This window comes from Aegilops tauschii, chromosome 7, assembly GCF_002575655.3.
Source record: "Aegilops tauschii subsp. strangulata cultivar AL8/78 chromosome 7, Aet v6.0, whole genome shotgun sequence".
In the NCBI taxonomy this organism is placed as follows: domain Eukaryota; kingdom Viridiplantae; phylum Streptophyta; class Magnoliopsida; order Poales; family Poaceae; genus Aegilops; species Aegilops tauschii.
In genome coordinates this window covers 648116114-648187716 of record NC_053041.3, presented here as the reverse complement: position 1 = coordinate 648187716, position 71603 = coordinate 648116114, and the positions used below count along the sequence as shown (strand labels likewise).

Genomic DNA, 71603 nt, shown 5'->3' with positions numbered 1-71603 from the left:
AAAAAAAACTGGCACTTTGCAATAAATTAATAGGTTAATCAAGAAAAAACTATAAAAGTTTATGCCAATACTATGCCATTACGATATAAGTATAGCATGAAACAATAAAATTTTCTTGATACGTATAGGAAATATCAACTAGCATGAATAAATTGATGTTTTTCTAGGGCTTGTTAATACTCGAGAATATTGTTCTCCCAGATAAATAGACACAAGGTACTCCTTGGTTCCTACTGGTCTGATGTCTACGCTAAAATTGTGACTAGCATGAATAAATTGATGGCTTTCTGTATCGCTCACTATTACTTGATGACCTTTTCTGCTGGGTAGCTGGACAGAAGCGAGGTTCTTCCAACCAATTAGAAATGGGTGGCTCCCATTATGTAGCCATCTGCACGTTACTACAAGCTAAAATGGTGAAAAGCACGAATAAATCGTTATATTTCTCCAAGGCTCATTAATAATGCATGGTACTATTCGGTTGGATAGCCACACAGGTACTCCTTTTCAATTTGAGGGGACGACTCTTGGCCTGCATCCATCTGTCTGGTGACTAGTACAAATAAATTGGTGTCTTTCTCTACAACAAATGATTGATGGTACTATTCGGCCAGACAGAAGCAAGGTACTCCCTGGTTCCCAGCCGATTCAAGGCGGATGGCTGCTGGTAATATGTGCATTAATCCAAACTAAAACGGTGACTAGCACGAATAAATCGATGCATTTCTTTTTGGCTCTTTAATACTTCCACTTTTCGACTAGGTTGTCTGAAAACATGAGGTGGGCAGCTCCTGATACGGAGCCGCATGCACATTAATCCATGCTAAAATGGTGACTTGCACAAATATATCGATATCTTTCACTAGGGCTCATTAACACTTGATGGTATCGTTTGCTTGGACAACTGGACAGAAAGCAAGGTATTCCATGATTTCTTGTCCATATAGGGTGGATGGCTCCAGGCACGGCAGTTACACATTAATCCGGGCTCGTCTAACACGAATAAATGGATGTCTTTCTCTATGTTTCACTAATACTTGATGGCGCTCTTTGGTAAGGCGGTGTACAAAAGCGAGGTACTCCGTTCTGATTTCAGGTGGTTGTGGGGCCACTAGACGGACACAAGCAAGATACTCCCTTTTATTTGGAAGGATATTTTAAATATTTTTTCTTACATCAATTTCAAAAATATAACCCTAAAATATAATATTTCACCAGTAGTACTCCGACCTGTCGGTGCCAACAATGATAGGTATCGTTGGCACTACCAATGATACATCTGTTGTAGTTTCGAGTCACATGCGCCATCATCCGTGCATCTTGCATCAGCCCTCCCGCATGACACACTCTTACAGAGCTAGCTACGTTAGAGCGTGTACAATGGTGCTATCTTTGCAATGTCACCTAAGATCACTCCTGAGTTAGAAAAGGGCGAATGGAGGGAAAAACGGCTTGCCATCTCTTACCTAGGAGATGGTCTCTAAGTAAAGAAGATAAGACAATTCCATCCATTGTACTAGATGTCATCTCTTAGCTACATATTTTCTAGTTTAATTTTAACCATCGCATTAATTTAAGAGCATGTAAACATTGCTTGTTAGCTAAGAGCTAATCCATTGTATAATATGATTTTAAGCTTCTCCAAATGACATACATAGCATACGAGAATATTGTAACGGATAACTATTTGTGTACAATGTGCTCGGGGTATTATGAAGATATAAAGCATGTGCTATTTGAATGTAATATTGCAAGGGAGGTTTGGAACAATCTTGGTCTACTAGAACTCACCGAAGAGGCATGCATGCTGGACCATTCAGGTAGTGTTTATTTCACAAATTCACCAACGTTTTTTAATTTGCTAATATTTATTTTTGAAAGAATGATTTTTTTAGTTTGAGAAATTTTAAATTTTCATGAATTATTTTTAATAGGGGAATTTATAACATGCTAAGCATTTTTAAATATCCTAAACATTTATTTTAAATACAAAATAATTTTGATAAAGTTGCAAACATACTTAAAATCCATGAATTCATTTTCAAACTTGGAAGCATTTATTAAAATTCTTGAAAATATGGTGAAAATGAGAAAAATTTGTCAGCATTTGTAGGCGAACTTTTAGTTAGTTTTCTACTCCCTCCGTCCCATAATGTAAGACGTTTTTTGACACAAAACTAGAGTCAGAAAACGTCCTATGCTATGGGGCGGAGGGAGAAGTAAACAACTCAAAAATATATCAGTACAACCGAGAAAAGTTGTTGCAGAATTATTTATGTTACAACCATTCAGCCAATCAAATCTGGATCGCCACCATCAAGTCATGGAGAGTAGCACCACCAGTCCAGTTCCTGATTCTCTAGATGAACAATTCATTCATTCTAACATCATATCTTCCAAGTCTTTGATGAGTCCTAATTCATTTTAGAACCATACCTCGTTAATTTTACATAACAAAAGATCCCATGTGTCTGTCTTGTGTTGAAATAAAACTTTGGAGAGAACCCTCGAGAATTCAATAGAAGTTGGTGTATGTTTTCACTAGATCAAGCTTGTTGGCCGAATGGGTACCATTCAGGTTCTTATATTGTTAGATTTTGTGGAAGCATTCAAAGGCTACCGTGATGTTATTTGTAATCATTCGATTGTGAATAAAAACACCTTCTTCTTAGGATATGAGATTGTTTATTAGGGGAGGGGGAGAGATGATTGACCAAACACATCGATACGACTTTGTATGAGATGTTGTAGACTGGTTGGTAAACCTTCAAAGACTCATATGTATTTGCCTTCGCGATAAGAACTATCATTCTGTAATTGATTCCCCCTTGATCGTTTCCCAGTTCCATTGAAATCGTGCCTGGAAGCCATCACGCCTCTGTGCCTTCAACAAGCCAATTTTAAAAAGTGTGTCACTAACCTCCTTCTCGGTGAAATTCTGGATCAAACCTTCATTCAACAGATCAGTCACTTCCAAAGGAAACATCTCAAGGATCGCAGATGGGGTGACCTCCGTGTCAGCCATGTATGGTAGCTAGAAACACTTGGTTGCAATTTCCTCTAGGTGCTCAGGTTTCTCCTCCAAGTTCCGTTGCTGTCGTTCAACCTCTTAATTTTATGACATCAAGTGCATTCTAAACGACATTTTTTGTTTGTCAGCAATTACTAGCTGTGATATTATTTCAATTACCAAATCACATATGCCTAAGAGATCCATCCCCACTGTCTATATATCTAAACATGCAGCCTATCCACCTTAGCAACCCTGCCACATCAGCAACTTTAGTGTATAATACCATGTAGGAGCTCAACATTTCTATAACTAGACGATACCCCGCACATTGTTGCGGGGATTGTTTGTTATATATTTGATGAAGTACTATATGAATATCTGATTATTGTATAGATGTAGGATATTTTTTGAACATAAGTAGGATAATAGTTTTCACATCCATGGTTGCATGTTGTAGTGGATCTTTTCCCGTGCATGTTCTCATGTTGAGGCGGTCCTTTACCCATGTATGATTGTATGATGAGGTGGCATAGTTGCATGCTGACATAAATACAAGTAGTGCCAACAACCATATCTATATAGATGCCTCTAGGACTTCAAATCAGAGATCTAGCTTGTGCTCCATAGAGCTCAACATAAGAGTTATCTACATTTTGAGGCTTAAGTGGAAAGATTTGTATAATTACACTAGCTAGCTAGTGTTTCCTTTTTTCTATTCCCTCCTTGTACATACGTATCACAAAGAAAATAAAAATAAATAAACATATGTAGGACAAGACTATTGTCGCTCGTAGAAAACTTCCCTTTGATATTCAACCACACTAAGTACCACTAAGATTTGCCCTCTCTTTATATAATTATAATTTCCTCTCTCTCTCTCTCTCTTTGTAATAATGAATATCTAGTTCTGGTGGATTCTTTGTATTTTAAAAGTGCCAACCGCAAAACAATTAGTGATTTCTACGAGTCATTCAGCGCCGCAAAATCACCCGTTAGTGATAGGAAACCTGCATTTGATGAGCATTAAGACGGTTTGATGATGTGTTACCTACCAGTCCGTCATGGATGGAGTGTCGGTTACAGGCCACTCTCTAGTAGTACATGATATTACGCCATCCAGTCTAAGCCAGGTTTATAATAAGTGTGATGTGATTGTAATATTTGAAGTGCTTTTATATGTTGGCACCATCAGTGTATGTCTTCTTAAGTACGATGTGCATCTAGTCTAAAAATTATCTCTCCAAGCTTGGTGTTATGTTAAATATGAAGGTCATGTTGCACCATAAACTTGATCATTGAAATTATGACATGCGAAAGTATGAGATTAGGTGTTTCTTTTTTATGTTCTTAGCCATATACATGTTGTTTTAACTAATGACAATATATCTTGTCACCATGACTATTCTTAGATTAGTAATTTACCAAAGCTCATGCATGCCATCCACCAAAAAGAATTGTGTTTATAGTAAGTTATATGTGAGTTCTAGATTTAGGTTGTTCTTCTATAGAAGTGGCCACATGTGTTGATTAACTGATGTCTTCTATGAGATGGTCGTTATGTCCTTGTAAGTTTGTAGTAATTGCAATGATTAATGACATACTTTAAAATTAAGACAATTTAGAATATATTCATGGAGAGCTCTAGATCCACGGTACTTTTCAATGTTGTTAATGGTGCATATGTGGTAACAATGGATCACAGGTGGCCACCATCTCTTCACATGTCTACTATGGTTCTAATTTCTTGATAAGGCATATTCACGTCTATTAAGAAAACCTTGATTTCTCATATTCATTAACTCATATATGAGATGAAGTTGTTTTTCTTGGTAGTGTTATGCAACCAGAAAAAGTAATGGATTCTAGCTCTTGAGTTGAAGTTTGGACTTGTGCTATCTTTTAATTTAATTATTTAATGAGCATGGCTTCTATTTTAGTTGACACGCTAATGTTTGCCTCACAATATTCTAAGAGGTGCATTGTTGTAAATACATGTTCCACTTCCTTCATTCGTAAGATGACAATGATCTAAACAACAACAACAAAATTGTAGGTACTGATGAAAAAACATCATGGACCAAGACCTGGAACACTGAGCATGCATATTTTCCCAAACATCCTAATTAAGATAGTAGTGCAAAGGATAATGAATTTGGAAATAAATATATTTTATTTCAATATAGCTCTTACATGGAAGCGCTAACTAGCATCTACAACAGCTCTCCATAGTCTGTAAGAATATCAATATCTTGTCAAGTGGAAGAGGGCGACACATCAACCCATCCACCATTTACCATGGAAGACTGGCCTAGATCCGTAGCGCTAGAGCCTAAGTAAGCATCCATCCCTAGGAAACTATTGTAATATGACTGGTCTGATGGAGCATAACCCCATTTTTCAGTGTTAAATGGGCCATCAATAGAAAAAGCATTGGCACTCGAGTACCCCAATAGTGGAGAGGCCTCCAAATTCTGCCCAGATGTTGAGTCATGGTTTGCATCATTTTGTTGTGGTTGCACTATGTTGCAGGGACTTTCATAGTTTTGAACATGCAACTCCTCTGGTGAAGTTTGCTCATGTACCTGATTTGGTATGGGTTGGACATGGGAAGCCAAATGTGGAGCTAAAGATGGTGGTGCAGAATGTAACATTTGTGGTGCCTGGATAGGAAAAAGTGGTGCCGAAGTTTGTTCTGGTTGTGATGGTAGTGGATCTGAAGGTAGCTGGAGTTGTGAAAGATTGTGAGGCCACGATGACTGCATAAGTGAATGAGTAGTACCCAAACGATCCGCCGGCAGAACACTTGGTGGTTGCAGATCTTGTGCCATAGATGTGCCGCCGGTCTTGTCTTCACGACCATGCAATGGAGGTAGCCGGAATCTAATGTCTTTTTGGACTTGAGAGAGCTCACCGAAGAGCCTGTTCAGATCTTCAAGACTGAGATCTTTTTCATACGAAGTATAACATGGACCTTGCTATCTCTATAAGTATAACATGGACCTTGCTTTGGGGCTTAACTTAGAAATTGAAATACCAACTAGGAAAGATACACTAAGAGCAACTAGAAAATACTAGGACATTTGGTAAGTCATGGTATAACACATATGTTACTCGGAGCATCAACCTGCCTCCTTGGTAAGCCCAGTTCCCACGAAAGATGTGTTTTATCGGTAAAATAATATGTGTAAGGCCCATAAAATAATATGTGTAAGGCTTTTTCTAGAAGGATCCAACACAACCTAATCTATTATGTATTAAAAGTAATTGACGGGCTCACCAGAAAAAGAAAAAAATGCTAGAAAATAACTCAAAAATAAAAACAACTAACTCTCTATCTATTATATATTAAAAGCAATTGACGGGCTCACCAGAAAAAAGATAAAAATTCTAGAAGATCTCTCAAAAATCAAAAACATCCGACTGTCTATTTAATAGGCTAATATTATATAACCATTAGATTAGTTTTAAGTGAAATAATTACCCACCATTGCCATTATAAGAAAAAAAAAGTGTTCCATCTAACTTATTAGGACGTGGGCTGATGCCATCTTATTAGGACGTGGGCTGATGCCATCTTATTAGGACGTGGGCTGATGCCATATTATAATGGGAAAAACGTTATGTTCCCATAGTACAAAAAGGACTGCTCACACATGAACACAGTGGCAGAAATGTTCATGTAAATGATCTTTGTGATTAATTCCCCCTTGGTAGAGTACCTGAAAAAGCCTCCAGATTGGATCTCCCCGTAGCAGAGAGGTGGGCAACGCAAAAATCCTCTATTAATATTTCTGAGGTTTTTGGGAGTATATAAAGGCAACGGAAGAAAGATGCGATGGAGGCAACCTCTATGGCGACCATGCTCCCCCTTGGATGCTCGTGCCGACCTGTGGCATGTGGCCTAGGGGGGACCATGTGGGTCTAGGTCCCTCCGGTTTCATTTCTTCATGAAACTTAGTTTTTTTTCAGGCTTTTTGGTCCCTAAAAAGTTGAATTTTTTAAAAATCCCAAAAAAAACAACTGGCACTTTGCAATAAATTAGTAGGTTAATCAAGAAAAACTATAAAAGTTGATGCCAATACTATGCCATTATGATATAAGTATAGCATGAAACGATCAATTTTTCTTGATACGTATAGGACATATCAACTGGCATGAATAAATTGTTGTTTTCTAGGGTTTGTTAATACTCGACAATATTGTTCTCCTAGATAAACAGACACAAGGTATTCCTTGGTTCCTACTGGTTCGATGTCCAGGCTAAAATTGTGACTAGCATGAATAAATTGATGGCTTTCTGTATCGCTCACTATTACTTGATGACACCTTTCTGCTGGGTAGCTGGACAGAAGCGAGGTTCTTCCTACCAATTAGGAATGGGCGGCTCCCATTATGTAGCCATCTGCACGTTACTACAACCTAAAATGGTGACAAGCACGAATAAATCATTATATTTCTCCAAGGCTCATTAATAATTCATGGTACTATTCGGTTGGATAGCCACACAGGTACTCCTTTTCAATTTGAGGGGACGACTCTTGGCCTGCATCCATCTGTCTGGTGACTAGTACAAATAAATTGGTGTCTATCTCTACAACAAATGATTGATGGTACTATTCGGCCAGACAACTAGACAGAAGCAAGGTACTCTCTGTTTCCCTACTGATTCAAGGCGGATGGCTTCTAGTAATATGTGCATTAATCCAAACTAAAACGGTGACTAGCACGAATAAATAGATGTCTTATTTTTTGCTCTTTAATACTTCCACTTTTCGACTAGGTTGTCCGAAAACATGAGGTGGGCAGCTCCTCATACGGAGCCGCATGCACATTAATCCATGCTAAAATGGTGACTTGCACAAATATATCGATGTCTTTCTCTAGGGCTCATTAACACTTGATGGTATCGTTTGGTTGGACAACCGAACAGAAAGCAAGGTATTCCATGATTTCTTGTCCATATAGGGTGGATGGCTCCAGGCACGGCCAGTTAGACATTAATCCGGGCTCGTCTAACACGAATAAATGGATGTCTTTCTCTATGGATCGTTAATACTTGATGGCGCTCTTTGGTTAGGCGGTGTACAAAAGCGAGGTAATCCCTTCTGATTTCGGGTGGTTGTGGGGCCACAGGACGGACACAAGCAAGATACTCCCTGTCATTTGGAGGGATATTTTAAATATTATTTTTATTACATAAATTTCAAAAATATAACCCTAAATATAATATATCACCAGTAGAACTCCGACATGTCGGTGCCAACAATGACAGGTATCGTTGGCACTACCAATGATACATCTGTTGTCGTTTTGATTCACGTGGGCCATCATCAGTGCATCTTGCATCAGCCCTCCCGCAAGAAACACTCGTACAGAGCTAGCTACGTTAGAGCGTGTACAATGGTGCTATCTTTGCAATGTCACCTAAGATCACTGCTGAGTTAGAAAAGGGCGAATGGAGGGAAAAAAGGCTTGCCATCTCTTACCTAAGAGATGGTCTCTGAGTAAAGAAGGTAAGACAATTCCATCCATTGTACTAGATGTCATCTCTTAGCTACATATTTTCTAATTTAATTTTAACCATCGCATTAATTTGAGAGCATGTAAACGTTGCTTGTAAGGCTAAGAGCTAATCCATTGTATAGTATGTTTTTAAGCTTCTCCAAATAACATACATAGCATACGAGAATATTGTAACGAATAACTATTTGTGTACAATGTGCTCGGGGTATTATGAAGATATAAAGCATGTGCTATTTGAATGTAATGTTGCAAGGGAGGTTTGGAACAATCTTGGTCTTCTGGAACTCACCGAAGAGGCATGCATACTGGACCATTCAGGTAGTGTTTATTTCACAAATTCACGAACATTTTTTAATTTGCTAATATTATCTTTTGAAAGCATGATTTTTTTTTAGTTTGAGAAATTTTAAAAATTTCATGAGTTATTTTTAATACGGGAATTTATAACTTGATGAGCATTTTTAAATATCCTAAACATTTATGTTAAATAAAAATAATTTTGATAAAGTTGCAAACATACTTAAAATCCATGAATTCATTTTCAAACTTGGAAGCATTTATTAAAATTCTTGAAAATATGGTGAAAATGAGTAAAATTTGTCAGCATTTGTAGGCGAACTTTTAGTTAATTTTCTACTCCCTCCGTCCCATAATGTAAGACGTTTTTTGACACTACACTAGTGTCAAAAAACGTCCTATGCTATGGGACGGAGGGAGAAGTAAACAACTAAAAAATAGATCTGTACAACCGAGAAAAGGTGAGCGAGATATAAACCGAGCTCGCCTCTGAGCTCAACTTAGTGGGTGGGCCCAATGGTCCAGATTTGCTAAGGTTGTACTGAGTGGCACATACTTGTTTTAGTACCAGTTTTTCAAAAACAAACTTGTTTTAACACCTTTCAAGTGATTTTTTCCTTTTTTGGTTTTTTTTATAATTCATTTTCACTTCCTGTGTGTTTTCTCTATTGGTTTTTGTCAGTATCTTTATTGAATTTTATGTTTTTCATTCCTTTCCATTGTTTGCATTTTTCAAATACACGTTGACATTATTTAAATACATGTTGACAAATTTCATATACATGTTGAACATATTTGGATACATGTTAAACATTTTCCAAATACAATTTGAATATTTCTCTAAATATACATTGAACATTTGACAAATGTACATTAAACATCTTCAAAATACAATGTGAAATTTTCTTAAACACACAATGGCCATTTTCCATAAATGACATAAATATCATTTTTAGTCGTGCAAACAGTTTTTAAGTGCTATTGAAATTCTTCAAATCCGTGAACCTTTTTGAATGGTATGAAATATTTTCTGAAGATTACACAAACAAATTTTAACATTGTATGAATTGTTTTTTAAAATGCCGCGAACTTATGTTTAAACACATGAACATCTTTTAAATATGATAATCATTTTTTGAATGTTGTGAATGTTTTCTACAAAACTATGCCAATAATTGTTTTACATTACATGAACGTGTTTTAATGCTGATCAATGTAGTGAATTAATATGAATATAACTATTTGTATTTCAAATGCAATTTATTTATAAAACGATCGTAAGATTATCTCAGGTGAATATTAACTTATTCCGCACCATGTGTGATCAAACATAAAATAACGAAAAAGAGCAAGACTCCCTACTGGCAGAGCCATTATGTGATCCCTTGAGGCAAGGCGAGCTACTATCTCACTAAAAGCTAGACATAGCGACACCCGTAATGCATCGCAATCACATTGGATAAGAACCAGGCAAAGTGGGACGGCTCACTATGTGCGTGGGGGTTTGCTCGACTACAGCGGGCAGCGGCCTGGTCCACATTGTTGTCCCCCTGAAAAAGTACATGATGCTGCAAAATAAATCGAAATGAACTTATTTGACTATTTCTTACTACTAAATAAAATACTTTTTGCGGCCTTAAAAAAAGGCGAACCGGGAGTCCAATTGATGAAAAATTGAACCGACAACTTCACCGGTTCAGTCACTGGTCCGGTTTTTAAAACTAGAGAAAAGTATAATTTTCGTCCCTCAATTTTTGGTGGAGTATAGATTTGATCCCTCAACTTGAAAACCGGACAACTTGCACCCCCAACTACGGAAACCGGACAAGGTTCGTCCCTGGTCTTGGTTTTGACCGGTTTTGGTGCAGACTCACCCCGGTTTTGACCGGTCTCACTTAAATTCGCGTATTTTTTATATATCCGTGTACTTTTTGAAATTCGAATACACTTTTCAAATCCACGTAGTTTTTTCAAGGTCTTGTATTGTTTTTAAAAAATAAACATACTTTTTTCAAATCAGTTATATATTTTGAAATTTTCATACCTTTTCCAAATCCGTGATTTTTTTAACATTTGCGTACTTTTTTCAAATCCATGTATTTTTCCCAAGTTTTTGTAATTTTATCAAATCCATGAACTGTTTTTGAAGTTCACGTACTTATTTCAAATCCGCATACTTTTCAAAGTCCGAGTCTTTTTTCAAATCCGTGTTCCTTTTCTAGTCCATGAACTTTGTTTGAAATTCACGTATTGTTTCAAGTTGACATAATTTTTCAAATCCACATATTTTTGTGTAAAAAATCCAAATCCGCTTACTTTTTTCAAGTTTGCATAAATTTTTGAGATTCATGAACTCTTTCCAAAATATGTACGCGAATATCAACAAGTACGTCAATTTTAAAAAATTACAGGAATTTGAAAAAACTACAATGACTTTAGAGAAGTTCGCAGATTTGAAAAAGTACGTGAACTTGGAAAAAGTGCGTGGATTTGAAAAAAGTACACACAAATTTTTAAAAAGTTCATGTATTTGAAAAAAAAAGTACCTGAATTTGAAAAAATTACTCGGACTTGGAAAAAGTACGCGAGTTTGAGTCGGCATGATCAAAACCGGGGTGGGATAGCACCAAAACCGGTCAAAACCGTGACCAGAGATGAATCTTGTTCGGTTTCAGTAGTCAAGGGTGCAAGTTATCCGGTTTTGAAGTTGAGGGACCAAATCTAGACTCCGCTAAGAATTAAGAGACGAAAAGTAAACTATGGTATAAATGGTTGACAAGCCCTACGGACGTCAGCTGACCAACAAACTATGTGGTACCAATTTATATCTGGGCTGGATGGAAACAAATCATCTTATTTCCAGTTCCTTTGGAAAGGTGCCAAACGGTAAAAAATCGCAACCGTAAATATCGCTGCCCAACGGTCGGCCAAGCTCCTTGCAGTAGTACTCCCGTCCCATTCCGTTATAGTAGGTGGTAGCAGTACTATCATCTCCTTCATCCTCTGACTCCATCCCCATCCCCTTCCCCTCCTGCCGCTGCATCAGAGGTCCCGACGGAAGTGCCATGGCGGTCGTCGACGAGCCCATGAAAGCATGTCCCCTCTCCAACTCCTTTCATTCATTCGTTTATTTATGCATACGTATCTCTACATCTACTCCTATTGATATACATGCGCCGGTCCGTGTGGTTGTTTTCAATTTTCTGATTGATGGATCGAACATCACCTTATGGTAGGTTTCTTGAGAACATCTCTGTAACTGTATGTGTGTACGATCGTTGCCTGAACATTGGTTTATTGGACTCGTTTTAATTTGTCCTGTTGGCAACGCGTTCCATGTACTGACTAGGAACTACCACCTTATCGCTAATACATGAGATTCGGTGACAATATTAATTGTTGATCTGATTGATCTTTACTCGTGTGACGATTACTCTGTCGCATTATTTCCAGAGAGAGGGAGGTGATTCCCCGCAGCCTGTCGAGACCAAGATCGGGCAGAAGACGGCATCGATGCATCAAGACCAAAAAAGCCTCGTTTTGCTCGGAAACAACGATAATGATTTTGAACCACCGGTGAGAAACTTCATGGAACCATGCATCTGAACCTCGCATTGCTGCATTTTAGGCACTTCATTCTGCCTTTTCCAAACTAGCTTCAGAGTTCAGAGTACCTTGTCGAACCGCCCGACAAAGTAAAAACGGTTTGCTTGTGTTTCTTTTTTATCCTAGTGCTCACTGATATTGTAGCGACAACTAAATATTACTGCACAATTTATTAAATATTACTGCACAGTATTCAGCGATCCGTCTTTGGAGTGTCGTTGCGAGAGATTTTGTTTCTGACGAACTGACTAGTAACTACTAGTGCTACTTATTTCTACATCACTAGTTAAAATTAACAAAAAAATATTGTGCGCTTGATGTTTATGCTCATAACAATGAGTACTCTGACTTGGTTTCTTAACTATTTTCCAGATGAAGGGAACGACGTCGGCCGCCTCCCTCAAGCCGCCCAAGACTGAGATGGGGCAGAAGACGGCGTTGGCGCATCCAAAGCTCACTTTGCTCGACAAGGGCGGTTTGGAGAATGAGCAAGTAAGGCGCCCAGGCTCTCGGTATGAAGTGAGGACTATCACTATTACCTATAAAGTAAGGAAAATTTTGATCATTCTCTTAAATGTACTTTTCATACCTCAGATTATTTGTTATCTCTGCGGCATATGTAAACACATACTGAATTTGTTGCGTTGTTTTGGTTGATTACTTTACTTTCAGAGAAAGAGAAGGGGTTCAGCCAAGAGTAAGATTGCACATAAGCCAATGTTGATTGACAGCAGCAGTAGCACCGATGCCAAGAGTGACAAGGGGGATGACTATGAGCCGCCGGTAAGGCATTCCATGAAATATTTTCAAATTGTTTCTCTTAAGACATGTTTTGATGACTTTGAGCCACACATAAGACCTTAAATTGCATATATTATTTCACACCTTGCGTTGTGGGTGGATGAGTCTAAATTTCTTATTGGGGAACAATAGCCAATTCTTTGACTGGTTGTTTTACAAACGAAGAGGGGGAGGCCAGCAAGTCTCAAAACCGCCAAGAGCAAGAGAGGCAGGCCATCGGGTTCGAAATCAGCCAAGAACCAAGAAGATGGCATTGGATCATCGGAACCAGGCACTGGCTTCGACGTTGTCCAAAGCTTCAGAAGCTTCAAGGTCGTCGTTGGTGGTTCTGCCATCGACGACAAACTACTCCCCATTGAGACACGTAGGGCGTACCATGGGCTCTGCCGCGACCGGAAGTTGCTCCTACATGGGCGTATGCAGAAGCCTATATGCCCTTTGCTCGCTGCAGGAGTAATCATCGAGACGGTTCGCATAGCCGCATCAGGGCCTCCGCCGCCTCCCCGTCCTGTGAGGACCTCGCGCGGTGGAAGAAGGCCCTAGAGTCCTTTGAGATGATGGGCATGGACGTCGGCTTCATGTGAGAGCGCGTCGACAGACTCCTCACCCTTCTCGAGAAAGCAGATCACCTGCACGAAGGATACGAGGCGGCAAAGCTGGAGCGGGCTCGCGCCACGAAGGGGTTGAGGGTGCTTGAGTCAAAGCTGTCGAGCATCAAGGACTCTCTGGAGGAGATAGACGTGGAGTTGCAGGATATGGCTTCATAGTTGCAGGAATTACTGCCTCTAATGTGGCTGCACTTCCATGGTTTATTATGAGTATGTTGTATTTTGATTGCAGTCCAGTGTTGTAGTTTCATGGATATGAATTATTCTTTAGGTAAAGGGAGTACATGTTTGAGCAGATAGCAAGTGATAAAACAAATGGCTTAAGTTAATTTGGTAAAGAGAATATTTTGCCAAAGAAATAAGTGACAACCAATTTGCGGGGGTCTTAAATTGACCGCTATTATAAAACCAATGATTCAAAGTTTCTCTGGTTTGATTAAAATTACATGTGTAGATATTTTCATGTACATAGGTCTAGACATTTTGATCTTTTTTTCCGGGAACTAGAGAACACACAAGGGGAGTGCTACTTCTTGAGCTTGCGTTGATTTTTTTTCCTTGAAGAGGAAAGGATGATGCAGCAGAGTTGAGATAAGTATTACCTCGATTAAGAACCAATGTATCAATCCAGTAGGAGGCACAAGCAAGTCCCAATCAATGCACCTGCACAAACTAACAAACACTTGCACACAACCCGAAAAAGGGCTTGTCAGTCCCTTCACGGTCACTAGCAAAAGTGAGATCTGATAGAGATAGGTAAAAAAGATAAGTAAAAGTGCAAAATAAACTAAATATAAATAAAGTGCAGCAAGTTATTTTTGTATTTTTGGTTTTATAGATCTAAAATATATGATGGTAAATAGAACCGGGGGCCATAGTTTTCACTAGAGGCTTCTCTCTTGAAAGAATGCAAACAGCGGGTGCACAAATGACTGTTGAGCAATTGATAGAAAAGCGCATAGTTATGATGATATCCAAGGCAATGATCATGAATATAGGCATCACATCCATGAAAAATAGACCGAAATGATTTTGCGTCTACTACTATTACTCCACATTGACCGATATCCAGCATGCATCTAGTGTATTATGTTGACAAGAACGGAGTAACGCCTTAAGCAAGATGACATGATGTAGAGGGATAAACTCAAGCAATATGATATAAACCTCATCTTTTTATCCTTAATGGCAACAATACAAATGCGTGCCGCGCTACCCCTTCTGTCACTAGGTGAGGACACCGCAAGATTGAATACATCACAAAGCACCTCTCTCATTGCAAGATAGATCAATCTAGTTGGCCAAACCAAATCAATAGATCGGAGAGAAATACAAAGCTATCTTAATCATGTATAAAAGAGTTCAAAGATGACTCAAATAATATTCATATAGGTAATCTGATCATAAATCCACAATTCATCGGATCTCCACAAACACACCGCAAAAGAAGATTACATCAAATGGAACTCCAAGAACATCGAGGAGAACATTGTATCGAAGAACAAAGACAGAGAAGAAGCCATCTAGCTACTAGCTATGGACCCGTATGTCTGTGGTAAACTACTCACACATCATCGGAAGGGCCCTTCGTTATCCAATCTCCCTTCGGCGGAGTGCCGGAAAAGGCCCCAAGATGGGATCTCACGAGAACAGAAGCTTGCGGCGGTGAAAAGGTATTTTTGGTGTGCCCTCTGATGTCAGGGGAATATTTGGGTATTTATAGAGGTGAGATTAGGGTTAGAGGAGTCACGGGGGCCCACAAGCCTAGGGGCGGACCCCTAGGGCTTGTGGCCCCCTCGCGAGTCTTCTGGCCTCTTCCCGAAGCTTCGTGGTTGTCTTCTGGTCCAACAAAAATCATCGTAAAGTTTTATTCTGTTTGGACTGCGTTTGATATTGATTTTCTGTAAAAGACAAGATTTTCTGTAAAAGACAAAAGCAAGAAAAAAACAGCAACTGGCACTGTGCACTAGGTTAACAGGTTAGTCCCAAAAAATGATATAAAATAGCATATTAATGCATATAAAACATCCAAGATGGATAATATAATACCATGGAACAATAAAAAATTATAGACACGTTGGAGACGTATCAAGCATCCCCAAACTTAATTCATGCTCGTTATGTCCTCGTAAGTTTGTTGTAATTGCAATGATTAATGACATACTTTAAAATTAAGTCAATTTACAATATATTCATGGAGAGCTCTAGATCCATGGTACTTTTCAATATTGTTAATGGTGCATATGTGGTATCAATGGATCATAGGCGGCCACTGTCTCTTCACGTGTCCACTATGGTTCTAATTTCTTGATAAGGCATATTCACGTCTATTAAGAAAACCATGATTTCTCATATTCATTAATTCATATGAGGTGCAGTTGTTGTTCTTGGTAGTGTTATGCAATCAGAAGTAATGGATTCTAGTCTCTTGAGTTGAAGTTTGGATTTGTTTTCTATCTTTTAATTTATTTATTTAATGAGCATGCCTTCTGTTTTTAGTTGACACGCTAATGTTTGCCTCAGAATACTATAAGAGGTGCATTGTTGTAATACATGTTCCACTTCCTTCATTCGTAAGATGACAATCATCTAAACAACAACAAAAAAACAACAAAACTGCAGGTATTGGTGAAAACACACCATGGACCAAGACCTGGAACACTTAGCATGCATATTTTTCCCAAAGATCCTAATTAAGAAAATAGTCCAAAGGGTAATGAATTTGGAAACAAATATATTTTATTTCAATATAGCTCTTAAATGTAAGCACTAAATAGCATCTACAAAAGCTCTCCATAGTCTATAAGACCATCAATATCTTGTCCAGTGGAAGAGGGCGGCACATCAAACCATCCACCATTTACCATGGCAGACTGTCCTAGATCGGTACCGCTAGAGCCTAAGTAATCATCAATCCCAAGGAAACTATTGTAGAACGACTGATCTGATAGAGAATAATCCCATTGTTCACTGTTAAATGGGTCATCAATAGAAAAAGCATTGCCACTCGAGTACCCCAACAATGGAGAGGCCTCCAAATTCTGCCCCAATGTTGAGTCATGGTTTGCATCACTTTGTTGTGGTTGCACTATGTTGCAAGGACTTTCATAGTTCTGAACATGCAACTCCTCTAGTTGAGTTTGCTCATGTACCTGATTTGGTATGGGTTGGACATGGGAAGCCAAGTGTGGAGCTAAAGATGGTGGTGCAAAATCAAACATTTGTGGTGCCTGCATAGGAAAAAGTGGTGCCGAAGTTTGTTCTGGTTGTGATGGTAGTGGATCTGCAGGTGGCTGGAGTTGTGAGAGATTGTGAGGCCATGATGACTGCATTAGTGAATGAGTAGTACCCAAATGATCCGTCAGCGGAACACTTGGTAGTTGCAGATCTTGTGCCACACATGTGCCACTGGTCTTGGCTTCACGACCATGCAATGGAGGTAGCTGGCATCTAATGTCTTTTTGGACCCGAGAGAGCTCACTGAAGAGCTTATTTAGATCTTCAAGACCGAGATCTTGTTCCTTCGTGAAGATAAGATTTGCCACCATACTTGGATTCTCTTCTTGGATACTTTTCATATGAAGGATGGAAAGTTGGTTTCGGGCTTCCTCGGTCATGTTCTCCATGTCCAACTGAGCCAGCTCATTTTGTAGGCTTCCAATCCTAGCAGTGGTTGCCTCATTGACGGAGGGAACTGTTGGTGGAGCTCCAAATAGGAAAGCATCAAAAATGGGATCGGCCAATGGCGTCCCAAATGAGTGCATCTTTCCATTGTTTGTCTCTAGGACGACTGCAACCCTAGCCCTAGTGAGGGCAGAGATGTCGGTCGCCCTCTTGAACAAACCGGAGCGTCGCTTGTAGAAGGTGAGATCACGGTCTTTGTCATTATGGATGTATGCCACACCTGACCGCCGCTCTTTCCTCGGCATACTAATGTGGACAAAGAGGAAGAAACTTACTACTACAAATAGGAAGCACAAGTATCTACAGAAAACTAGAGATTTACAGGTACTGTTGGCTAACAGCATATTGGTGTAGGATATGAGAAGATGTACTCCCCTTATATAGAATAAAAGGGTTGTATGGGAGTGCTATTTGACTATGCTATGGCTATGTAAATCTTTAGTAAGAATTAACATACATAACTCAGAAAAGGTGCTTGTTTATGGATACTATTAACTATCGTCCAAATATACATATGTGAATGCATTGACATCCTTCTTTGCAACCACTGACATGTCTTTCTTATGATGTAAGTATTCACGTCCATATATAGAACTATTAACACTTCTAAAAATAGAAATATTAAATGATTGCCATTTGACTACATCCATATCCTTATCTAGAAGTATTAATGGGAGTTAAACCCAACTAAGTTTTACTCTAATATACAAAATAATTGTGGTCAAATTTATTTGGTTGTTAATTGCGTCCAAATCCTTTCGTTGATCACATTGATTACATCCTAATATACCAGTTATCACATTTATTACATCATATCCTGTACTATCTATGAACTATCTAATCTAGAAGTGGTCGTCCTTTAATCCATAATATGTCAGTATAACATGGACCTTGCTTTGGGCCTTAACTTAGAAACTGAGATAGCAACTAGGAATGATACACTAAGAGAAACTAGAAAATATTGAGACATTTGGTAAGTCATGGTATAACACATATGTTACTCTGAGCATCGACCTGCCTCCTTGGTAAGCCCAGTTCCCACGGAAGATGTGTTTTTATTGGTTACACATGTATATCTTGGGCCCTAGTTTTTTATGGCCCATAAAATAATATGTACAAGGCTTTCTTTGGAAGGAGCCAACACAACCTAATATATTATATATTAAAATTAATTGATGGGCTCACCAGAAAAGGATAAAAATGCAAGAAAATCCCTCAAAACTAAAAGACATCCGACTGTCAATCTTTTATATGTTAAAAGTAATCGACGGGCTCCCCAGAAAAAAGATAAAAAAATGCTAGAAAACCCCTCAAAAAACAAAAACATCCGACTGTCTATTTAATAGGCTGGAATTTTATAACCATTAGACTAGTTTTAAGTGAAATAATTACCTGTAGGGGTCCGCAGCAGAAAACAAAAAATTTCCGACCTACGCACCAGCCCAGGACCACTATGGAGACTGCATACATGGTTTGATCTTTTTCGTTACCGACTCGTAGCGCAGCGGGAAGTAGAGTCGATGACGATCGGCGGTGCAGATCCCCGCAGCTAGGATTTACAACCTCCCAACCGCGAGGATGTATACCCTCATCTGCTCCTCAGATAGCCCTCCGGGAGGTGGTCGAACAGCCCCCCGGACGGTGTCGCGGACGGCCCTTCGGGAGGACCTTCGAAACTCGAACGGTCACTCGGACAGCCCTTCGGGAGGACCTTCGAAACTCGGACGGTCACACGGACAGCCCTTCGGGAGGCACTCACGAACTAAGACCGAAACTACGATCTCTCTACAGAGTTGCACACATACGGTGTCATCTATCCGGCAGGGCTTCGCCGTCCAGAACTAGTTCCTGTCGGAACCCAGACAACCTTACGGCTCTACGAAACTCTTTTCGTGGGAGGGAGAGAAGAAGCCAGATAATGCATGGCATGTGTATGAGAGCAAGGGATGAGTGTGGAGGGCTGCCCCTCCACCTCTATTTATAGGAAATCCCAAGGGGGTAGGGTAGTTTCACAAAAAACCCAAAATGCACATGAATGAAGTCCTTCCACAAGGACCTAGGAGTGAAACCAAGGAACAAGAGGGTCCCCAAGGGGGGATACCCCATGTGGCCGGCCACACCCCCATGAGGGGCCCAAAAAATGGCTCCTATCCATCCATGTCATCCCCAAGATCTTTTGGAGCAAAGCCCCAAAAGGTGGCTTTCCATAAAGTAACCATAAAGCTGATTTTCACTATTCACGACGACATTTTTCAGCGTCTGATCGAAATGAAAATATTTATGTGGGCTAAGAACATTTCCAGTACCCACTAAAATGATTTTCAACGCGTTCCGAAACAATTCCGGTTTTAGTGATTTTCATCTGCGAAACGCATCTGAAGTGGCTCCGGCAGCTCCGGAACATTTCCGGTTTTTATCTCAGAAAATTCCAAAAAGCTTTCAGAATGATTCTGGCATCCTCCAAGAATTATCAGGCATGTGCCGAAACCAATTTGACTTAATGGTGTATCCCGAAACAACTTTTCGGTATCATCGAAACTTATCCGATGACCTCTCTCTGCGGTACGATTCCGCTGTCCGAAACTTTTCGGTGTCCGAAACTTTTTCGGTGATTTTCTCTCAGACTCCCTGTCTAGTATTCAGCAGATAGATGACCCTTAAGCGTGTGACTCTATAGATTCGGTGAAGTATAGACATGAACCGGAACCCCTTCCGATCAATGATCAACATCGGAGCCGTGGACACCCATATTGACCCCTATACCCACACGAATAAATATTCGAGTGAACCTCCAGTTGCCGTGTGCTATTCCTGTTGCTTCGCGATATGTTACAAATACCCGAGGTGAGACATGTTGGCATTCCCGTGGATCAACAACTTGTCCACTATGCTAGTTACCTCGTTACCGGTATTGTTCTCTTTTCTCTTTATCGTGTTCCGGCATCCCCGTGATCAAATCACAAAGTGTCTGGCCAGACGATGATGGATACCGTAACACCGAGAGGGCCCAGAGATATCTCTCCATCGTCGGAGGAGCAAATCCCAATCTTGAGCTATCAAGTTACTTGACACACTTTTCCATGAACCCGTAAGCCGCCGTAATAGCCACCCATTTACGGATGACGTTTAACAAACCCCAAAGTTCATGAAGCAAGCATGAAGAAACTCGATACTCTCATGGTCTAAGGAATCATTCAAACGTTAACCATCTCTGTGTTATGTACCAATAAACTTGTGACGAATGAATCTCATAGCATAACATCAATCCGGGTCGATTCAACACAAATGTTCTCTTAACATTGTGCCCTCAAAGTTGCTGGCATAGACATGCCCATGACCAGGAAAACAGAATCATCATGCAACACTTGAGCTAGTCTTAGAGGCCAGACTAGGAATACTTCTTACCGTTTATTATTCCACACGTGCATTTGAGTCTTCCTCCGAGCCTCGTGGATATTGCAGACTCGAGAATCATTGCAGTTATAGCATGGAACATAAACATAATTATGAACTCGGAGATAAATAATATTATTTATTATTGCCTCTAGGGCATATCTCCTACATTACCCACCATTGCCATTATAAGAAAAAAAATGGTTCATACAACTTATTAGGACGTGGGCTGATGCCATCTTATTAGGATGTGGGCTGATGCCATATTATAATGGAAAAATAGTGATTTTCCCATAGTACAAAGAGGAGTACTCACTCATGAACAGTGGCAGCAATGTTCATGTAAATGATTTGTGTGATGAATTCCTCCTTGGCAGAGTACCTGATTGGATCTCATGGAGCAGAGAGGTGGGCGGCGCAAAAATCCCCTGGTCATATTTGTGAGGTTTCCGAGACTATATAAAGGCAGCGGAAGAAAGAGGCGATGGAGGCCACCTCTATGGCGGCCATGCTCCCCCTTGGATGCTAGTGCCAACCAGTGGCATGTGGCCTAGGGGGTCCAGGTGGGTCCCGGTCCCTCCAGTTTCATTTCTTCATGAAACATAGTAATTTTCTTGGTTTTTTGGTCCCTAAAAAGTTGATTTTTTGAAAATCCAAAAAACAACAACAACTGGCACTTTGCACTGAATTAATAGGTTAATCAAGAAAGAAAATAAAATTTGATGCCAATACTATTCCATCATGATATAATTATAGCATGAAACAATAAAAAATTATAGATACGTATAGGACATATCAACTGGCATGAATAAATTGATGTTTTTCTAGGTTTCGTTAATACTCGACAATATTGTTCCCCGAGATAACCAGATAGACACAAGGTACTCCTTGGTTCCTACTGGTTTGATGCCCAGGCTAAAATTGTGACTAGCACAAATAAATTGATGGCTTTCTCTATCGCTCAGTATTACTTGATGACACTCTTCTGCTGGGTAGCTGGATAGAAGTGAGGTTCTTCCTACCAATTAGAAATGGGCGACTCCCACTATGTAGCCATCGGCACGTTAATCCAAGCTAAAATGGTGACAAGCATGAATAAATCATTATCTTTCTCTAAGGCTCATTAATAATTCATGATACTATTCGGTTGGATAGCCAGACAGAAGTAATGTACTCCTTGTCAATTTGAGGGGACGACTCTTGGCATCTAGCCATCTATGTAGTGACTAGCACGAATAAATTGATGTCTTTCTCTACAACAAATGATTGATGGTACTATTCGGCTAGACAACTAGACAGAAGCAAGGTACTCCCTGGTTCCTGCCAATTTAAGGCGGATGGCTCCCGGTAATATGTGCATTAATCCAAACAGAAACGGCGACTAGCATGAATAAGTCCATGTCTTTCTTTTTGGCTCTTTAATACTTCCACATTTCGACTAGGTTGTTCGAAAGCGTGAGGTGGGCATCTTCTGACACGGAGCCACATGCACATTAATCCATGCTAAAATGGTGACTTGCACAAATATATCGATGTCTATCTCTAGGGCTCATTAACACATGATGGTATCATTTGGTTGGACAGCCGGACGGAAAGCGAGGTATTCCATGATTTCCTATCCATATAGGGTGGATGGCTCCAGGCACGGGCCAGTTACACAATAATCCGGGCTCATCTAACACGAATAAATGAATGTCTTTCTCTATGGCTCATTAATACTTTGGTGGCACTCTTTGGGGTGTTCAAAAGCGAGGTACTCCCTTCTGACTTCGAGTGGTTGTGGGGCCACTAGATGGACACAAGCAAGGTACTCCCTGTCATTTGGGGGAATATTTTAAATATTAATTTTTATGGCATAAATTTCGAAAATATAACCCTAAAATATAATATTTCACCGGTAGTACTCCGACATGTTGGTGCCAACAATGACAGGTATCGTTGGCACTGCCAATGATATATCTGTTGTCGTTTCGAGTCATGTGGGCCATCATCAGTGCATCCTGCATCAGCCCTCCCACATGACACACTCGTACAGAGCTAGCTACCTTAGGTCGTGTACAATGATCCTATCTTCGCAATGTGACCTAAGATCACTGATGAGTTAAACGAGAGTGAATGGAGGAAAAAAAGGCTTGCCATCTCTTACCTAAGAGAAGGTCTCTCAAGAAAAGAAGATAAGACAATTCTATCCAATGTACTAGATGTCATCTCTTATCTTTTCTAGTTTAATTTTAACCATCGCATTAATTTAAGATCATGTAAACATTGCTTGTTAGGCTAAGAGCTAATTCATTGTATAATATGTTTTTAAGCTTCTCCAAATGACATACATAGCATACGAGAATATTGTAACGAATAACTATTTGTGTACAGTGTGCTCGGTCTATTATGAACATATAAAGCATGTGTTATTTCAATGTAATGTTGCAGGGGAGGTTTGGGACAATCTTGGTCTAACGTAATGTTGCAAGAGGCATGCATGCTGGACCATTGAGGTAGTGTTTTTTTTCACAAATTCACGAATGTTTTTTAAATTTGCTAATATTATTTTTAGAAAGCATGATTTTTTTAGTTTGAGAACATTTTAAAATTTTCAGAAATTATTTTTAATTGGGGAATATTTATAATTTGATGAGAATTTTAAACATCCTAAAAAAATTAATTACAGAATATATTTTTATAAAGTTGCAAACATTCTTAAAATCCACGGATTGTTTTTCAAACTTGGAAGCATTTATTAAAATTCTTGAAAAGATGTTGAAAAGGAATAAAATTTGTCAGCATTTGTTAAAATTTTTACAGTAGGCAACCTTTTAATTAGTTTTCTAGTAAACAGCTCAAAAATAGATCTGTACAACTGAGAAAAGGCTCTATCTAGCTGTACAGCAAGATATATCCTGAGCTCGCCTCTGAGCCCACCTTAGTGGGTGGGCCCAATGGTCCGGATTTGGAAACGTAGTACTGACTGGTACAGACTTGTTTTAGAACCAGTTTCTCAAAAAAAAACTTGTTTTAGAACCTTTCGAGTTATGTTTTTTTCTTTTCGTTATTCGGTGTTTTCTTGGTTTACTTCATTTTTATTTCCTGTTTGTTTTCTCTATTGGTTTTCATTAGTCTCATTATTGAATTTTATGTTTTTCATTCCTTTCTTTTTTTGCATTTTTCAAATACACGTTGACTTTATTTAAATACACATTGAAAAATGCATACACATGTTGAACCTATTTGGATACATGTTAAACATTTTCCAAATACAATTTGAATACTTTTTTAAATACACCTTGAATATTTGTCAAATGTACATTAAACATCTTCAAAATACAATGTGAAATTTTCTTAAACACACAATGACCATTTTTCATAAATGCCATGAATATTATTTTTAGTTGTGCAAACAGTTTTTAAGTGCTACGGAAATTTTCTTCAAATTCAAGAACCTTTTTTGAATAGTATGAAACATTTTCTGAAGATTACACAAACACATTTTAACATTGTATGAATTGTTTTTTAAAATGCTGTTAACTTATTTTTAAACACATGAACATCTTTCAAATATGAAAATAATTTTTTGAATATTGTGAACATTTTCTACAAACTATGCAAACAACTTTTTTACATTACATCAAGACTTTTGAATGCTGATCAACATTTTTAAAACTAAATAGAATAAAATAAATAAATAATATAATACTCAAAAATATTTAGAAATATAAAATATATATTAAAAAATTCAACACAAACAAACGAAACAGAGCAAGACTCCCTGCTGGCAGGGCCACTACGGGATCCCTCGAGCTATTGTCTCGCTAAGAGCTAGACATAGCGGTAAACGCATCACAATCACATTGGATTGGACAAAAAACAGCCAAAGTGGGCCGTCTCAATACGTGCGTGGCCGGCCTCTCAAACCAGCCTCATACGCCGTCCGGTCACTGACCGGTCACATTGTTTCGACCCGAACGGACGCTTCAAACCGGCCTCAAACGCCCAGGCTGATCGGCACCCACCATATCCAGGCCAAATATGGGGCGAATATGGGGCACCCGAGCGCGTCCGGGCACGCCCGCCACGTCAGACCTGGCCCATGCTGGCCCACCCAACCGTACTTATATTCGTCCCTATCCTCTCGCCGAAACAAACCCTAGCCACTTCACTCCACTTCCCTCCGCCGCCCGAGCTCACCTCCGGCGGTTTCCGGCCTTCTCTGCCATGGCAGGCAGCAGATCGGACTTCGACCAGTCCGGACTGGTCGAAGTCCCAAACCTCCCTACGGTGTCATCCCTTGTGGGTTGGAGGAGGCAAAAGCAGTCCGCATTGCACTCCGCCGCTCACGGGAGGACAACGCCCGGCCGGCGAACGGATCTATCCGCTCGCCGCGATGACTTAGTATCGGCTCCTCGGGCGCTCGGGTCCTCTGGTGCTGGATCCTCGCGGTCCCGGCAGCCGGAACACCACTCCTTCCCCATCACCGGTCGGGCAGACTATGAGTCCAACCGGTAACGGGCGGCCGCAGAGGAGAAGCCATCTGCGTCCGCATTGTGAAGAAACGGCTGCGGAGGAACACGCACGCCCTCGCCCGAGAGAAGAATCGGGCGGTCCGTGCCATGGCTGGACTGCCACCGAAGAAGGAGAAATAGGACAGCGACGGCGAGGACAGCACCGGCGACAAGCAGATCCGGCTCGATCCGCTTCTTCGACCGGTACTTCCGCGAGAAGGACAGCAAGGGCGCCGGGAAGGGAAAGGGCAGTCGTGGGTAAACTCCACCATAGCCAAACATGCCAAATTTTGCTAGTCCGATGGCATGTTTAGTGTAGTGTGATGGAGTAGTCGAACGATGCGTGTGTGTCGACGTAGTTGCATGAGTTTGTATGAATTTGAGATATGGTAATTGAGGTGTCTGGATGTGGTAAGTGCGTGGACGCGTCCACGGGCGTTTGAGGGATTGGATTTGCCAAGTCCCGGCTGTAGATGCTCTTAACGGAAGGTCCCATTGCCAACAGGAGATATGTATCAACTTATATCTGGGTTGGATGGGAACAAATCATCTGATTTTTAGCTCTTTTGGAAAGGTGCCAAACGGTAAACAATCCCAACCGTAAATATCGCCGATCACCGTCGCTGCCCAACGGTCGGCAAGCTCCTTCCATTCCGTTATAGTAGGTGGTAACAGTACTATCATCTCCTTCTTCCTTCGACTCCATCCCCTTCTCCTTCCTCCTCCTCCCCCTGCATCGGAGGTCCCGTCGACGCAAGTGCCATGGCGGTCGTCGACGAGCCCATCAAAGCAAGTCCCCTCTCCAACTCCAACCCCTTTCATTCATTCATCATCTATTTTATGCATACATATCTGTACATCTACTTCTATCGATATATATGTCCGTGTGGTTGTTTTCAATTTTCCGATTGATGGATCGAACATCACCTTTCTTAGGACTCTTGAGAAGATTTAAAAACGAAAAGGTTCATGGACTATATAGTTCCTTGAACCATTGGTTATAGATCTGACTGATATTTACTCTCGTGACAATTACAGATAGCTCTGTCGCATAATTTCCAGAGGGAGCGAGGCACGCCGGTAGGTGATTCCCCGCCGTCTGCCAAGATTGAGATCGGGCAGGAGACAGAATCCGTGCTCGGGAACGGCCGTAGCAACAGCAGACACGTTGACAATGACGATGATGATTTTGCGCCCATGGTGAGAACCTTCATGGAACCAACAAATCTCACATTGCTGCATTTTAGTCAGTTCTTTCAGTCTTACTCAAGATTCAGAGTACTCGTCTAATGCATGTTATCATATATCAACTGACTCAGATAAAAACAGCAAAGCCACTTTCATATGGCTTATTTTTGCGGGTTGGTCGTCGGTTGATGAATTGAACATAGGAAAAGTTTGAGTTAAGTGAGATTGTTCTGAGGCCACTTCAGTAGTCGTTTTTTTCTCCGACCATTTAATAAGCCTTTCACCTTTTGTTTCTGAATCTTCGGCCACACCTACCTGAGGAACCGCCGGACAAACTAAAACTGTTTTTTATGTTATTTTCTTCCTTCTACTAGTGCTTGTTTCTTATGTTTCTTATTCTTTATAGTGCTCATCGGTAGTGTAGCGACAAACTAAATATTATTGCATTGTTTATTTATTAAACAAGGATTTCATGAGGTTTCTTCATGCTTTGGTCTATTTATCTATTTATATGTGAAAATAGATGGTCAATTCTTAAGAAGGATAACAAGAAAAGAGTCCTCTTCATTTTCTCAATCCCTGAGACTGAGATACACATTTTTTGTTATTCTTGCTTTGTTGGTGGTACCCCTACCTTACATTCCAAGAAAAGGCGCATCTCAATTTTGCTGAAACTCCCTGATATGCCTTTTCTAAGTACTCCCTCTATAAACTAATATTGTATTAGTTTACAGAGGGAGTACAATATAGACACGCACAGCCCACACACACACCCTACCTTGCATGCCAGATTGTCTATTTTTATCCGAGACTGCATTCCGCGATCCGTCATGGGGTACTGTTGCGGGAGATTTTGTTTCTGGCGTTGACGAGCTGACTAGAAACTGCTACTGTTACTTATTGCTACATTCACTAGTTAAAGTTTAGTACAGTAACAAAACTTATTGTGCAATTTATGTTTATGCTCATAACAATGAGTAGTCCGACTTGGTTTCCTAATTATTTTCCAGGGGAAGGGAGGGATGCCAGCGGGTTTTCTCAAGTCTGCAAAGATAGAGTCAGGGCAGAAGACGGCGTTGGCGAATCCAAAGCTCACTTTGGTCGACAAGGGCGGGTTGGAGAATGAGCAAGTAAAGCGTCCAGGCTCTGGCTATGAAGTGAGGACTATCACTATGACCTACAAAGTAAGGAAAATTTTGGTCATTCTCATAAAAGTACTTTTCATGCCTCAGATTATCTGTTATCTCTGCGGCATATGTAAACACATACTGAATTTGTTGCTTTGTTATGGTTGATTACTTTATTTTCAGAGGAAGAGAAGGTGGCCAGCCAACAGTACGTTAGCGCATAAGCCAATGTTGATTGACAGCGGCAGTAGCAGCGATGCCAAGAGTGACAAGGGTGATGACTATGAGCCGCCGGTAAGGCATTCCATGAAATATTTTCAAATTGTTTCTCTTAACACATGCTTTGATGACTTTGAGCCACACATAAGACCTTACATTTCATTTATTATTTCACACCTTGCGCTGTGGATGGATGAGTCTAAATTTCTTATTGTAGCCAACTCTTTGATTTGTTGTTTTACAGACAAGAGTGGGGGGCCAGCAAGTCTCAAAACCGCCAAGAGCAAGAGAGGGAGGCCACCGGGTTCGAAATCAGCCAAGAACAAAGAAGATGGCATTGGATCTTCAGAACCAGGGACCGACTTCAATCGTTGTAAAAAGCTTCAGAAGCTTCAAGGTCATTGTCGGCGGTTCTACCATCGACGACAAACAACTCCCCACCGAGACACGTAGGGCGTACCACGGGCTCTGCCACGACCGCAAGTCTCTCCTCCATGGGCGTCTGCAGAAGAACCTCGAACCTTTGCTTGCTGCAGGAGTGATCATCGAGACGGTTTGCATAGCCAAGGGCATCAGGGCCTCCGCCGCCTCTCCTTCCCGCGAGGACCTCACACGGTGGAAGAAGGACCTGGGGTCCTTTGAGATGATGGGCATGGATGTTGGCTTCATGCGCGAGCGCGTCAACAGCCTCCTGACCCTTCTCGAGAAAGCAGATCACCTGCACGAGGGGTACGAGGCGGCAAAGCTAGAGCGGGCTCGCGCCACAGAGGGGTTGAGGGCACTCGAGTCAAAGCTGTCGAGCATCAAGAACGCTCTGAAGGAGATAGACGTGGAGTTGCAGGAGATGGCTTCATAGTTGCAGGAATTACTGCCTCTAATGTGGCTGCACTTCCATGGTTTATTATGAGTATGCTGCACTTTGATTGTAGTCCAGTGTTGCAGTTTCATGGATATGAATTATTATATAGGTAAAGGGAATACATGTTTGAGCAGATGTCAGTGATACAACAACGGCTTCAAGTTAATTTGGTAAAGAGAATATTTTGATAAAGAAATAAGTGACGACCAATTTGCGGGGGTCTTAAATTGGTCTCCATTATAAGACCAATGGTTTCATAGTTTGTTTGACAAGTAATGTATTTTTATGAGATCTATATAGTAGACAATTCTAGAATGAAAAAGTGATAGAATTGATATGCAAAATACCTCTCAATTTACACTGTATGCTGGCTACAAGGGCTAAATATATTCCATAAATTGTTTTCACTTAAAGAAAAAATATATGGATTATAGTAAGGCACAACAGTTAATACATGAGGGAGTCACATCCATCGATATATATTACCATTGAAGGCAAGAGTGAACTCAAGTTCAGTTACAGCAACCAAAACCCGTTCTACAGGGTTCTGCGACATGGCCGAAACAACATTGAACTCCCCGCAGAAAAAAGAAACAACATTGATCTGCGACAAAATTGCTTAACTCAGTCAGATCCCTAGCCTCTTGGTGCCACACTCTGAACAGAATTTGGATGTCGCCCTTAGATACGGCGAACCGCACTCGTCGCAGAACTTTGCAGGGCTGCTCGGCTGAAATACAAAACATACCATCAAGACAATTCACAATAACAGTGCACCTGATTTGAACATTAAAAGTAGATTGCTGTTTCTGTTCAGCTGTCAAAATAATGCAGTGCAGACAGACAGGATGACTTGCAACTAATTACTGCATGACGGAAGTTGCCTTTTCTTTCCGGAACGTGATGAACGTTTTGATTCTACTCCCCCCGATCCATATTACTTATCGCTCAAACAAATGTATCTAGCACTGAAATACGTCTATATGCATCCATTTGAGCAACAAGTAATATGGATCGGAGGGAGTACTATATTTGACATGTGACTTGGCCGGTACTAAATAAAGATTCACTCACAAGAATATTCGAGCGTCCTCCAAGGTGGCCGTGCCCAGCTTGCATGGAAGATAGATGCGGAGATAGATAGGACTGGTGCTGCTGGGGGTTATCTGAGAGTTGTGAGGACGATGCACATGGATGAATAGGAGGGAACTGAGAACTATGTTGGTTTTGCTGGATGTTGTCATGCTCTGCTTGATCGAGAAAGTGCAGGTAAGGTTGACTTTCTATCTGTTCAATATGTCGCTTCGATGATGACTCATGTTGGTTTTGCATCTGGAAGAGAGCAAGCTATTAGTGGCGACCAACTGAAAAGGTGGATGAACCAGACAAAAATGATCTCATTTAACAAAGTAGAAGGACAGGAGAAGTCACTGTAAATTCAGGATGTTGTCATTTAGTCATGACCAGGTATCAAAAGATAAGAGTTACCTCGAATGGTGGACGAAATTCTGAAGAACAAACCAATGGAGAAGTCTCATCCTCTGACAAAACCTGGACAGAGGAACCAATTAAACGAATAATCGAATTGGTTTAGCTGCAACCTTAGAATCTTAAATCCAGCATGCACTTACGGACGTGCCCGGAATGTCAAATACTGGCTGCAGGGTTCGCCTGTACTTGTGTCGAGGTGAATAGAATTTGTAATCTCTTGATGAAATGGCCACTTCATTTCGACCGGTCAATCTTTTGAACCTGCACATTTAGAAAACAAAAATTGAAGACTTAGAAATACATAAATCATGGCATATCAGAGGGTACCAAGAGTCAAAGTGGAAAGTGAGGATAAATAAAGCTTTTGCCTGGAATTATAATTATTTTAATTAACCAAAGATTTGATTATATTAGCAAACTTCTGAAGTTTCGTATTCATAATTCACCCTATATTGAAAGCAATCGGACAGGAATACAGTCAATTTCATATAGTTACCTTAAGCAAGGAAACAACTTTGCAGATTGGTACAATTAAGCCCTGTTGAAGCAAACATATTGGTGCATATAAAATACTCAAAGTTTGCCTTCCACAAAATTGTGAACCAGCCAAAATATATATGATTTGTTCCAAGGAAATGCCAACAAAGGAACGGAGTCTGTCATTCAAGAATATGCATTATTTGGCTTATGAAAAAGGTAACTTTATCCACACCACTTGCGAGGAATGTATCTGTTTCGAGTGCATATTTAATACAGACTCTGTAAGTTCAAAACAAGGAAGGGTTTCTAGAAGCAGAATTCGGTCAAAAGGAAAAGATTTTTTTTATAACTGGGCCACCAATTCAAGAATATGCATTATTTTGGCTTATGAAAACAGTAACTTCATCACACAATTTACAAGAGAGCATCGTTTATAGTAAGAAATATTATCAAGCAACTCATCAGTTTCAAGTCCATATTTACTATTCCCACTGTCTCATATTAGTTGTCGCTCAAACGGATGTATCTAGCACTGAAAGACGTCTAGATACATCTGTTTCAGCAAAAACTAATATGGAATGGAGGGAGTATAAGAAAGGTTACTCAGAAATGGCTTGATAATATCTAGCACTGAAGGGAGTATAACAAAAGTTTTCCAAGATATGATGATTAGTGAACAACAATTTCCTATAATGCCCCCAATATAGAACAAGTGAACAACCAACACATGCATAAGGAAGGAAATACAGGGTGAATCAGAGAAAATACCATTCAGCATCCTGCATTCTCATATTATTTGGCCTCTCTATGATCACCAAACCATTGATTACAACAAAACGGACCCGCTTTTCTTCCTGTACTACAAGTTCAGGAAACTTTGTCTTTGTTGCATTAGAAGTAGCCAGCTCCCTCCTCCTGAAGCTACAATTTCCTGTAGCGTAACATCAAAGGAGACTCGGATGAGAAGAACAGATAACCAGAGTAGAGCGGGCGCGACCAAATACAAATTGCTGTTCACTAATCATCATCATACCTTTCTTGGGAAACTTTTGAGTCAGCTTCCTGTACAAGCCGCCAGCAGCTTCAAGAGCTACCCCCATAGTTTTCTCACGGGATCCAGTCAAGGAAGCAAGACGTGCATTGACGTCGCTCACCAAAGACTCATACAAGTTGGCTATGTACATCAAGGGCAAAGCAAACCTCGGGTCGCCTTCGTATTGTACCTCTTGTTGCTTTCTTTTGTTGATTCTATTGCTGGCCAGGATAGAGTCATAGAGAGAGGGTTCTCCCACCTCGATAACATTCTGGCCAATAAAATGGTCAATGATGATGTCCAGGAATCTAGACCGTGCCACTTCGATGGGTACAACATCTGTAATGAAGAGGGGAATCAGGCACAGAGAAAGCAGTAACAGCAGACAGAGCCGGATAAATTTCGAAGAGTTGTACCTTGTGGCGTTAGGATATTAATATGACTAGGAGGCCTGCTGCTGTTCTCAAGAGCCGAGTGATCCTCGTCAACTCTGACACCGTGGAGGCTTAAAGAGCTGCTGTATGATCCATGCAAGCAATCCTAGCAGATAAAGCAACGGTTAACACTCAAGACCATGGGGTTTGGTGGGCACTAAAAGGAAATGCATCCATTTTTGGTCGGTCGAAGTAAATGCCAACAGTCAATCTTGAAAAATAAATAAATACACAGAATGTTTTAATTTCACAAAACAACACATTCCTACCTCCGCATTTCTGGCCGGTCGAAGTAAATGCCAACGGTCTACCTTGAAAAATACAAAAAATTAATACACAGCATTTCCATTGCACAAAATGGCACTTCCCTACCACCCCATTCCACAAAGCCAAAGCAAAACTTCTGGCACGGAAACCTTGTACTTATGCATTTAAATACACGGCATTTTTCAAAGTAAATGCCCAGCAATGAACAGAGCCTTTTTTATTTGTCATTATGCATCTAGGTTCACACAATGCTGGTCACAACGAAAGACATGGTAAAAATGGCAAATCCTAACAAGAAAAGCATGGCTTGTAGCACTACACAGCCAACCCCAGCTGCTCGGACCAAATACCGACGAAATGCGGTGAACATTAACGCCGCGCAAAAGCCTGGTAACTTCCTTCCTAGTCGAACCACCGCGCAGATAACCTGTTTTCCGGCACGGATTTGGTGCTCACTAGAGGTTGAAACAGTCTGCTCTGCTCCGGGAAACACTGGGTTTCACCACAGATTGGAACGAGCTAACAAGCCATGGGTTCAGTGTGAGCAGGAGCGCGCGGCTTGGGAAAGAGAGGGGGGGAGGGGGTGCGAGGTTACCACGGAGTTGGAGTCGCCGCCGCCGACGAGGCTGTCCTCCTCGGTGAGCGCCTCGGGGTCGACGTCGCCGTCGCGGAGGAAGACCGCCCCGGCCCCGGCGCCGGCGCCGACGGAGTAGCGCGGCACACTGGCGGCCCGCATCGCCGCCGGCCGAAACCCTAGGTGGGTTTAGAGCCTGACGCCCGGCGCCAGCACCAGCATGGCGACGGGGGGTGTTTTCCCCTAAAAGAGCATCTTTTTCTGACGCTCGCTTGCTAGGATACGCCCGAGCTGGGAATGGATTGTGGGGATGGTGGTCGGCGGCCGGCGGCGCCGCCGGATTCGGTTTGGGTTTGGGAGCAAGTCAAGGGGTTTGGTGGAGTAGCAGAGTAGTAGTAGTATTCTTGTTGCTCTGCTCTGCTTCACCAAAAGGCATACTCTCCATCCATCCCCTTCCTCACTCGAGCCAGGCCAAACTTGTTGTGGACAACTAGCAAGTTGTCGTGCTAAGGCCCCACATCATCGGAACAGCCGCCGTCACAGATGAAGAGAAGTATAGATCAAAAGTATTCAACCTGTAGACACACGAACGAAGGCGAAGATTGGATCTAAGCAGATCCACCGAAGACTAGCACCGGCGGAATGCCGTGAGATCCGTCGGAGACACACCTGTACACACCCTTCGGCAGCGCTAGAGGCATCACTAGAATAGGATGGGAGGGGAGGATTTTATTCCATCTTCTGGGAGTCGTCACCGGGTCTTTCTGAGTAGGACACAAATCCTAAACAAACTCACAGAAACACTGCCCCGGCCCCTGTCCCGGTGGAGTAGCACGACACACCGCCGCATCTCCGCCGGCCGAAACCCTAGCTGGGTTTAGAGCCCGACGCCTGACGCCAGCACCAGCATGATGATGGGGGGTGGTTGGTTTCCCCTAAAAGAGCATCTTTTTCTGACGCTCGCCGACGGTTTTCCCCTAGGATGCTCGAGCTGGGAACGGGCACTGGTGCGGTGGCCGGCGGTGCCGCCGGGGGAAGGGGCGGTGCAGGTAAGGGGGGGAGTGACCGGGTTTGGTGAAGTACTGCTTTGTTCAAAGAAAAGCACTTGGTCAGGAGCAGCAGAATATTGCTCTGCTCTACTCTGCTTCGCTACAGGACTGCTGACAGAACATAAAACACATTGTGACAGTGCAGTACAAACATCCACTGTCTCCGTCCCGAAATTATTTGTCAAAGAAATGGATGTATCTAAGACATATTTGACTTCATTCATGCATACATCATTTTACACACAAGTAAATGTATACACAGAGAGGAACTACACGCTGAGCTCGGTCCTGGAGACGAGGATGCCGTCGGCGTCGGCGTAGAGCCACTCACCATCACAGATCCTGGCGCCGGCGACGGTGACCGGGACGTGCTTCTCGCCCATCCCCCTCTTGTCCGACTTGACCGGGTGCGAGCCGAGAGCCCGCACGCCGATGTCGCACCCGTTGATCTCGTCGACGTCCCGGACGCAGCCGTTGATCACGATGCCGGCCCACCCGTTGTTCTGCGCCAGCATGGCGATGTTGCCCCCCAGGAGGGCGCGGCGGAGGCTCCCGCCGCCGTCCACCACCAGGACCCTGCCCTGGCCCTTCTCCTCCAGGATGCCACGGACCAGGACGTTGTCCTCGAACACCTTCACCGTCACGACGGGGCCCGCGAAGAGCCGCCGGCCCCCGTAGACCCGGAAGACGGGCTGCAGCGCGCGGAGCTCGCCGCTGGTGATCATGTGCGAGTTGGCGTCGCAGGCCTCCGCGGTGGCCAGTGGCAAGGCTGCCATTTTGGCTTCAGGGCTGCTTATAATACTGCAATAAGGAAGGCATCTTGTTCAGTTATATGCAGCTAAACAGATACTACTCCATAGATATCAGACGGATGACATGTTGGGACTCCATTTAAGAAGCAAACATGAGAAAAATTCATGTGATTTGAACATCTAAGGGACCTTTCTTCATATTAACATAGGTAAATTAATCTTGCATGAAACACAGAAAACACCAAGTCAGCATCAGTTGATGTTTTGAGACAGAAGAAAGGTACTCTCAGAATCAATCTGAGCAACCCTTTTCCTTAAAATTAAAGAAGAGGGAAACAGAAAAATGTGGCCATAGCGATTTCAACCTCCTCCTCTCCGGTCGCCGGCGCAGACTAGCCCCTCGACCGCGGCGGGGGACTGGTGGGGCTTGGAGGGAGGGAGGGGGGAATCAGGGCGGCGGCGGCGGCAAGCGAGCGTGGCTCCGGTTCGAGGGGAGCAGCAAAACAGCAAAAAGGAGACGAGGTGGAGGAGCTCTGCTCTATCATTATCATTATCATGTTTGGATCTTTTCTTTTCTTTTTATTGAGTAAATTGAATGATAAATGGCATGCCTCTAATAATAGGGCAAAGAGGACATCTTTTTTCTCGGGCAAAGACAAGATAGAGACAAAGCCAACGTCAGAAATTCGAGACCAAGAGATGGACAAAAACGTCGTTCAAGAACTGAAAGGCACAGCCCTCAATCTCAAGTGCAGATATAAGACCATTCAGTTGAGAGCTTCTGAAGCAGCCGCGGCCCTCCTCTCTTTGACATTTTTGACAGGCATGCAACTGATAATTTTATTCCCATTCCTCATTCCATTTGATCAGGCAATTTAAGCTCACAGTTATTACAAGTTCAGAGCTTCTGAATCTCAAGTTGAGATACAACATCATTCAATTCAAGCAACTACAACCACATAGTGGAACAACACGGACAACGAGGCGGCGGCCTCTCCTACACGATGAGCTCGGTCCTGGAGACGAGGATGCCGTCGGTGTCGGCGTAGAGCCACTCGCCGTCGCAGATCCTGGTGCCCGCGATGGTGACCGGGACGTGCTTCTCGCCCATCCCCTTCTTGTTGGCCTTCATGGGGTGCGAGGCGAGGGCGCGCACGCCAATGTCGCACCCGTTGATCTCGTCCACGTCCCGGATGCACCCGTTCACCACGATCCCCGCCCACCCGTTGTTCTGCGCCTGCTGGACGGGGTTGCCGCCCAGGATGGCGCACCGCAGGCTGCCGCCGCCGTCCACCACCAGCACCCTGCCCTGGCCCTTCTCCTCCAGGAACTCGCGGACGAGCACGTTGTCCTCGAACACCTTGAGCGTCACGATGGGGCCCGCGAAGACCTGCCGCCTCCCGTAGATCTGGAAGACGGGCTGCAGCGCGCGGAGCTCGCCGCCGGTGATGAGGTGCGAGTTGGCGTCGCAGACTTCAGCTGTAGCCAATGGCAAGGCCGCCATGGTAGCTGATTCAATTCAGGGCTGCATTGGCATGAACAGAAGAAGCACATTATTCACCAAAAAAGTCGAGGGCAAATGTTGTTGACAGCAGTAACCACCAAAGCAGCTAATTTCTTCAACACGGCAACATATATATTCCCCAACGTCCAACTTTATACTAACTTTAGTATAAAGTTGGGTCATTTATTTTGGAACGGAGGGAGTAAAAGACATGGAAATTATGCATGCACTTGAGCTCATCATACCAGTCATACTGCAATAAGGAATATACAGTACCATCCTGAAGTACGTAGCTAAACAATTGCGCATCAATCTCAAAGGGAACAAATGAGGCGATTCCACCAACCAACAAACATGAGGCATTTCCTTTTTCTTTTCAGGTGATGTCAGACAATTAGGCAAGGAGCAGACCACTTGTGTCTGATTATCACTGAGCTGAGCAAAGAAAATAAGAGCTTTGATCTTCCTAAAGAGAAGGGATCCGCGGAGGAACCAGGCTAACACAGAGATACATTCACATGATCTCTCTCTCTCTCTCTCTCTCTCTCTCTCTCTCTCAAATGTCCCTCTCTCGGCCAAGATGGGAGGGAGAAATACCAAATCCGCCCGAGTCCCGCGGCCTATGGTACATGGATCGAAGAGCTCCAAGGAGGTGATTGGAGGGAGCGGAGGAAAGGGGAAGGGAGCGTTACCTGGCCGCGCGTCGCCGGTCGGTCTCGCCTCGCCGCCGTGGGGAGCGAGGCAGTCCTGTCTGAATCAATCAGGGGAGAGATGAGATCAAGAAAGGAGAGATTGGAAGAGGAAACCCAGAACAGAGGCGATTCGGATTCGTTACCAAGATCTTCACTCCACCGTCGCCTCGCCAGGCTCCGATGGAATGGAATCAGAGGGAGGGAAGGGATCCAATCCGAGGAGGAGGGGAGAAGAAAGGAAGCTCCTTTTTTCTTTTTCTTTTCCGCGGTGCGATGGTGATGGTGGTGGGTGGGTGGCGAACCACCAGCCCACGGGTCCCACTGCCTTTGAAAATGAGGCTTTCTTTGGTTCATAGGATAGAAATAGTATAGAAATAGGAAAATCATAGGAAGTGAAATGACATGCATCTCAAATCCTATAGATAAAGAGATGTCATTTGATACATAGGATAGGAATATTTTCATTGAGTCTAGGCCAATGTTCTTTTTCCTTTGAAATGTAAAGGATTGATTCATATCCTACATAGGAATATGAATCCATTCCTACAAACCAAAGGGCTCCAAAGGAATTTTTCCTACAAAGTTCCTATCCTTTACAATTTCTACAATATTCCTATGAACCAAAGGAGGCCTGAATGGAATTCGGGCACGGGAACCAGCGAATACCGACAACAGCGGTCGCGAGAGGATTGAGATATGAGAGAAAAACCCTACTAGTAGTATTTCATTTTAGTCGGATGTTGGTGTTCATGAATAGTACTAGTACTATATTTTTCTCTAGCATAGGAAACACTAAATTCGTTGCCGTTTGCTGGGATTGTGTGCCTCTCCTTTCTTGTCCCCTTCCCGGCGGCGACGGCGTGCAGCCAAACCAACCGCATACGCAGCTTCGACCATAGGTCATCACGCTCATACCATTTGCGTCCGCGGTCACACATTCATTTTGGGGTATGCATCTCCTCCCCAGCATTATTTGTGAGGAAAGGAAAACCATTGTGTAAGAAACACTTTGGGCGTGTTTGGTAGCCTGCACGCCATTCAGCTAGGCCTCGGGGGTGCGTTTTTGACCCGTACGGTTACTACGAGCATTGTTGGGTCTGCATAGCATGAAACTTAAAAGCACATCTCAGACAGGCCCGCAAGGAAGAACCGAATCAATCGTTTCCACTCAAGTAGACTCTCGGGTGTAGGGAGGGGGAATGCGGTGCCGAAACTCGTGCAAGCGGGGAGATGGCGTGCGCGTCCTCGAAAAAGCTGAGGGAGGAATTGGGTCACTACCCACCAATTCACGCCCTATTTAGTCCTCTTTGCCTCACCAGCCTAACCCCAAACTAACCACATGGTTCAAGAATCATCCCTCTTGCCGGTTTTGACTCATTAAAGGTTGATTTGACTATTTGACCGGGCTCCTCCTTACATGTGGACCCAACCCAAAAAATGAAAAAAAATCCTACTCTCTCCTCTCTCTCTCTCTCTTTGGCTGTGTTAACTGCGCCTCGACCTCACATGCAATCGGGCACATCCCGGCGATGTGGCGATGTATGGAACCCCTGCGGACCATAGGAAAAACCCTCGACCGGCCGTGCGATGAGGTAGGGATCCTCCTTGAGCACCTTGGCCACGGGCGCTGGGACGCTGACGCATGTCATGTGGAGGTTCTCAACAGCGGCCCTCTTCGACATCCCAATGATGTAGTGCTTTATGGTGGCCTGGACGGCGTTGGAGTACTAGGTGTGGAGGGAGGGCATGTCGGGGGAAAGAGGGAGGGCGGCAGGACGTGGAGCTCGCCGCTGAAGAGGAAGGCACGGTTGGGGTCCAGCCACCAGGGAAGCGCGAAGGCAGCCTCGATGAGGAAGTGCAGTATGTCAGGAAGGCGCGTTCGACAATGTGCGGGAAGGCGTTGGTGAGGGTGAAAAGGAGGAGAGGGAGTCCCGGAAGCAGAGCCACTCATCGGGGAGGGAGACCCCCGGCACACAGCAGCAATCGGGCGCCGATCCACTGGATCTGCTCGGTCGTGGGTGAGCGTATGCCGCAACCGTGGTAGAGGTCCATGAGGATCTTCTCCTACTTCGACATCGACGTCCACCATGTGCCACTCTGCCGACACGTCACGGTCATGGCACCGGCCCATCCGTAGCATTAGTGCCCACTGTGCAATCGTCGCCGCTGGCGTGCTGCTACTGGTTGCCTCCACACGACGCTTTGCTTGTTGTCCATGACAAGAGGAAGGTGGCTCGTGTTGCTGCTAGCCATGCCGTGGAGGTGAGGGGCGGGCTGCGACATGCAGGGTGCATTGGGAGAGGCCTGTTCAGAGGGGAGGGGGGAGAGGGAGAAGGGGACGCAATTGGGGGCAGTGTTGGAGTCCGGCCACTAAAGAAGAGGAAGGGGCCCAGGAGGAAGGAGAGGAAGAGGAGCAAGGCGAGGAGGACGGGAGTGGGGAGGACATACACAGCGTAGAAGACGATGTGCACGAGGAGTAGTCAACACAGAGAAGGAGGAGAGAGATTTTTTAAGGTGGTGTTTGGTCAACGCGATCAAAAACCGCTCTAATGAGTCGAAACGGGTAAAGGGTTGACTCCTAAACCGCATGGTTAGTTCGGGATGTGGGATGATTAGTTTTGAAGTTAAGGGTTGAATCTTAAAAGTGTTTTGTATATGTGTTACTGCGAAATTGCTATTGGTATACACACCATCTATGAAAAAGCTACCTATTGTGAGACAAAATAGTAACCATCAGAAGAAAACAAGAATGCTAGACCTACGAAGCCGCTATTACAGCCTATGAAACCTTACATCCCTAGTTAATCCCCTCCCCCCCTCGGGGGAATTTCACCTGGGTGGGGCGTATGTGAGTTAAATGTACAGAATCACCACTTTTGTGACATGACTTGTGTAAAACCATCACTTTACAAAATGTGACATTTCATACTGAACCGATAAAATGACAGTGGCAAAAACACCGACAATTGGCACATTTTTTCTTCCAACTTAACCTGACGGGTGGGCCCAGTCCATTAGTGACGTCAGCGAAGCACTTAGAATTTACTATCAGTGTTTTTGCGAGTGTTAATTTTTTGGTTCGGTACGAAATGTCATCTGTACTATTAAAGGAGGATCGAACGTGGTGATGGTTCGACCTCCTTCGATCCCCACCTCAACCATCACGCGATTCACATCCCATCGCGCGAGATTCAGGTCCCATCATACCATGCCCACACAAAAAACTTCCAGCCATACGACACCTCGCACGATTTTTTGTTGGCAGAATAAGCCCCAAGATTTCGAGCCAGCAAAAAACCAGAAAAAATCCCACGCCCTCCACTTTCGCCCGGGAGAATATCATACGAAAACCAACATTCGGTGAAAACCGGTGAAAACCACGAGAAAAAATGTTTTAAAGTTTCAAAAATAATCTAAAAAAATACGGATTTTAAGAGGATGATGTTTTATTGCCACACAGAAATTCAAGTTGAAACACATTATGAGATGTGAGCTATGAAAAAGACAAAATCATCGTTGAATAGTGCCAAACAGTAATGTCACTATTCAGGGCTAGTGAATAGGCAAGAGAAATGATTCACAGCAGGAAAAGAATGGCCTAGAATATGAATAGGATCAGTTGGTAAAATTGTTCGTCTATAGCATCCTACTATGATGATTTCTAATATGAATAGGATCAGTTCTTGTGCAGTTCCTCAAGACCTTGTCAGATAGGCTACCTGTTTGGTGCTCAGAATGGAAATTCTAATCACACGGATAATGTGATACCACACGAATACTGTGACGCATGTATGCGATCTCCCCCGACCTCTCTCCCTCGAGGCGGCGGCGCCGCACCGCTCCTGGGGAGTCCCCGTCCACACCGCCCTCAGCCCTCCCCCTCCATCGCCTCCCACTACCGCCGCCGTCGCTGAGGACGCCGTGGGGCGAAGCCCCTATGGTGAGGCGGCGGCGCAGTCCTCGGCCGGCGGTAACGCGTGGGGACAGGCGGGCAGCGGCGTCCATCTCTCTCCTCCTCCAACGGCAGTGTGCAGCGGGTTGGCGGTGGCCAGGAGATCTCCGGCGGCCGTTGCGGATGAGTTTTTGGCTGCGATGAGATCTGATTTGGGCCCGAGGGGTTTAGATCGAGATCCACTGCGGCTGCGCCTCATCTCGACAACGGCAAGAGGAGATCCCCCCTGGGTAATCTTCGCGGCACGAGGACGTCCGAGTCTCTTGGCCCGGGCATGGTGGTGGTGGCTGCCTTCTCCACCGAAGGCGGTTGGCCAGGCTGGTAGTGACGGATCTTGGATCCCACTATTAGCACCGGCGGCGAGTTGGGGAGACATAGTCGCCGGTGACAACCGAGCAGACTCCGGTCATGGCAGGCGATGGCGGCGTCTACGTCGTTACCTTGATGAAGGCATCGTCACGCAACTATCGTCAACCTGCTCGTGTCGCTCTGGGAGAAATCCTAAGATCACCGGATCGGATGATGGCGGCGCTGCGGTGCCGTGTTCCCTATTGGGGGCATCGTTTGTGGAGCGGCGCCAGATGGAAGAGGCGTGAGGTGGTGTGGCGTGCCTTCTCTCATGTCGACGACGGCGGGTCTCGGCGGCATGGAGCAGCGGGGTCTCGCTGGTGGGCGATGGACGAGCGCAGGATGGTGGCGTTGTCTGGCGTCGTGGTGGCGTCGACGACAGCTAGATCGGGCAAGGTAGATGCAGCAGTACAACACTGAAGATGGATTGGTGGCAGGTGGTTGCGACGGCCTCATGCCCGGTAGGCGTCCTGGTTGAGGAGTGCGCCGGACTGGTGGGTGCCTCATACCCGGCAGGAGTCCTGGTTGGGACCTCAGATCGTAGATGTTAGGTTTGGCTGCGAGGTCTGTTTGGTATTAGGTCCAGACTATCAGCATCCCTTCATCAACTGGATAGGTGTAGCGACATGTGTTGCCTAGACGGTGGCTTTAGTCTTACTATTATATGACCTTGCAAGGTCTTACTGTGAATAATTAATAAAGTGGCTTCATGCATCGTCTAGATGCAGAGGCCGGGGTCCTCCTCCTTTTCTAAAAAGACACGAATACTGTGATATAGACAATATTAATCAGGATGCTTATTGTTTCCCGTTGATTTAGTTCTGTGATCAGTTAGGTTATCTCTAACATAACTTTGTGCAGGATAATGCTAGGAACGCCTGTACAATCAGACATCTGCTTGCTTCTATTACAGATACACTATTTTGTCACCCTTGGTCAGCGTTCTCTGATCTTTGCATTAATAATTAGTTGGTGAACTACTGGACTGCTGCATGACAAAAAGTTCTGATCTTTGGTGTCCAATATTGGCTGCTACACTTCGGATACCATGCCGCTCTAGCGCTCAATTCTGAGCTCCTGCCCTTGGTATTCGTTGAAATCGCCCACCCCGCATTGCATACCACTTCGATGACTCCATCTGCTTAATTTCTTCGAGTCCAGAGGTCCATGCGGAAGAGATCGGCGAGCGCGAGGAGGCCAGTAGATAAACCTTGGCAACGATGGCAGAGGTGATGCTTCTATTACCTATCTTCTCCCCATATGCAGCACCCTTCTCTATGGATCTCCGCATTTCCTCATGGCTTCTCCCTTCCCCTCCGATGGTGTCCTCTCTCCCCTTCCAGGGCGGTCCCTCTTTCCCTCCTTCCCATGGCTTCTGCTTTCTCTTTGTGGTGGCGGCCCCCCTCACTAGTGCAGAACCGGGCTTTAGCGCCGGTTCGTAAGGGCCTTTAGTGCCGGTTCTGCAACCGGCACTAAAGAGTGGAGACTAAAGGCCCCCCTTTACTACCGGTTCGGCACGAACCGGCGCTAAAGTACCACCACGTGGCATGAGTCAGGCCCGGGTGCTGGTAGACCATTAGTACCGGTTGGTAGCACCAACCGGTACTAAATGTTGGGGGGGGGGGGGTTGGTTTTTATTTTTATTTTCCATTAATTTTGTGTTTTTCATTTAATTCTTTTTTGTTTGCTGGTATTTTACGATACTACATATTGTACACGTTATGCATATATATAAATAGATTTTCTCGTAGAACCGACCATATATATATATATATATATATTATCGAATGTCTCACAACCACCATTAATTATTCACACATACACATGTATATATATACAATTTCTCCTACATGTTGCCTTGGTGCCTTCGGAGCACAATGACAAGTGGTTCATGTGGGCGGTAGCGGGTAATAGTATTCTCCTTTGGGATCTATGACCTGATCGAGCAAAAATCCCGCAATTTCCTCTTGAAGTGCTCGTATGCGCTCTGTTAGTAGGAGCTGGCCCCGCACCTCTTTGAACTGTTAAGAAGAAGATCAATATGCATGTGTATTAGTTGTGTGACTAGATATCGACAATCATGTAAGATTTGTGAATAGTGTTCTGGCAAACGTACCCAGTCCTGTCTATCAGATCTGCTCCTTTCGGACGCCATCATGTCATGCGAATGTTCTTGCAAACGTAGTATGCACACACTTCAGTCTCCGGCGCCTGCTTCAGGGCCTTTATGAGAATAGAATTTAATCAGATAATAATTAATCAAGCATGTTAATTAATTAATGGTATTGAAACAAGAATTAAAGAGATGGTAGCTAGCTAGCTAGTACTACTTAATTACTTACCTTGGGTCGATACCAACATAGCTTTTGTCGCCATTTTTCTGGAGTCACCTTGATGTACTTTGCCCAAGCCCTGCCCGCCGGCAAAGAAAATTAATAAAGGGGTTATTAACAATAGTTCATATCAGGAAATGACGAACTAAATAGGCCGAGATATAGTTAATAATGATTGAAATAACCTGTCGACTATCCCCTTCACGATGCTGTAGTCACTATCTTTTTTAAGTAGTGAGTCCAGTACTTCAACTTTAATGTCTAACAAGATCCAGTGGAAGCTGCATGCGCATACGTTTGCATGTATAAATTAAGCGGACATGTGCATAACACTAATCAACTATAACCCTAAACCCTATACACTTATTAACATCTAGCTAGTAAGCAAAAACAGAATTTGTAGTACAAGACAGTGTGACTCACTCGAAGTTGTAAGGAAGCAGTATATCTTCATTGCTATTGAGGCGCTTCAAGAACTCTACCATGTTTTTCTCTACATCTTGTCTACACCATTCCAATTTCCATGTGTATTCATTAACGGTATTTGGGTCAATGAACCCAATGCCATAGCGTCCAGCTTTTTTCATTTCATACATCTTCATCCTGCATAATACCACAGAAAAGAATATATAGTGAGGATATATAATTGCAGGTAATTAATGATCAATCAATGAGCACTAGAGCTAGCTTGAGACTTAAATTACAGAAAGAAATCACTTACAGACAATAGCAACTGATGATAGATTTGTCGAGTGCATCTTGATTGAATAACTGAAATAGTTCTGAATACTCAACGGACAGAGCTTTCTTATTGAAGTAATGATCTTCCTCGACTTGCACCATGAGGGACTCTCGATTGGAAATCTTGGTAATTTTCATGTACCAATCATGCAATTCATACATTCTCGTTGGGAGGTTCTTGACCTCCTCGGGCTCGACCAAAGGTTGGCCCTGGACATATCCGTTTTATTTCCTCCTCTCTAAGCGGAGACATGGGCTCGATATCGACGAGTTGTCCAACAGTGATCTTGAGCATTTCAGCCTGCATTATATGCTCCTCGGTTATTACCACATCGCCCAGCTCGGGAACGTAAACGGTTTGCCCACAATAATATTGGGCGCGCGTACTCTCATGTGTTGTTGGCAGAACAGCCGGGGGGGGGGGGGGGTCGATTGCGCCGCCTGTTCTCCCAGCTGGGGAATGGTTTTCCCGCATTTTTGACAGCTGCTTGTTGGCTCGAGCTCGAGCTCGCTTCTTTCTGTAGTCGTGCTCGATGTGCCTTCTTGATTTGGCGCTCATAGTCTGAGTCAACTGGCTTGGGAGCTGGTGGTCTAGCCATACGAATGAAGTGGTAAATCTTTTCCTCAGGCACTTTCTCCCTCGGCGGCGTTGCCGGTTTCTGTCCAAAATGAGCGTTCACTTCGGCCCACACTATTGCATCGTTTTGCTCCTCGGTCATGTCGTAAGGCCTCTGAGGAAGAGGAGCGAGGCTGCTTGGACCATATTTATATCGCTTGTCTCCCCCTGTACTTCCTGTACTACCTTGACTCGTACCGCTACGCACCATAGCTGCAGCGTGTCTCTTCTGCGATTGCTTAGGCGGCGGAGACGGCTGACGTGGCTTAGTTGGAGCAGGAGGAGTGGCCTGACGCTGTGCCGGAATTGAAGCAGGAGGTGTGGCCTAACACGGTGTCGGACTTGAAGCAGGAGGTGTGGCCTGACGCTGTGCCGGACTTGAAGCAGGAGGTGTGGCCTGACACGGTGTCGGACTTGAAATAGGAGGAGTGGCCTGACGCTGTGCCGGACTTGAAGCAGGAGTCTGCTAACGCGTTCGTGGACTTGGAGGAGCGGGAGCCTGCTGACATGGTGGCGGACTTCGAGGAGGAGTCGGCAGACGCGGTGTCGGTGGACTTCAAAAGATGATGCAATCCTTTCTCCATAGGATGATACGATGTATGGCCTCTCCCAGTGTGTGCTCGTCGTCACCTCCAGGAATGTCAAGCTCTAGCCCCGAATATGGGTCCACCACCTCATCAACCAAGACACGAGCATAGCCCGCTAGAATCGGGGCGCAATGGAAGGTTGCTTCTGTTGGAAATATGCCCTAGAGGCAATAATAAAATGGTTATTATTGCATTTCCTTGTTCATGATAATTGTCTATTGTTCATGCTATAATTGTATTAACTGGAAACTGTAATACATGTGTGAATACATAGACCACAACATGTCCCTAGTAAGCCTCTAGTTGACTAGCTCGTTGATCAATAGATGGTTATGGTTTCCTGACCATGGACATTGGATGTCATTGATAACGGGATCACATCATTAGGAGAATGATGTGATGGACAAGACCCAATCCTAAGCATAGCACAAGATCGTGTAGTTCGTTTGCTAAGAGCTTTTCTAATATCAAGTATCGTTTCCTTAGACCATGAGATTGTGCAACTCACGGATACCGTAGGAATGCTTTGGGTGTACCAAACGTCACAACGTAACTGAGTGGCTATAAAGGTGCACTACAGGTATCTCCGAAAGTGTCTGTTGGGTTGGCACGAATCAAGACTGGGATTTGTCACTCCGTATGACAGAGAGGTATCTCTGGGCCCACTCGGTAATGCATCATCATAATGAGCTCAATGTGACTAAGGAGTTAGCCACGGGATCATGCGTTACGGAACGAGTAAAGAGACTTGCCGGTAACGAGATTGAACGAGGTATTGGGATACTGACGATCGAATCTTGGGCAAGTAACATACCGATGGACAAAGGGAATTGGATACGGGATTGATTGAATCCCCGACATCGTGGTTCATCCGATGAGATCATCGTGGAACATGTGGGAGCCAATATGGGTATCCAGATCCCGCTATTGGTTATTGGCCGGAGAACGTCTCGGTCATGTCTGCATGGTTCCCGAACCCGTAAGGTCTACACACTTAAGGTTCGGTGACGCTAGAGTTGTTATGGGAAATAGTATGTGGTTACCGAAGGTTGTTTGGAGTCCCGGATGAGATCCCGGACATGACGAGGAGCTCTGGAATGGTCCGGAGGTGAAGATCGGTATATTGGACGAAGGGTATTGGAGTCCGGAATTGTTCCGGGGGTACCAGGCTATGGCCAGCATGTCTGAAAGGGGTTTCGGAGGCCCCGACAAGCGTTGGGGGGCCTTATGGGCCAAGGGGAAGGTGCAAACCAGCCCACTTAGGGGCTGTGCGCCCCTCCCAACCCCTCTCACGTAACCAGGAGAGGTGGGGGCGCCACCCCTAGGGCAGCCGCCCCTCCCGGCTTGGGGGGCAAGTTTCCTAGGGGGTGGAGGCGCCCAAACCCATCTAGGGCTTCCCCTGGCCGCTGCCTCCTCCTCTAGATCCATCTAGAGGGGCCGGCCCCCTCTCCCCTTCCCCCTATATATAGTGAGGGGGTGGGAGGGCAACCATACCCTTCCCTTGGCGCAGCCCCCTTCCTCCTCATACATCTCCTCCTCCTCCGTAGTGCTTGGCGAAGCCCTGCCGGAGAACCACGAGCTCCATTGCCACCATGCCGTCGTGCTGCTGGAGTTCTCCCTCAATTTCTCCTCTCCCGTTGCTGGATCAATAAGGAGGAGACGTCCCCGGGCTGTACGTGTGTTGAACGCGGAGGCGCCGTCCGTTCGGCGCTAGATCGGATCTTCCCCGATTTGAATCACCGCGAGTACGACTCCATCAACCGCGTTCTTGTAACGCTTCCGCTTAGCGATCTTCAAGGGTATGAAGATGCACTCCCTCTCTCTCATTGCTAGCATCTCCTAGATTGATCTTGGTGACACGTAGGAAAATTTTGAATTATTGCTACGTTCCCCAACAGTGGCATCATGAGCTAGGTCTATGCGTAGATTCTATGCATGAGTAGAACACAAAGTAGTTGTGGGCGATGATTTGTTCAATTTGCTTGCCGTTACTAATCTTATCTTGCTTCGGCGGCATTGTGGGATGAAGCGGCCCGGACCGACCTTACACGTACACTTATGTGAGACAGGTTCCACCGACTGACATGCACTTGATGCATAAGGTGGCTAGCTGGTGTCTGTCTCTCCCACTTTAGTCGGATCGGATTCGATGAAGAGGGTCCTTATGAAGGGTAAATAGCAATTGGCATATCACCGTTGTGGATTTTGCGTAGGTAAGAAACGTTCTTGCTAGAAACCCATAGCAGCCACGTAAAACATGCAACAACAATTAGAGGACGTCTAACTTGTTTTTGCAGGGTATGCTATGTGATGTGATATGGCCAAAAGGATGTGATGAATTATATATATGTGATGTATGAGACTGATCATGTTCTTGTAATAGGAATCACGACTTGCATGTCGATGAGTATGACAACCGGCAGGAGCCATAGGAGTTGTCTTAATTTATTGTATGACCTGCGTGTCAATGAAAAACGCCATGTAATTACTTTACTTTATTGCTAACTGTTAGCCATAGTAGTAGAAGTAATAGTTGGCGAGACAACTTCATGAAGACACGATGATGGAGATCATGGTGTCATGCCGGTGACGAAGGTGATCATGCCGCGCCTCGAAGATGGAGACCAAAAGGCGCAAGATGATATTGGCCATATCATGTCACTTTATGATTTGCATGTGATGCTTGTCATGTTTACATCTTATTTGCTTAGAATGACGGTAGCATAAATAAGATGATCCCTCACTAAAATTTCAAGAAAAGTGTCCCCCCTAACTGTGCACCGTTGCAAAGGATCGTTGTTTCGAAGCACCACGTGATGATCGGTGTGATAGATTCTAACGTTCGCATACAACGGGTGTAAGCCAGATTTACACATGCGAAACACTTACACTAGTAGAAAAGAGGGCTTTGGTTTAGGTCGGGTCAGCCCATTAGTCCCGGTTCAGTCCAGAACCGGGACCAATGGGGGCACTGGTCCCGGTTCGTGAGGCCAGGGGCCTGCCGGGCCTCGTGGGGGCATTGGTCCCGGTTCGTCTGGCCCCTTTGGTCCCGGTTGGTGGGACAAACCGGGACCAATGGGCCTCGCTCCTGGCCCACCACCATTGGTCCCGGTTGGTGGCTTGAACCGGGACCACAGTCTGCCCTTTAGTCCCGGTTCATGCCACGAACCGAGACCAATGAGGTGCCTATATATACCCCTCGCCCGCGAGCAGAGCACTCCAGTGCTGTGTTTTTCTCTGGCCGGCGAGGGGAGGGCTTTGTGGTGCTCTAGCTCACCTCCTATGCACATGAGGTGTTCGATGAAATGCCCGAGCCATAGTAGTTAAGCTTTCTTCTCTCGAAGCTCGACCTCAAAGCTCCATTTTCCTCGAGATTTGTCTAGGTTTAGCGGCCCGTCACGTCCCATTCCCGTCTTCACCGCCGTCGATCGCCCGCGCCGATCTCGTCGCCGGCACCACCGTGGTGAGCCTCTTGTTCTTATCTTCTTTCTGAAAGAAAAAAAATTCTTACTTTAGATAGATACTTGTCTAATTTTCTTACTATTGTATTGCTTGTTATTATATAGTCTGATGCTTTTGGTATCCGCCCCCGTCGGCCCTCGTCCTGTCTATGATTCGGATGTGGTATATATTATCTTTATAACTATTGGTTCATTTATTGTTTATGAAAATTATGCCGACCAACGTGACATAGATTTTATTTATCTAGGAGGTATGTGAACCGGAAATTCCAACCGACCCTATTGTCGAGAGGTTAAATTTAGTTGAAGAAGAAAACAATTTCTTGAAGGAAAAAATAAAAAAAATTGAGGAGGAGAAGATGATATTGGAGTTGCATGTTGCGGATGTCGTCGATGATCACAAGATCAAGATGGATGCAATGCGCTTGAAGATTAGAAAGATTAGAAAATATGCCATTCATACCGAGGCTTGGTATCATTATGCCGTTGGATCAATTGTTACCTTGGTTGCGATTATGATCGCATTTGTTTTTGCATTGAAATGTTTTACATAGTTTCAATGTATGGTTTAATTAATTAGATGCTCTGGAGAGCTATATGTTGTTAGATGAGAACTATGTATGTACTTTGGTTTTAATATGATGATGAACTTCTATTAATTTGGTCACTTAATTATCTATTCATGATGTTCTGTAATGGTTTTTGACACACTTAATTATATATAATGCACGCAGATGAACCGGCAATGGATGTACAGTGACAGACACACCTCCGAGTACATTAAGGGCGTGCATGATTTTCTCGAAGTGGCTGAGGCAAACAAGCAGAATGGTTTTATGTGTTGTCCATGCCCTACATGTGGGAATACGAAGTCTTACTCTGACCGGAAAATCCTTCACACCCACCTGCTTTACAAGGGTTTCATGCCACACTATAATGTTTGGACGAGGCACGAAGAAATAGGGGTTATGATGGAAGACAACGAAGAAGAAGAGGACGATGACAACTATGTGCCCCCTGAATACGGTGATACTGCAACGGGGGAAGCTGCTGAAGATCAAGAGGAACCAGACGATGTGCCCAATGATGCTGCAACGGGGGAAGCTGCTGAAGATCAAGAGGAACCAGTGCCCGATGATGATGATCTCCGCCGGGTCATTGTCGACGCAAGGACGCAATGCGAAAGTCAAAAGGAGAAGCTGAAGTTCAATCGCATGTTAGAGGATCACAAAAAAGGGTTGTACCCCAATTGCGAAGATGGCAACACAAAGCTCGGTACCGTACTGGAATTGCTGCAGTGGAAGGCAGAGAATGCTGTGCCTGATAAAGGATTTGAGAAGCTATTGAAAATATTGAAGAAGAAGCTTCCAAAGGATAACGAATTGCCCGACAGTACATACGCAACAAAGAAGGTCGTATGCCCTCTAGGATTGGAGGTGCAGAAGATACATGCATGCCCTAATGACTGCATCCTCTACCGCGGTGCGTACAAGGATCTGAACGCATGCCCGGTATGCGGTGCATTGCGGTATAAGATCAGACGAGATGACCCTGGTGATGTTGACGGCGAGCCCCCCAGGAAGAGGGTTCCTGCGAAGGTGATGTGGTATGCTCCTATAATACCACGGTTGAAACGTCTGTTCAGAAACGAAGAGCATGCCAAGTTGATGCGATGGCACAGTGAGGACCGTAAGAAAGACGGGAAGTTGAGAGCACCCGTTGACGGGTCGCAGTGGAGAAAAATCGAGAGAAGGTACTGGGCTGAGTTTGCAGGTGACCCAAGGAACGTATGGTTTGGTTTAAGCGCGGATGGCATTAATCCTTTCGGGGAGCAGAGCAGCAATCACAGCACCTGGCCCGTGACTCTATGTATGTATAACCTTCCTCCTTGGATGTGCATGAAGCGGAAGTTCATTATGATGTCAGTTCTCATCCAAGGCCCTAAGCAACCCGGTAACGACATTGATGTGTACCTAAGGCCATTAGTTGAAGAACTTTTACAGCTATGGAATGGAAACTGTGTACGTACATGGGATGAGCACAAACAGGAGGAATTTAACCTGCACGCGTTGTTGTTTGTAACCATCAATGATTGGCCCGCTCTCAGTAACCTTTCAGGACAGACAAACAAGGGATACCATGCATGCACGCACTGTTTAGATGACACTGAAAGTATATACCTGGACAAATGCAGGAAGAATGTGTACCTGGGCCATCGTCGATTTCTTCCGACCAGCCATCAATGTCGAAAGAAAGGCAAGCATTTCAAAGGCGAGGCAGATCACCGGAAGAAGCCCGCCATGTGTACCGGTGATCACGTACTTGCTATGGTCAATGATTTACACGTAATCTTTGGAAAGGGTCCCGGCGGACTAGCTGTTCCGAATGACGCTGAGGGACACGCACCCATGTGGAAGAAGAAATCTATATTTTGGAACCTACCCTACTGGAAAGACCTAGAGGTCCGCTCTTCAATCGACGTGATGCACGTGACGAAGAACCTTTGCGTGAACCCGCTAGGCTTCTTGGGCGTGTATGGGAAGGCAAAAGATACACCTGAGGCACGGGAGGACCTGCAATGTTTGCACGAAAAAGACGGCATGCCTCCGAAGCAGTATGAAGGTCCTGCCAGCTACGCTCTTACGAAAGAAGAGAAAGAAATCTTCTTTGAATGCCTGCTCAGTATGAAGGTCCCGACTGGCTTCTCGTCGAATATAAAGGGAATAATAAATATGCCAGAGAAAAAGTTACAGAACCTGAAGTCTCATGACTGCCACGTGATTATGACGCAACTGCTTCCAGTTGCATTGAGGGGGCTTCTACCGGAAAACGTCCGATTAGCCATTGTGAAGCTATGTGCATTCCTCAATGCAATCTCTCAGAAGGTAATCGATCCAGAAATCATACCAAGGCTAAGGAGTGATGTGGCGCAATGTCTTGTCAGTTTCGAGCTGGTGTTCCCACCATCCTTATTCAGTATCATGACGCATGTCCTAGTTCATCTAGTTGACGAGATTGTCATTCTGGGGCCCGTATTTCTACACAATATGTTCCCCTTTGAGAGGTTCATGGGAGTCCTAAAGAAATATGTCCGTAACCGCGCTAGACCAGAAGGAAGCATCTCCATGGGCCATCAAACAGAGGATGTCATCGGGTTTTGTGTTGACTTCATTCCTGGCCTTAAGAAGATAGGTCTCCCTAAATCGCGGTATGAGGGGAGACTGACTGGAAAAGGCACGCTAGGAGCGGACTCAATAATATGCAGGGACGGGCATTCTTGGTCTCAAGCACACTACACAGTTCTACAGAACTCTACCTTGGTGACCCCGTATGTCGATGAACACAAGAACAGTCTGCGCTCCAAACACCCGGAGCAGTGTGACGACTGGATTACATGTGAACACATCAGGACTTTCAGCAGTTGGTTGGAAACACGTCTCAGAGGTGACACCACTGTTTGTGATGAGTTGTACTCGTTGTCCAGGGGACCATCTTCGACTGTATTGACTTACAAAGGATACGAGATAAATGGGAACACATTTTACACGATCGCCCAAGATCAAAAGAGCACCAACCAAAACAGCGGTGTCCGCTTTGATGCAGCAACCGAGAGGGGAAAGGACACATATTATGGTTACATAATGGACATATGGGAACTTGACTACGGACATGATTTTAAGGTCCCTTTGTTTAAGTGCAAATGGGTCAATCTGTCAGGAGGCGGGGTATAGGTAGACCCACAGTACGGAATGACAACAGTGGATGTGAACAATCTTGGGTACACTGACGAACCGTTCGTCCTAGCCAATGATGTGGCACAGGTTATCTATGTGAAGGACATGTCTACCAGACCGAGAAAAAGAAAAGATAAGGAAGCGAATACATCATACGATGAGCCAAAGCGCCACATAGTTCTTTCAGGAAAAAGGGACATTGTGGGAGTGGAGGACAAGACAGACATGTCTGAAGATTATGAAAAGTTTCATGAAATTCCTCCCTTCAAAGTCAAGGCTGACCCAAGCATCCTGATAAACGATGAAGATTATCCATTGTTAGGGCGCAATAAGCAAATGACACAAGCGAAGAAAAAGTGAAGACTTTCTCCCGCAACTATTATGATGATACCATGCCAACTTTGTAACAGACGAGTATGATACCATTGTCCGTTTTGTACACGAAGTGCATCCAGTTTATGCCGTAACCCTCTCAACTTTCTTGCACATGCTATGTGGATGAAATGATGATACCATGCCAACTTTCAACCTTTTCAGAGTTCATTTGAAATGCTTTTCAATTTTAGGGTCTTATACCTCAAAATAATCAGTAAATGCATGAAAAATGGTGCATGAAAAATAACAAATAAAATAAATAAGTAACTAGAAACAAAATAATATAAACTTTAATAAAATATATAAGTAGAAACAAAATAAAATAAACTTTAATAACATAAATAAAATTTATGAAACTAAAATTATGAAAGTATTTTCTGTTCAAAACATTATAAGCAACCTCTAGTATTATTGAAACTAAAATTATATAAAATTGATGCAACTAAAATTATCGAAGTATTTTCTGATCAAAATCATTGAAAGGAAAAAGAATTTTCATAAAGAACTTTTTTTGTTAGAAACTTTAATAGCAAAAAGAATTATCATAAAGTAAAATAAATAAGTAATTAGAAACAAAATAAAATAAAATAAATAAGTTTTTTGTTGAAAGTAGAAACAAAACAAAATAAATAAAGCAAAAAGAAAACAAAAAAACAGGCAAAAAATAAAAATTATGCCACCTACTGGGCCACCACGGCCTGAATACGACTAGAAACCCATCCATGGGCCAGGATTCAGGCCCGCAGAAGGCCCAGTAGGCCCACAGGCATGTACAGAGAGGTTAGGCCCGTAAGCCTGCTTTAGAGAGGAGCTCGACAGCTCAGGCGCACCGCACCTTATAAACAGGTGCGGCTCTCTCTCAGCTAGCGAGGTGGGACTAAACTCCCACCACCACGCCGCTGTGCAAGGCTTTCCGTCCTGGTTGGTGGCACCAACCGGGACTAAAGGGTGCCTTTGGTACCGGTTGGTGGCACCAACCGGGACCAATGCCCCCCTTTAGTTCCGGTTGGTGCCACCAACCGGGACCAAAGGCCGCCACTTCCCGCCCTTTGGGCTGCTGAAAAGAGGCCTTTGGTCCCGGTTGGTGGCACCAACCGGGACTAGAGGTAGCATTGGTCCCGGTTGGTGCTACCAACTGGTACCAATGCCTTGGATATATAAGCAAACACTTAGCAGTTTCGACCAAATCCATCACTTCTTCACCCCCGACGCCTCTGCTCCTCCTCGCCGTCGCCGCCCGACGCCCCAGCTTCACGTTGCCGTTGCCGCCGCCACCGACGCCGTCATGCTGCTCAACGTCGCCGCCGCCGCCGCTTTCGCCCTCTGCCCCGACGCCCCTGCTCCTCCGAGTCGCCGTCGCCGTCGCCCCTGCTCCATCGTGCCCCGCCGCCCCCTGTGAGCACCAGCCTGCTCCCGCGCCCCTCCCCTGTCCCGCGCACCTGCGCCCCGCCCCACCGGCGCCGGCGCCGGCCCCTCCGTGCCCCTCCGCCCCTGCCCTTAGATGTTTTTACATGTTTTTAGATTATTTTAGTTATGTTTAGTTTTAAGATTAGGAAAATTTCAGATGTGTAGTAATATTTATTTAGATGTGTAGTTAATTTAGATGTTGTAATTTGTTCATAAAAATTGTGCACTTTTGTATAGAAACTTTATTTTTTTTTCATATGTACGAAAATGTAGAGTGAGAACGAAAACAAACATATAAGAAGAAACAAAGGAAAAAAATGAAGAAGGAAAAGAAAACCGCCCGGCCCGGCCACCACCGCATTTTCATAAAGTGTTTCCACCGAGTCCACGTCGCACCGATCGAGCACCCGCGGCGAAGCAAGTCTTTTTTTAAGGTAGTTCTTTGTTAAAGTGAGGGGGGACGTCGGACATTACATGAGGCGGGGGGGGGGGGGGCGTCGGACATGACATGAGGGGGGACGTCGGAAAAAATAAGAAGACGAAGAAGAAGAAGAAAAAAAGAAATCTTCCACTCCTCTATTCCTTCTTCTTCTCCTCTTTTTTTCTTCTTCTTTTTTATCGGGAATGAGGGTGTTGAGGATCGCCGAGCGGTCGAGGGTCGGGAACTAGGGTGGAGGGTCGAGGGTCACCGAGGGGTCGAGGGTTCGAGGTGCGAGGGTCGTCGAGGGGTCGAGGGTCAAGGAACGCCGAGGGGTTTTGTTGAATCCTTTGACACTAGCTAGACAAACGTGAAGCGTTGCCGAGGCCACCCCAAACCCGGGAGAAGCTAGGTCTATGTTTGCACCCCCTCTCGACCGTGATAACTTATACCACGGGAGCACCCCCCCGTCCCTCTCGCTCGACCAAAACTCTCGAGGACACCCAAACCCTAGAAAAAAATAATGTCGGTCTCCTACCCCCTCCCGCCGTGCCCCTACCCTTGAAGCATTGCCGAGGCCACCGAAACCCGGAATAAGCTAGGTCTACGTTTGCACTAATATATCCACCTACTGTCATGTTTGTGTAATAATTGCCATGTTGTAATATTTGCAGAAACAATGGAGCACGGATGAGACGAGGAAGCAGAAGAGGTGTTGGGGGACATAATCTTAGCCGGAGGTGATGTCTTGTCGTATCTTAACGACAATGATGGTCTGGAAGAACAGGGTGAAGAAGCAGGCTACGGTGATCGAAGAGTGGAGGAGGAAAGACATGATTATGATGGCTCCGGTGACCCAATGCTGGTGCAAGAAGGAGCCCGTGGTGACGGCTCCGGTGACCGAACAGAGTCCGGCCAGGTAAATATATTAGTTAAGCCTGTGCTGACTAGCTAATTGATGCATTCATTGTTTTGGTATGTACACATATTAATTAACTCTCGTCTTTCTTCTTTTTTCTAGCCCTCTGGATCGAGCACAACTTCGGTAAAGAGACGAGGCCCGAAGAGAAAGTTGCGCTCGGATGAAAGGTTTGAGATCACAGCAATCGCGCGCGACGGCCAACCGATTGAACCCATCCGGACAAAGGAAGCATTTGCTGCTCAGTGCGGAGTTCTTGTTAGGGACAAGATCCCGATCAGCATCCACCAATGGTATAAGCCTAAGAAGGAAGACCCCGAGGTGTCTTATGTCAATGATATGCAGAAAGATGACCTTTGGACTGAGCTGAAGGAAAATTTCACCCTACCGCCAGAGGAGGATCCGGAGAAGCCAGTTAAAGAGCAATTAATCAAGTCTCATGCTCTTAAGAAGATGGCAGACCTATTCAGGAGGTGGAAGAATGAGCTGAAACGTTTGTCGACAAAGAAGAGACACCAGAATTCATCGGCCGGTATGAGAAGATCAGAGATCACTGGCCCGCATTTGTGGCCCACAAGACATCGGAAAAGAGTAAGAAGATGTCAGCGACAAAAAAGAAGAATGCTGCGAAGAAGAAGATTCACCATCGCACGGGGTCAGGTGGCTACCTCAAAGCCCGGCCTAAGTGGGCCAAGGCTGAGAATGATCTACTTGATAAAGGGATCGAACCACAGACAATGAACTGGCCAGACCGTTGCCGGACTTGGTTCTTCGGGGCTGGCCGAAAATTGGACCCTGTATCAGGGAAGTGCGTTTGGACGGACGAGCTTTTGAGAATACCAGTCAAGAGGCTTCAGCACTATATCGATGCAGCGCAGCAAGGGACGTTCGTTCCAGACAGAGAGAACGACGAGCTCACAATGGCCCTCGGGAATCCTGAGCACCCTTGATGGACACGAGGCACGCAAGGCTCCGTTCCGTGGAAGGCTGGTTTTCCGGACACAGGCGGTTACAAAAGCTAGGAGAGGAGGAAAAAAGTGGAGCAGACCCAAATTCAGAAGCTGCACGAAAGGGTTCAAGCGCTAGAGGAACGAGATGGCAATCGACATGCCGAAACTACCCCCAAAGCTACCCCGCCATCTCAGCGGAGAAGCAGCGTGGCTTCCACCGAGCTGCTTCAGCCGGAGCATGTCTTGACGGCTCCTGCTAGCTACCCCGTGGATGCTATCACGGAGTCTCAACATTGCCACCTTATGACGCAATGGCAGAACTTCAAAGTCAAGGTGGCTGTTGGCTCTGTTTTACCTCCTGAACCCAGCGCAACCTACCATTGCCGGCCGATTCCAGAAGGATATGCTAGGGTGATGGTGGATGAAATAACGAAGGGATTTGAGGACCTCTGGCTTGACCACCCTACCGTTGAAGGGGAGACTCGGCTGGGTTCTGCTCTGAAGACTCCATGCCTATGGCGGAAGGAGCTCATTAACCTTCCGAACTGGACGCCTCCGGCGAGTAAGGGCACTCCGCCTCCTCCTCCGGCGAGTGATCAGGGCACTCAGCCTCCTTCTCCAGCGCATGACGGCACTCCGCCTCCTCCTCCGGCGAGTGATCAGGGCACTCAGCCTCCTTCTCCGGCGCGTGGCGGCACTGTTGGAAATATGCCCTAGAGGCAATAATAAAATGGTTATTATTATATTTCCTTGTTCATGATAATTGTCTATTGTTCATGCTATAATTGTATTAACTGGAAACCGTAATACATGTGTGAATACATAGACCACAACATGTCCCTAGTAAGCCTCTAGTTGACTAGCTCATTGATCAATAGATGGTTATGGTTTCCTGACCATGGACATTGGATGTCATTGATAACGGGATCACATCATTAGGAGAATGATGTGATGGACAAGACCCAATCCTAAGCATAGCACAAGATCGTGTAGTTCGTCTGCTAAAGCTTTTCTAATGTCAAGTATCATTTCCTTAGACCATGAGATTGTGCAACTCCCGGATACCGTAGGAGTGCTTTGGGTGTGCCAAACGTCACAACGTAACTGGGTGGCTATAAAGGCACACTACGGGTATCTCCGAAAGTGTCTGTTGGGTTGGCACGAATCGAGACTGGGATTTGTCACTCCGTGTGACGGAGAGGTATCTCTGGGCCCACTCGGTAGGACATCATCATAATGAGCTCAATGTGACCAAAGAGTTGATCACGGGATGATGTGTTACGGAACGAGTAAAAGTGACTTGCCGGTAACGAGATTCAACGAGGTATTGGGATACCGACGATCGAATCTCGGGCAAGTAACATACCGATAGACAAAGGGAATTGTATACGGGATTGACTGAATCCCCGACATCGTGGTTCATCCGATGAGATCATCGTGGAACATGTGGGAGCCAACATGGGTATCCAGATCCCGCTGTTGGTTATTGGCCGGAGAACGTCTCGGTCATGTCTGCATGGTTCCCGAACCCGTAGGGTCTACACACTTAAGGTTCGATGATGCTAGGGTTATAGGGAATAGGTATACGTGGTTACCGAATGTTGTTCGGAGCCCCGGATGAGATCCTGGATGTCACGAGGAGTTCGGAATGGTCCGAAGGTAAAGAATAATATATAGGAAGTGAGGTTTTGGCCACCGGAAGAGTTTCGGGCGTCACCGGTAATGTACCGGGACCACCGGAGGGTTCCGGGGGTCCACCGGGAGGGGCCACCAGCCCCGGAGGCTTGCATGGGCCAATAGTGGGAACGGACCAGCCCCTGAGTGGGCTGGTGCGCCTCCCACCAGGGCCCAAGGCGCAGCTTGGAGGGGAAAGGGGGAAACCCTAGGCGCAGATGGGCCTAAGGCCCACCCTAGGGCGCCCCCCCTCTCTCCCCCTCTTGGCCGCCCCTCCATCCCATCTAGGGCTGCCGCCCCCTAGGGGTGGGAACCCTAGAGGGGGCGCACCCTCCTCCCCTTCCCCTATATATAGTGGGGGTTTTGGGGCTGCCAAAGACACGAGTCTCCCTCTCTCTTGGCGCAGCCCTACCCCTCTCCCTCCTCGTCTCTCGCAGTGCTTGGCGAAGCCCTGCTGGAGTGCCACGCTCCTCCATCACCACCATGCTGTTGTGCTGCTGCTGGACGGAGTCTTCCCCAACCTCTTCCTCTCTCCTTGCTGGATCAAGGCGCGGGAGACGTCACCGGGCTGCATGTGTGTTGAACGCGGAGGCACCGTTGTTCGGTGCTTAGATCGGATTCGGCCGCGATCTGAATCGCTTCGTGTACGACTCCACCGACCGCGTTCTTGCAACGCTTCCGCACCACGATCTTCAAGGGTATGAAGATGCACTCCCCTCTCTCTCGTTGCTAGTTAATCCATAGATTGATCTTTGTGATGCGTAGAAAATTTTGAATTTCTGCTACGTTCCCCAACAGTGGCATCATGAGCTAGGTCTATGCGTAGATTCTATGCACGAGTAGAACACAAAGTAGTTGTGGGCGATGATTTGTTCAATTTGCTTACTGTTACTAGTCTTATCTTGCTTCGGCGGCATTGTGGGATGAAGCGGCCCGGACCGACCTTACACGTACTCTTACGTGAGACAGGTTCCACCGACTGACATGCACTTGATGCATAAGGTGGCTAGCGGGTGTCTGTCTCTCCCACTTTAGTTGGATCGGATTCGATGAAAAGGGTCCTTATGAAGGGTAAATAGCAATTGGCATATCACCGTTGTGGCTTTTGCGTAGGTAAGAAACGTTCTTGCTAGAAACCCATAGCAGCCACGTAAAACATGCAACAACAATTAGAGGACGTCTAACTTGTTTTTGCAGGGTATGCTATGTGATGTGATATGGCCAAAAGGATGTGATGAATTATATATATGTGATGTATGAGACTGATCATGTTCTTGTAATAGGAATCACGACTTGCATGTCGATGAGTATGACAACCGGCAGGAGCCATAGGAGTTGTCTTAATTTATTGTATGACCTGCGTGTCAATGAAAAACGCCATGTAATTGCTTTACTTTATTGCTAACCGTTAGCCATAGTAGTAGAAGTAATAGTTGGCGAGACAACTTCGTGAAAACACGATGATGGAGATCATGGTGTCATGCCGGTGACGAAGGTGATCATGCCGTGCCTCAAAGATGGAGATCAAAAGGCGCAAGATGATATTGGCCATATCATGTCACTTTATGATTTGCATGTGATGTTTGTCATGTTTACATCTTATTTGCTTAGAACAACGGTAGCATAAATAAGATGATCCCTCACTAAAATTTCAAGAGATGTGTTCCCCCTAACTGTGCACCGTTGCGAAGGTTCGTTGTTTCGAAGCACCACGTGATGATCGGGTGTGATAGATTCTAACGTTCGCATACAACGGGTGTAAGCCAGATTTACACATGCGAAACACTTAGGTTGACTTGACGAGCCTAGCATGTATAGACATGGCCTCGGAACACAAGAGACCGAAAGGTCGAACATGAGTCGTATAGTAGATACGATCAACATGAAGATGTTCACCGATGATGACTAGTCCCTCTCACGTGATGATCGGACACGGCCTAGTTGACTCGGATCATGTATCACTTAGATGACTAGAGGGATGTCTATCTAAGTGGGAGTTCAATAAATAATCAGATGAACTTAATTATCATGAACATAGTCAAAAGGTATTTGCAAATTATGTCATAGCTTATGCTTTAGTTCTACTGTTTAAGATATGTTCCTAGAGAAAATTTAGTTGAAAGTTGATAGTAGCAATTATGCGGACTGGGTCCGTAAACAGAGGATTGTCCTCATTGCTGCACAGAAGGCTTATGTCCTTAATGCACCGCTCGGTGTGCTGAACCTCGAGCGTCGTTTGTGGATGTTGCGAACATCTGACATACACGTTTTGATGACTACGTGATAGTTCAGTGCGTAATGTTGAACGGTTTAGAATTGAGGCACCGAAGACATTTTGAAACGTCGCGGAACATATGAGATGGTCCAAGAGCTGAAATTGGGATTTTAGGCTCGTGCCCACGTCAAGAGGTATGAGACCTCTGACAAGTTTCTTAAGCCTGCAAACTAAGGGAGAAAAGCTCAATCGTTGAGCATGTGCTCAGATTGTCTGAGTACTACAATCGCTTGAATCGAGTGGGAGTCGTCTCCCAGATGAGATAGTGATGGTTCTCCATAGTCACTGCCACCAAGCTATTAGAGCTTCGTGATGAACTATAACATATCAGGGATAGACATAATGATCCTTGAGCAACTCGCGATGTTTGACACCGCGAAAGTAGAATTCAAGTAGGAGCATCAATTGTTGATGGTTGGTAAAACCACTAGTTTCAAGAAGGGCAAGGGAAAGAAGGGATACTTCATGAAACGGCAAATCGGTTGCTGCTCTAGTGAAGAAACCCAAGGTTGAACCCAAACCCGAGACTAAGTGCTTCTATAATGAGGGGAATGGTCACTGAAGCAGAACTACCCTAGATATTTGGTAGATGAGAAGGTAGGCAAGGTCGACAGAAGTATATTGGATATACATTATATTAATGTGTACTTTACTAGTACTCCTAGTAACACCAGGGTATTAGATACCGGTTCGGTTGCTAAGTGTTGGTAACTCGAAATAAAAGGCTACGGAATAAACGGAGACTAGCTAAAGGTGATATGACGATATGTGTTGGAAGTGTTTCCAAGGTTGATGTGATCAAGCATCGCATGCTCCCTCTACCATCGAGATTGGTGTTAAACCTAAATAATTATTATTGGGTGTTTGCGTTGAGCATAGACATGATTGGATTATGTTTATCGCAAATACGGTTATTCATTTAAGGAGAATAATGGTTACTCTGTCTATTTGAATAATACCTTCAATAGTCTTGCACCTAAAATGAATGGTTTATTGAATCTCGATCGTAGTGATACACAGTTCATGCCAAAAGATATAAGATAGTAATGATAGTACCACATACTTGTGGCACTGCCACTTGAGTCATATTGGTATAAAACGCATGAAGAAGCTCCATGTTGATGGATCTTTGGACTCACTCGTTTTTGAAAAGATTGAGACATGCGAACCATGTCTATTAGTATATATGCATGAAGAAAGTCCATACAGATGGATCGTTTGGACTCACTTGATTTTGAATCACTTGAGACATGCAAATCATACCACATGGGCAAGATGACTGAAAGGCCTCGTTTTCAGTAAGATGGAACAAGAAAGCAACTTGTTGGAAGTAATGCATTTTGATGTGTGCAGTCCAATGAGTGCTGAGGCATGCAGAGGATATCGTTATGTTCTTGCTTCACAGATGATTTGAGTAGATGCTGAGTATATTTACTTGATGAAACACAAGTCTGAATTATTGAAAGGTTCAAGTAATTTCAGAGTGAAGTTGAAGATCGTCGTGACAAGAGGATAAAATGTCTGTGATATGATCATAGAGATGAATATCTGAGTTACGAGTTTGGCACACAATTAAGAAATTGTGGAAATTGTTTCACGACTAATACCGCCTGGAACACCATAGTGTGATGGTGTGTCCGAACATCAGAACTGCACCATATTGGATAAGGTGCATACCATGATGTCTCTTATCGAATTACACAATCGTTTATGGGTTAGGCATTAGAGACAACCGCATTCACTTTAATAGGGCACCACACAATTCCGTTGAGACGACACCGTATGAACTATGGTTTGGTGAAACCTAAGCTGTCGTTTCTTAAAAGTTTGGGGCTGCGACGCTTATGTGGAAAAGTTTCAGGCTGATAAGCTCGAACCCAAAGCAGATAAATGCATCTTCATAGAATACCCAAAACAGTTGGGTATACCTCCTATTTCAGATCCGGAAGCAAAATGATTGTTTCGAGAAACGGGTCCTTTCTCGAGGAAAAGTTTCTCTCGAAAGAATTGAGTGGGAGGATGGTGGAGACTTGATGAGGTTATTGAACCATGACTTCAACTAGTGTGTAGCAGGGCACAGGAAGTTGTTCCTGTGGCACCTACACCAATTGAAGTGGAAGCTTATGATAGTGATCATGAAACTTCGGATCAAGTCACTACCAAACCTCGTAGGACGACAAGGATGCGTACTACTTCAGAGTGGTACGTAATCCTGTCTTGGAAGTCATGTTGCTAGACAACAATGAACCTACGAGATATGGAGAAACGATGGTGGGCCCAGATTCCGACGAATGGCTCGAGGCCATAAAATCCGAGAGAGGATCCATTTATAAAACAAAGTAGACTTTGGAAGAACTACTTGATGGTCGTAAGGCTTTTGGGTGCAGATGGATTTTAAAAGGAAGACGGACAATGATGGTAAGTGTCACCATTAAGAAAGCTCGACTTGTCGTTAAGATGTTTTGCGGCAAGTTCAAGGAGTTGACTGCGATGAGACTTTCTCACTCGGAGCGATGCTAAGAGTCTGTTGGAATTATATTAGCAGTTACTGCATTATTTATGAAATTTTGCAGATAGGATGTCAAAACATTGTTTCCTCGACGATTTTCTTGAGGAAAGGTTGTATGTGATACAACCAGAAGGTTTTGTCAATCCTGAAAGATGCTAACAAGTATGCAAAGATCCAGCAATCCTTCTAAGGACTGGAGTAAGCATCTCGGAGTTGGAATGTACGCTTTGATGAGATGATCAAAGATTTTGGGTTTTTGCAAAGTTTATGAGAAACTTGTATTTCCAAAGAAGTGAGTGGGAGCACTATAGAATTTTTGATGGGTATATGTTGTTAACATATTGTTGATCAGAAATGATGTAGAATTTTTGGAAAGCATGCAGGGTTATTTGAAAAGTGTTTTTCAATGGAAAACCTGGATTAAGCTACTTGAACATTGAGCATCAAGATCTATAAGGATAGATCAAAAAAAGCTTATAATACTTTCAAATGAATACATACCGTGGCAAGATTTTGAAGGAGTTCAAAATAGATCAGCAAAGAAGGAAGTTCTTGGCTGTGTTACAAGGTGTGAGTATTGAGTAAGACTCAAAACCTGACCATGGTAGAAGAGAGAGAAAGGACGAAGGTCGTCCCCTATGCTTTAGACGTAGGCTCTACAGTATGCTATGCTGTGTACCGTACCTGAAGTGTGCCTTGCCATGAGTCAGTCAAGGGGTACAAGAGTGATCCAGGAATGGATCACATGACAGCGGTCGAACTTATCCTTAGTAACTAGTGGACTAAGGAATTTTCTCGATTATGGAGGTGGTAAAGGGGTTCGTCGTAAAGGGTTACGTCGATGCAAAATTTTACACTAATCTGGATGACTCTGAGTAGTAAACCGGATTCGTATAGTAGAGCATTTATTTGGAATAGCTCCATGTAGCGCGTGGTAGCTGCATCTACAAGATGACATAGAGATTTGTAAAGCACACACGGATCTGAAAGGTTCAGACCCGTTGACTAGTAACCTCTCTCACAAGCGAGATATGAACAAACCCCATGGGTGTTGGATTCATTAAAATCACATAGTGATGTGAACTACATTATTGACTCTAGTGCAAGTGGGAGACTGTTGGAAATATGCCCTAGAGGCAATAATAAAATGGTTATTATTATATTTCCTTGCTCATGATAATTGTCTATTGTTCATTTTATAATTGTATTAACTGGAAACCGTAATACATGTGTGAATACATAGACCACAACATGTCCCTAGTAAGCCTCTAGTTGACAAGCTCGTTGATCAATAGATGTTTATGGTTTCCTGACCATGGACATTGGATGTCATTGATAACGGGATCACATCATTAGGAGAATGATGTGATGGACAAGACCCAATCCTAAGCATAGCACAAGATCGTGTAGTTCGTCTACTAAAGCTTTTCTAATGTCAAGTATCATTTCCTTAGACCATGAGATTGTGCAACTCCCGGATACCGTAGGAGTGCTTTGGGTGTGCCAAACGTCACAACGTAACTGGGTGGCTATAAAGGCACACTACGGGTATCTCCGAAAGTGTCTGTTGGGTTGGCACGAATCGAGACTGGGATTTGTCACTCCGTGTGACGGAGAGGTATCTCTGGGCCCACTCGGTAGGACATCATCATAATGAGCTCAATGTGACCAAAGAGTTGATCACGGGATGATGTGTTACGGAACGAGTAAAAGTGACTTGCCGGTAACGAGATTGAACGAGGTATTGGGATACCGACGATCGAATCTCGGGCAAGTAACATACCGATAGACAAAGGGAATTGTATACGGGATTGATTGAATCCCCGACATCGTGGTTCATCCGATGAGATCATCGTGGAACATGTGGGAGCCAACATGGGTATCCAGATCCCGCTGTTGGTTATTGGCCGGAGAACGTCTCGGTCATGTCTGCATGGTTCCCGAACCCGTAGGGTCTACACACTTAAGGTTCGATGACGCTAGGGTTATAGGGAATAGATATACGTGGTTACCGAATGTTGTTCGGAGTCCCAGATGAGATCCTGGACGTCACGAGGAGTTCCGGAATGGTCCGGAGGTAAAGAATAATATATAGGAAGTGAGGTTTTGGCCACCGGAAGAGTTTCGGGCGTCACCGGTAATGTACCGGGACCACCGGAGGGTTCCGGGGGTCCACCGGGAGGGGCCACCAGCCTCGGAGGCTTGCATGGGCCTATAGTGGGAAGGGACCAGCCCCTGAGTGGGCTGGTGCGCCTCCCACCAGGGCCCAAGGCGCAGCTTGGAGGGGAAAGGGGGAAACCCTAGGCGCAGATGGGCCTAAGGCCCACCCTAGGGCGCGCCCCCTCTCTCCCCCTCTTGGCCGCCCCCTCCATCCCATCTAGGGCTGCTGCCCCCCTAGGGGTGGGAACCCTAGAGGGGGCGCACCCTCCTCCCCTTCCCCTATATATAGTGGGGGTTTTGGGGCTGCCAAAGACACGAGTCTTCCTTTGTCTTGGCGCAGCCCTACCCCTCTCCCTCCTCGTCTCTCGCAGTGCTTGGCGAAGCCCTGCTGGAGTGCCATGCTCCTCCATCACCACCATGCCGTTGTGCTACTGCTGGACGGAGTCTTCCCCAACCTCCCCCTCTCTCCTTGCTGGATCAAGGCGCGGGAGACGTCACCGGGCTGCATGTGTGTTGAACGCGGAGGCACCGTTGTTCGGTGCTTAGATCGGATTCGGCCGCGATCTGAATCGCTTCGTGTATGACTCCACCGACCGCGTTCTTGCAACGCTTCCGCATCGCGATCTTCAAGGTTATGAAGATGCACTCCTCTCTCTCTCGTTGCTAGTTAATCCATAGATTGATCTTGGTGATGCGTAGAAAATTTTGAATTTCTGCTACGTTCCCCAACAGGCACTCCGCCTCCTTCTCCGCCTGCGCCGGCGCGCCAGAGCAGGTAGCCTCCTCCTTCTCCACCTCGTCAGCAAGGGCGGAAGAGACCCGCCTCTGCTCCGGCTGCTCCGGCGTGTCGTAGTCCTTCTCCTCCGCCTCGTAAGCAAGGAAAGAAGACAGCCGCAGCCGCTCCGTCTGCTCTGCCGTCGTCTAGCAGTACAGCCAGAGGCGGGAGGCAATACAGATTCGGTCCTTCTCTGAAGACTCCAGAGAAGTTACCATACGAGAGGACCGAGGAGGAAACCACGGAGATCGTGCGAGCCGAAGTGACGAACTTCTTTGAAGGGGTGAAAGCAAAGAAACATCCACCTCCGGAGGAGAAGGTAGATCTGGTGAAAGCGAAGCGCACTCTGGCTACCCTGACAAAACCACCAAAGTCTTCGCCGAGAAGCAACTATGAGCGCATTATTGCAAAGACATTTGCCGAAGCGGAGCGGTCGGGAAGTACTGTCAGTGATCAAAGGTTAAAAGAACGACGAGCTGGGAAAAAAATTGCCCAGCTCGGCGAACAAGCGAACCAATCGTGCCCCCGCTCAAGGTGTCTAGCGACATCGTCGCTGCAGATCCGAGGATGGTGCCCGGTTATAGCAATCTTGGAGATTACCTGCCCGACGATGTACATTATGAAATCTTGGAGGTGGACAAACACAAATACCATTACGGGAAGCCTCTCGTCAAAGATGAAAGATCTCTAACAACAATGATGCGAAGATTACATGATTGGTACATGAAAACCTGCAGAGAGTCTGGGGGGAGGAATAGTTTGACGCTGAGAGTTAAACCGGAGCATGACCTCGTTGGAATTGAACTGTTGAATGTTCCATTTGAGGAGTTCTTCCAGTTTTTTAATCAAAAGGCCCTCGATAAATCAACAATCACTTGCTACTGTCTGTAAGTAGTACTACGTCTGTCATTAAGTCTCTCTATATAGGTCAGCTCTTTCATTGCATGTATTTATAATTATCCTCACTATATTATGCAGATTGAAGATCGCCGAATTGAAGAAAAGACAAATCGGTGATATTGGGTTCATTAACACAAATCTCATAGATGCAACTGAGGTTAAATATCATGCCGAAAATACCGAGGCCAACTTGCTACGATCGTTGGTAATAAATGAAAACAAAGATATAATACTCTTTCCTTACAACTTCAAGTGAGTGTTACTGTCTTGTGCATATTCGGTTTCCCTTATTAGTCCAGGTTATAGTAATGTAATTGATGACTTATGCATGCGTGCGCAGCTTCCACTATATTCTCCTAGAGATTAAGCTTGAGCAGGGAGTAGTAACCGTCTTAGACTCGAGACGAAAAGATCCCCAGGACTATGCAGACATGACTCAAATGCTCGAGAAGCAAGTTAAATCGATCATTATCCACCATATCAGCAACTTTGTTCATTTCCTGATATCAAGTAATTGTTTTCTTTGTCTGGCAGGGTTTGCAGAAAATTCACCAAAAAAGCTCTAGGACTGCCGAAGAAGCTGCAATTTAGACAACCGAAAGTAAGTACTATAGTAGCATGTTCCGCGCATCTCCTAGTGATTCAAGCGCTAGTTTCATCAATACCATTTAGCATGCTTGCTTATCAGTTTGATTGACCTCTATTTCTTGTAAAGTGGTTGTGGCAGGAACCCGGGAATAATTATTGTGGATACTACGTTTGCGAGTCCATCCGCTACACGACCTGTGAGCGGGGCTACTCTGACGAACAATATGAAGTGCGTAAGCAATAATATTCACAATTTTATTTTATTACCATCATTTGTGTCGAGTTTCATTTATTCATATATATATGTATTGACCCCCTTCTTCAAATTAGATCTTTCGGATGCGGGATGAACTCCTAGCACCAGATCGTATGCGAGCAATTCAAGAGGAATTGGCGGCATTCTTCCTTGACCACGTGATCGCTGAAAACGGAGAATACTATGTGGACCCTGTGTTCTTACAATTTAATTAAGAGATTATATTGTAAGAGATAATTATTGTATATATGTAGCTGGTAGTGTCAGATAGATATACGAGAACTTGTTGTTCGACCAATCTCTCGGAGAAGGAGAGGTGGTCGATATCACTTCTCTCTGTATGCATATGTTCATGACGATCTTCTGTTTCCTTCATTTGCTTACTAGCTAGCGTGTCTAGTCCTCTCCATACGTATATAGTACGTAGCGTCGACCAAGCACGGAGATAAGAGAGGACACTTCTCTCTATTAATTAGCTAGCTAACACAATATATGAAACACCTGAAATAACCCCCCAAAACCCCCAACCCCCTTTCAAAAAAAAATCCTAGCCACTGAACTGACACGTGGATGCCTATTGGTCCCGGTTAGTGCCACCAACCAGGACCAAAGGCCCTCCTGCCTGGGCTCGCCGCACCGGCCACGTGGAGGCCCATCTGTCCCGGTTCGTGTAAGAACCGGGACTAAAGGGTTAGGGCATTAGTAACGACCCTTTAGTCCCGGTTCAAAAACCGGGATAAAAGGCCCTTACCAACCGGGACAATAGGCCCTTTTTCTACTAGTGTTAGGTTGACTTGACGAGCCTAGCATGTACAGATATGTCCTCGGAACACAAGAGACCGAAAGGTCGAACATGAGTCGTATAGTAGATACGATCAACATCGAGATGTTCACCGTTGATGACTAGTCCGTCTCACGTGATGATCGGACATGGTCTAGTCGATTCGGATCATGTTCACCTAGATGACTAGAGGGATGTCTATCTAAGTGGGAGTTCATTAAATAACCAGATGAACTTAATTATCATGAGCATAGTCAAAAGGTCTTTGCAAATTATGTCGTAGCTTACGCTTTAGTTCTACTGTTTAAGATATGTTCCTAGAGAAAATTTAGTTGAAAGTTGATAGTAGAAATTATGCGGACTGGGTCCGTAAACTGAGGATTGTCCTCAATGCTGCGCAGAAGGCTTATGTCCTTAATGCACCGCTCGGTGTGCTGAACCTCGAGCGTCGTCTGTGGATGTTGCGAACATCTGACATACACGTTTTGATGACTACGTGATAGTTCAGTGCGTAATGCTAACGGTTTAGAATTGAGGCGCCAAAGACGTTTTGAAACGTCGCAGAACATATGAGATGTTCCAAAGACTGAAATTGGGATTTCAGACTAGTGCCCACGTTAAGAGGTATGAGACCTCTGACAAGTTTCTTAAGCCTGCAAACTAAGGGAGAAAAGCTCAATCGTTGAGCATGTGCTCAGATTGTCTGAGTACTACAATCGCTTGAATCGAGTGGGAGTTAATCTTCCAGATGAGATAGTGATGGTTCTCCAAAGTCACTACCACCAAGCTACTAGAGCTTCGTGATGAACTATAACAAATCAGGGATAGATATGATGATCCTTGAGCTGTTCGCGATGTTTGACACCGCGAAAGTAGAAATCAAGTGGGAGCATCAATTGTTGATGGTTAGTAAAACCACTAGTTTCAAAAAGGGCAAGGGCAAGAAAGGGATACTTCATGAAATGGCAAATCAGTTGCTGCTCTAGTGAAGAAACCCAAGGTTGAACCCAAACCCGAGACTAAGTGCTTCTGTAATGAGGGGAACAGTCACTGAAGCAGAACTACCCTAGATACTTGGTAGATGAGAAGGCAGGCAAGGTCGACAGAAGTATATTGGATATACATTATATTAATGTGTACTTTACTAGTACTCCTAGTAGCACCAGGGTATTAGATACCGGTTCGGTTGCTAAGTGTTGGTAACTCGAACTAAAAGGCTACGGAATAAACGGAGACTAGCTAAAGGTGAGATGACGATATGTGTTGGAAGTGTTTCCAAGGTTGATGTGATCAAGCATCGCATGCTCCCTCTACCATCGAGATAGGTGTTGAACCTAAATAATTGTTATTTGGTGTTTGCGTTGAGCATAGACATGATTGGATTATGTTTATCGCAATACGGTTACTCATTTAAGGATAATAATGGTTACTCTGTCCATTTGAATAATACCTTCAATGGTCTTGCACCTAAAATGAATGGTTTATTGAATCTCGATTGTAGTGATACACTTGTTCATGCCAAAAGATATAAGATAGTAATGATAGTACCACATACTTGTGGCACTGCCATTTGAGTCATATTGGTGTAAAACGCATGAAGAAGCTCCATGTTGATGGATCTTTGGACTCACACGTTTTTGAAAAGATTGAGACATGCGAACCATGTCTATTGGTAGATATGCATGAAGAAACTCCATACAGATGGATCGTTTGGACTCACTTGATTTTGAATCACTTGAGACATGCAAATCATAACACACGGGCAAGATGACTGAAAGGCCTCGTTTTCAGTAAGATGGAACAAGAGAGCAACTTGTTGGAAGTAATACATTTGATGTGTGCAATCCAATGAGTGCTGAGGCACGCAGTGGATATCGTTATGTTCTTACTTCACAGATGATTTGAGTAGATGCTGAGTGTATTTACTTGATGAAACACAAGTCTGAATTATTGAAAGGTTCAAGTAATTTCAGAGTGAAGTTGAAGATCGTCGTGACAAGAGGATAAAATGTCTATGATATGATCATAGAGATGAATATCTGAGTTACGAGTTTGGTACACAATTAAGACCTTGCGGAAATTGTTTCATAACTAATACCGCCTGGAAGACCATAGTGTGATGGTGTGTCCGAACATCATAAATGCACCCTATTGGATATGGTGCATACCATGATGTCTCTCTCATCGAAATACCACTATCGTTTATGGGTTAGGCATTAGAGACAAGTGCATTCACTTTAAATAGGGCACCACGCAATTCCGTTGAGACGACACCGTATGAACTATGGTTTAGAGAAACCTAAGCTGTTGTTTCTTAAAAGTTTGGGGCTGCGACGCTTATGTGAAAAAGTTTTAGACTGATAAGCTCGAACCCAAAGCGGATAAATGCATCTTCATAGAATACCCAAAACAGTTGGGTATACCACCTATTTCAGATCTGGAAGCAAAAGTGATTGTTTCTAGAAACGGGTCCTTTCTCGAGGAAAAGTTTCTCTCGAAAGAATTGAGTGGGAGGATGGTGGAGACTTGATGAGGTTATTGAACCATGACTTCAACTAGTGCGTGGCAGGGCACAGGAAGTTGTTCCTGTGGCACCTACACCAATTGAAGTGGAAGCTTATGATAGTGATCATGATACTTCGGATCAAGTCACTACCAAACCTCGTAGGTCGACAAGGATGCGTTGTAAAGCCCACGATGCGGCTATATCTCCCACGTGTCGAGGCACGACTTAGAGGCATAACCGCATAGTTG

At 44.5% G+C, this 71603-nt stretch overlaps 5 protein-coding genes across 5 annotated transcripts; all 5 read right to left on the bottom strand.

Moving 5' to 3' along the window:
- Window positions 1-5128: 5128 nt before the first annotated feature.
- LOC109760304 (uncharacterized) lies at window positions 5129-11900 on the bottom strand. The gene is made up of 2 exons (XM_040396359.2): window positions 11735-11900; window positions 5129-5984 (listed from the first exon to the last, which is right to left on the bottom strand). The coding sequence occupies exons 1-2, from the start codon at window positions 11898-11900 to the stop codon at window positions 5266-5268; spliced, it is 885 nt and encodes a 294-aa protein (XP_040252293.1). The 3' UTR covers window positions 5129-5265.
- A 4616-nt stretch (window positions 11901-16516) lies between these two features.
- On the bottom strand, window positions 16517-17777 carry LOC109760314 (uncharacterized). Its single transcript, XM_073503204.1, has 2 exons — window positions 17399-17777; window positions 16517-17266 (listed from the first exon to the last, which is right to left on the bottom strand). Exons 1-2 carry the CDS (start codon window positions 17775-17777, stop codon window positions 16629-16631), a joined length of 1017 nt encoding a protein of 338 aa, XP_073359305.1. The 3' UTR covers window positions 16517-16628.
- Window positions 17778-29265: 11488 nt separating this feature from the next.
- Window positions 29266-33535, bottom strand: LOC109760159 (uncharacterized protein At2g02148). The gene is made up of 8 exons (XM_020318994.4): window positions 33115-33535; window positions 32235-32358; window positions 31819-32157; window positions 31554-31716; window positions 30446-30566; window positions 30303-30365; window positions 29889-30146; window positions 29266-29544 (listed from the first exon to the last, which is right to left on the bottom strand). Exons 1-8 carry the CDS (start codon window positions 33253-33255, stop codon window positions 29443-29445), a joined length of 1311 nt encoding a protein of 436 aa, XP_020174583.1. The 5' UTR covers window positions 33256-33535; the 3' UTR covers window positions 29266-29442.
- A 726-nt stretch (window positions 33536-34261) lies between these two features.
- LOC109760170 (putative 4-hydroxy-4-methyl-2-oxoglutarate aldolase 2) lies at window positions 34262-35446 on the bottom strand. The gene is made up of 2 exons (XM_020319003.3): window positions 35260-35446; window positions 34262-34943 (listed from the first exon to the last, which is right to left on the bottom strand). The coding sequence occupies exon 2, from the start codon at window positions 34916-34918 to the stop codon at window positions 34412-34414; it is 507 nt and encodes a 168-aa protein (XP_020174592.1). The 5' UTR covers window positions 34919-34943; window positions 35260-35446; the 3' UTR covers window positions 34262-34411.
- Window positions 35447-35707: 261 nt separating this feature from the next.
- Window positions 35708-37427, bottom strand: LOC109760181 (putative 4-hydroxy-4-methyl-2-oxoglutarate aldolase 2). The gene is made up of 3 exons (XM_020319016.3): window positions 37234-37427; window positions 37091-37149; window positions 35708-36419 (listed from the first exon to the last, which is right to left on the bottom strand). Exon 3 carries the CDS (start codon window positions 36396-36398, stop codon window positions 35892-35894), a length of 507 nt encoding a protein of 168 aa, XP_020174605.1. The 5' UTR covers window positions 36399-36419; window positions 37091-37149; window positions 37234-37427; the 3' UTR covers window positions 35708-35891.
- Between the last annotated feature and the right edge of the window lie 34176 nt (window positions 37428-71603).

Excerpts from the sequence above, each read along its gene's own strand:
- LOC109760304 (XM_040396359.2), bottom strand. The coding sequence starts at position 11,900 with ATGGCACTTCCGTCGGGACCTCTGATGCAGCGGCAGGAGGGGAAGGGG. Across the intron at positions 5,985-11,734 it reads GTTGGGCAGCGATATTTACG|GTCCATGTTATACTTCGTAT; the intron begins GTTGCGATTTTT and ends AGAGATAGCAAG.
- LOC109760314 (XM_073503204.1), bottom strand. The coding sequence starts at position 17,777 with ATGCCGAGGAAAGAGCGGCGGTCAGGTGTGGCATACATCCATAATGAC. Across the intron at positions 17,267-17,398 it reads TATCCAAGAAGAGAATCCAA|CCAAGACCAGTGGCACATGT; the intron begins GTATGGTGGCAA and ends ATGGTCGTGAAG.
- LOC109760159 (XM_020318994.4), bottom strand. The coding sequence starts at position 33,255 with ATGCGGGCCGCCAGTGTGCCGCGCTACTCCGTCGGCGCCGGCGCCGGG. Across the intron at positions 30,567-31,553 it reads AGAATGCAGGATGCTGAATG|GTTCAAAAGATTGACCGGTC; the intron begins GTATTTTCTCTG and ends CTAAATGTGCAG. Across the intron at positions 30,147-30,302 it reads AATTTCGTCCACCATTCGAG|ATGCAAAACCAACATGAGTC; the intron begins GTAACTCTTATC and ends GCTCTCTTCCAG.
- LOC109760170 (XM_020319003.3), bottom strand. The coding sequence starts at position 34,918 with ATGGCAGCCTTGCCACTGGCCACCGCGGAGGCCTGCGACGCCAACTCG.
- LOC109760181 (XM_020319016.3), bottom strand. The coding sequence starts at position 36,398 with ATGGCGGCCTTGCCATTGGCTACAGCTGAAGTCTGCGACGCCAACTCG.